Below are 72,089 nucleotides of genomic sequence, written 5' to 3'. Positions count from 1 at the left end.
TTAAATACAGTAATTAAATCTCTTAATAGGTGGGTGTATTATAAAAATAAAATAAGTATAAGAAATATTTGGCTAAAAGAAATTAGTGACTAGATTAAAAAATAAATATATACTGTACCATTCAATCATTTTTAACTTTCTTTTGAATAATGATTTTGTGATCAACTCAATTTTAGTCATCTTTAAATATCATTAAAGTAAAAAAATTTGTCGCCTTCTTCTAGCTGTCTACATATGTAATCCAGTCAGCAACTTTTCATTGTCAGATTGTCTATTATGTTGTCACGTGTCCTCTTCACCCAATCACCCTATATTTAAACCTTAACAATTCATAATTTTTCATCCTAAACATATTTTTCTCTCTTTCTCTATTAGCCGGATCTCCTTTCACCCTCTTATATATTCCGGCTACTCTAGATCTAGATTTGTATTAATCGTTTTCCGGTAAGTTTATATTTTATAATTAACTTACGATTTTTGATATATGTATTTCCGGCAACATTATATTTTCTTCCGGTTATTGTTTCCTCTAATCTGTTTATCTTTATTTTCATTGTTAACTGATTTTAAAATCAGTTTAGGTTGTAAATCAAAAACGGCGATGAAGCTAATATGTTGACGTATTTACGTGTTTCCGTTAAGTTTTTCTGGTTATGTGTTATACCTATAACAATGGTTGTTTTATATTTATTTGAAGGTTTATATTTTTCTTTCCTCTCATATATTCCGGCTAATTTAGATCTAGATTTGTATTAATCGTTTTTCGGTAAGTTTATATTTTATATTAAACTTCCGATTGTTGATATATGTATTTCCGGCAACATTATATTTTCTTCCGGTTATTGTTTCCTCTAAACTTTTTATCTTTATTTTCATTGTTAACTGATTTTATTAAAATCAGTTTAGGTTGTAAATCAAAAACGGCGATGAAGCTAATATGTGAACGTATTTACGTATTTCCGGTAAGTTTTTCTGGTTATTTGTTATACCTACAACAATGGTTGTTTTATATTTATTAGAAGTTTTATATTTTTCTTTCCTGATTTTTTGTTTTACATGTTGTTCTTCTAGATTCTAAATAAAATCACATTCATCCATGGACAATATCATTATTTCGTTTTTCCGGTAAGACACATTTAAATTATCCGATTATAAATTATAATTATAATCTTCTATAATATCAATGTTATAACAAAACTTTGTTATTTCATATTATTTACCCGACTGATTTACGGAATATTTCAGTTTACCTTTTAAATCTAAATCTGAGATACCATGGTTATTATCATTATATTGTTATTTTTCGGTAAGACATTCAATTTTTCGGTCATAAATTAAATATTAAATTTTCCATAATATCAACATTAATATTCTACTTTATAATTTCAGGTTAATGTCTAGACTGATACAAGCTATTTTTCATTGATTGAGCATTATATTGTAAGATGTTTTTTTATATTGATGTATATTTCTTTTTTGAATATTCAATTATATTCATTATTTGTAGATACAATAGTATATTGATGTATATCGGAGATACATTGATGTATATTTTTTTTCCGGTATGCCTTAATATGCATAAATTACACATTTAAGTATCTAATTAATACAATTTATTAAGTTTGACTATCCTTATTTGTTTAAATAACTAATAAGACCAACCGTAGTCGGCACGTTGTTCCGGCGTTTTGAAGTATAACGCCGGGGGCACACCCCCCCCCCCCCCCCCGGGGCATTTTGAGGTTTTTTTTAACACGTTTTGTGTAAAACGCTTGAAAAGACACAAAAATAAAAAAAATTACCGTTGGGGGTTGCCGTTGGTTTTTAAAAAAAATAATTTATTAACTAAATCTATACTATAAAAACAAACCAAACCTCATTTTTTTAACACATTTCTTTCTCCCACCTTTAAACCAAATATATTTTTTACACAAATATTTCTACCAAAATGTTTCCGAATAACAACCAAAATGTTCTCGGTTTCGGTCAATTTGCCCGTCAAGGCAACCAAAATCCACAACCGAACGCATCTACCGCCCCGATGACAACCGTACCCGTCCCGCATCCGTTCGACCCGCAAATGGCCGCGTACATTGCATTTTTACAAAACGCTATGCCAAATGCGGTGCCCGGTTTCCAAAACCCAACCACAAACATTTTTGCCGGTTCGGGTTCCCAACCCGTCCCGACGACGAGTTCGTGCCGGAGACACAACCCGTCCCGGAAACCGTAGGCGGTTCGAGCCAACGCGGACGTCCGAGAAAACACGCAAATAAGCCCGCCGGCGAACCTCGGGTTAAAAAGACGGTGATACCGTGGAGTATCGACGAGTGCGTACTATGTGCTCGTTCTTGGTCGCGATATCGGAAGATGTCAAATGCGGTAGGTTTTTAAAATACATATATATTTTTTTAAATTTCTTAGAACAAACATTGAACTTGTAATGTTTTTATTTTTTTTAGAGAACAATAAAAAAACGGGGGTATTTTGGCACAAAATTAAAGAGTTGTTCAACGACCTTGGCGGGGACTCACGTCGAGAAAAAGATTCGTTACTGCCGAAATGGGGCGACATAAGCACCAAATGCATGGGTTTCCATACGGTTTTCTCTCGGATGAATCGAAATAGGAGTAGCGGTGTCTCGTTTGTGGAAGTCATGGAAAACGCGTCGACAGAGTATCAACATAAGGTCTCGGGGGCCTTCAATTACTTTGGCATTTGGAAAGAGTAGTTGAGGTTTCACCCAAAATGGGGCCTGGTTTTGGATGCCGAAGCCGAAGGTGGTCCGCGTAAAAAAAAGTCTAAAACATCGTCTTTGGTTGATCCAGACACGCCCCGTTCCGACGCTCGAAACTTCAACCTAAGCGATAATTATGCCGTGAATACTACCGAGATGCCTCGACCGGGGGGTAGAAGAAGCAAGGGCAAAGGAAATATGGGAAAGGGGTCGCTTCGTCGTCGGCAACGGGTTTGAATGCCGAAATGGAAAGTCAATTCAAAGAAATGAACTCTCGACTCCAAGATTTACACGAACTTGGAACCCAAGCACTTAAAGTAAATTTGGACGCTGTCGAACTACTTAGAAGAAATGAAATGGACAAAGACATCGAGATTTTATCAAATGAGCTAACCGAAGATGACCCGAGAGTCCGATCTCTAAAAGCCACTCGACAAGCGAAAATTTTAGAAAAATATCACATGTAGTTTTATTAGTATTATTTATGTATTTTTTTAATTTGATGTATTTTTTTATTTTAATTTAGTTTTTATTTGGAAGTTTATTGTATCTTTTAATTTTATGTTTATTTATTTAAATGATTTATTATTTTAAAAAAACAAATAAAATTAATAATGGCTGGGCGCCACGTGGCGCATAACGCCTGGGGTGGAGAGTTACACCCTGTTTTTGTAAAAAACCATGACTATGACTGGGCGCCACGTGGCGCATAATGCCTGGGGGTGGAGGGTTATGACTACTCATGGTCTAAGGATAGTTAAACTCAATAAATTGTATTAATGGTTTTAATACAATTTAATTAACATATTTAAACTCTTTTTAAATTCGGAATTTGACCAATCTTTCAACAAAGTTTTAAAGGTTTTAATACTCTCCATAATTTTAAACTCATTTCAAAATCTTTTCATAGTTTTTTGAAGTTTTCAAATTAACCGATTTGATTTTCATTTTTTGTAATTATTTCTAAATTAATTAGTCATATTAGTAAAATTAGAACATATTTGATTTTCATTTTTGTGATTTGGCGTTAACTAGAATAAGTTATCATTTTAATATTCAAAAAACTGATTGTCAAACTAAAAATAGTTGTCATAATTGTAATGTAATCTTACTTTAATTTACGTGAATATTAATTATTAATTAATACTAAAATAATAACCGCGTTATTTTAGAACACAATATTCAAAGTGACATATTTTCTAATAATCAATACTTAATATATCATAAATTAACTAACAATTTTATCATCATTTATAAATATTATTCGGCACATATGATTTAGTAATATTATTAAACATGACAACTTTTCATAATTTATTAATATTATTATTCTCATGAATCAAAATATTTCAAATTATTTCTATCTTTACATAAAAGACCAAATTTAAACTTAAAACTACAAAATGTAATTAACATATTTAAACTCCTTTTAAATTCAGAAATTTACTAATCTTTCAACAAATTTTAAAAGGTTTTAATACTCTCCATAATTTTAAACTCATTTCAAAACTTTCCATAGTTTTTTGAAGTTTTCAAATTAACCGATCTGATTTTCATTTTTGTAATTATTTTTAAATTAATTAGTCATATTAATAAAATTACGATTTGATCTTAATTTTTGTGATTTGACATTAACTAGAATACGTTATCATTTTAATATTCAAAAAACTGATTGTCAAAATTAAAAATACTTACCATAATTGTAATGTAATCTTACTTTAATTTACGTGAATATTAATTATTAATTAATACTAAAATAATAACCGCGCTATTTTAGAACACAATATTCAAATTGACATAATTTTTAATAATGAATACTTAATATATCATAAATTAAATAACCGTTTTATCATCATTTTTAAATATTATTCAACACATATGATTTAGTGAATATTATTAAACATGACAACTTTTCATAATTTATTAATATCATTATTCCCATGGATCAAGATATTTCAAATTATTTCTATCTTTACATGGAAGGCCAAATTAAACTTAAATTTCGGTCACTTATAAGCTTAGCATTCGATATCGTATTCTTCATTGATATTCTATCATAACTACATCCAAATTTCAATATTTTCGTTACAACCATGTAATTTTTTCAACGAATTATCAATATACATTTCACTTTTTTTTTTTCAAAAATTAAATTAATCACACATTAATTTCTTATTGTTATTATTTATAGTAGATACAATTGTTTATGAGATTCCACACCCGAAACATAATTTTCTTTTTATATTCACCGTTTTAAATTTTGTTATGTATGTTCATTTTTTTTTTGAATTTGTGTTCACAAAATATTAATGTCACTAAATTTCTCAATAATGTATAATAAACACATATTATATTTTTACCCATTTTAACTAATAAGTTTTTTAAACATAATATAAATCTTCTAATTATAACATCCAAACAATTTGATAGTCTAACTCTTCATAATGTTTTCAAAGAATATTATAAATATTTGATAATTTATTTCCTATACGTTTATATTTTGTTTTCATTGATTTTGTATCATATTTTTTCACCTTTAATTATTTTCAAAGTCAACACAAAATTTTTAATCTTTCCAAAGTTATTTGAAAATTCATTTATTATAAAACGTTTTTAAGTTTTCCAAGTTTAACAAAATATTAATGTCAGTGATTTAAAAGTTTGTTGCAAGATTGGTCAAAAATAAAAAAAAATCATAATTTTTTTTAAGTTGACTAGTTTCAAACTTTTTTTTATATATTTTGAAAATATTTTGAAACAGGTTGTTTTAAAAGAGTATAAAATTTGTTAGGTATAAAATGACGGCTAAAACATGTTTTTATTGATATATCTTTTTGGTTTAATGGTTTAAGTTAGAAAGATGTTTCATGTTGTCATTTTACTTTGTTTGTTGTTGGATGTTATTTTGTTTTAATAAAAACAAAAATTTAATAAAAACAACTTTATTAATGTTTCAAATGTTACTCATTATTAAATATGTTATTATGGTATATTTAATTTGGATGCTATTTTTTATTATATTTTTAGGTGATGAAGTAAAATGAGTTTCTTTTGGTAGAATGTTTGAAGAAGTTGATAGTGGTTTAATATGAAAGAACATGTTTATGTCTTTTGTTGATGTTTTTTGGTTGTTCGATGTACATTAACTTATTGTAACTTTTAACTCTTAATATCTAGACAATGTAAATGGTTAACATTTTGATCCGAAAGTTTGAAGAAGTACTATTGTGTTGCTTGAATTTGTTGTCTAAATTTATTATGTTTGTTGACATGTTTTTTCACCCGTGTGTAACACGTGCTATACCCTAGTTAAATAATATAGTAATGATTCAAAGTACTTCCTTGCAAACTGAGTTTATAGCTGTGTTTCATTCATGAATTCAATCTTAATAATATTAAAGAAGAAATTGATAAATTGTCTCATATGTTTCAGTTCGTTTTTAATATCCGTAAATGATTGAATAATGTCACCACCCTGACACCCTTGCATTATCAATTTCAACCTTTTATTTATAAATTATTTTGTTGTATAGTACAACTCAGTCACTCAACCCACCACTACACCCAGTCCACAAGTTTGCAGCGTGCTCGTCATCCCATGATTTTTATAATGACAGTTCCATATAACTTTATGTTACTTTGGTATGTGTTTGTAATTTGTTTTTTCTTTGATGATTCCTTAAAAGATGGTTTAGTACTTGACCTCATTTTTTTATTAGGTGACAACTTTTTCTTCTTTTTGTTAATGTTGATGTTAAATAAATATGCTCTACCATCTCTTCTAAATATTTATATTGTTTTTTTTTTAGATTTCAGTTAAGTTTTCATTATAGTTTATATATCAATATATGTTTTTGGGGTTTCACTGGAACGGTTGGCCGGACCAAAACAAACACCTAACCAGTTTGGTTGTGAGATTTGAACAGGTCGACTTCCCACTAAACCGAATTTTAATTTTCTTTTTCTCTTTCTTTTATTTTTTATTTTTACTTTTAAAGACTCATTTATTGATTCATTTACTACTTTGGACTTATTATTCTTTTGTTTTAATAATATGAATTTTAAAGAAATATAATACGTTTTCATACTTTGTTGTAAGGTAGTTATATATTTATTTTTTAGAAATGTTACAATTGTTTTTTTTAAGGTTTTTTGGTCTTTGAACTTGTTCAATTAGTGTCATCGGTTTAACAATAGGCCTCAACGTGAAAACATGATATTGTTCATAAACCAGGAAACTTAGATCATGGTTTCAAGCCAAGGGATTAGTTAAATTGCCCACTATTAGTGAGAGGGGCTTAGATGGTGGGTGCGTGGGAGAGACAACGGGTGTGGGAGCATTGTGACCGTCAGGTGGTGCGAATAACAAGAAAAAATGAGTTGTTTGGCTCTTTGAAAAAAAAAATGGTTTTATTAAAATCCAATAAATTAACAACACACTTTCATCCAACATCCATCCAATCTTCAATATATTTATACAATTTCTACATTTTTTAAACCCATCATTCTTCTATAAACATGAATTCATTCGGTCTAAACACTCATTCTTCCAAAACAGTCAACTCCACACAAATCAACAAAGTAACCCAAACTTGAGTTATCTCCCTTAAATGGAAACCGGCCAAACGAATCATTCAGCACTTTTGGCAATCAGAATCCACTCCAATTTAACCAAACTCCACTCGCACCAGAATTCATGCTCGAAACACAAACCGAACCTGATACCATATAGTAGTTTTGTAAGAAGACATTACGATTTTGGCATTTATATTTTGAGAAATTTTAGGTTTAAGTATTTTTTGTTTAATAGAAGAAAATGCCCTTATTTTTAAATGGTACTTGATGACCATCACCTCTCATGTACAATGTAGTCACTAGGTATTGACTCACGTCATAGTCACTTTTAAATTTACTCTAGTAACCAAGCGATCTTTTTAATATATACTAGTGGATTCTTCTGTGTTTCGTTGCGGCCATTTGTTTGGTATCAGTTTGCTTCGAAACGTATAAAAGATACGTTACGGGGTATATTAAAAAATCACATAAATTTTACATTGTTGTATAAATCAACACATTGGGAGCCAAACATGAAATTTTATGTAATAATGGGCTAAGTTGGAAAGCATCAAAATATACTATACCAATTAGGGGCCAAACATAAAATTTTTATATAATAATGGGCTAAAAGTTGGAAGCATTAAAATATACTATACAAATTCATTAATGGGTGTTTAAAGAACATGCCTAGCAAAACAAAAGAAATTGTTATGGTACTTTACCAATTGGGTTTGTAATAATTTATACTATATAATAAATAAAGTTTTTTAATGTCATATATTATCACTAAAACGTTTCTTACAAAAAAATTCTCTTCTCTCTCTCATATTAAATACATTTCTCTTTCTTATTAATTGTTTTGTATTTCATTTTTTTTCTTTTTAATCTTTCATTTTCTCTTTTTAATATTTTTTTTCTTAATTTAAAAAATTAAATACCAACATAAAAATGTTAATTTGTTTTATATAAATACATTGTATTGGTTATTAATATTAAGTAATAAATTTTCACGTTGATTTTGAATAATGATCAAAAATTAAGGTTTTAAATCTATTATATATTAGTTAATTAATATTAAGGTTTTTATAAGAAATGATATTATTGGATGAAAAGATAAGATTAACTTAAATTTAAAATTTCAATAAACTTTAACTTATTATATATATGATTGTTAACTAAATTATAAGTTTTTTTTTTCTTTCAAACCCTTAAAAGAAATTTCACTATTGATGTATTCTCAGTGTTTATGTTAATATAAACGAGCTAGTTTTTTAACTAGTTAAAGTATCAAACATGGTTAGGTAAAAACAATTTATGATTAGAATAAGTTTCGGTCACGGGTTGGTTTAAAAATAACCATTTACAACTTCTTTTTTAAATTGATTATTTAATCAACTCATCATTTGTGTAAGTTCATCATCTTAAAAATTAACAAAAATATAAACACCAGTCTACATGTTTTGGTTTCAGGTGGATAAGAAAACTTTTTATCTTTGGAATAAAATGTTAGACATTAGCAAATTGTTAATCAGATGACAAATTAACTTTGTATATCCTTCTACTATTGAATATTTCAAATATATATATATTTTGTGAAGGAATTGCACCAAAAAATGAGGTCGTTCAAGAAATTAGCAAACGTTGTTATCCATGTTTTCGGGAGATGAAAATATTACCTTTTTTCAAATAGTATCTATCAGTCATAAAATGATATGTTACAAGAAAGTATTAGTTTCATGATGTTTTAAATGACCTCAATATATTAAGTTGTCAAGTCATAGGCTAGCCCTAAAAGTCGATGTTATGTTGCTTAAAATATTAACTAGAAAATTGGTCTATGTAATGAAACTAGACTACATATGAAAATACAATATGATAATCGTACTACAGAAGCTGAAATCATATCCAGAAGTAATATTGGAACTCATACTTTTTATTCTTAAAAAAAAATCATACACCTTTAAATAAAATAATTAATTTCAAAGAATGAAATTTTCACTTTATTTTTGTTTGCAATTATGAAGATTAATAAAAGCTAAGGTCAATCATTATAGATAGTTGATGTTTTTTAGACAATTAATATTAGCTTAAAGTCAGTTATATGTTGCATTATTTAGAGTTAAAGCAGAAACAATGTGAAACTACTAAATTTTGATATAGAAAGTAAAGTTACAAATAAAACTACAAATATTGTGTACAAAGAAATATTTTGAAATTTATTATTTTTGTAACAACTTTTTATTTCCAAATTGTGTAATTTATTCTACCATATAATATATCTTTATATTTGTTGAAGATATTTTTTGTATTTTACATTGTGTTATTATTTGAATAAATTTATTTATTTAACCTGTGTGTTACACGGGTAGCTAACTCAGTATATAGTATAACTAGGTTTTGAACCCGTGAATACACAGGATTTGTCAAATGAAAAGGTTTAATATAGTTCATTGTTTCACTGAGTTCATATTTTTATAAAAATGTTGACTTTTTTAATAAAAAGTAATGTATTCATTGAGCATAATTGTATTTTGAGTATTAAATTGTTGTAAATGGTCATTAATATGTGCATAATATCTTGAAATATATTAAAAATGTTGTAAGTCATGGGCCAACCCATTTTTACCCATGACCCATGATAAAACATAGATTAATGAGGAGATATATTAGAAGATTGTGATGGAATTTTATGTTAGGATTGAATGTACCCAAAAGACAACTAAGCATCATTTTTTTTATTTATTTGTATAGTAAGATTTTTATATTAATGTTATTATTTGTTCGTTATAGAGAATAATCAAACAAGCATAATATCTTTTGAAAAGCATTCGTAAAAAAATTTACGATGTAATAGGCCGGGGAGAATACCGTACCCTCGACATGATAGTTTCCAAATGGAGGGGCGTTCGTCTTAAAGTTGGAAATTTTAACATAATATACAAGTACCATAACAACCAGCGAAGTGGTACAAAATAATACGATATTTACCTAGATTCGTGTGAAGAATATAAAACCGAGATGGGTTTGACGTTTAATCTCAATAGAGCTTGGGAGGCTTTAAGAGCTAATACGAAGTGGACGAACATCTTATTGACGAGGCATTCATCAAAACAGAAAATAAAAGCATCGTTCAACGGTTATACTCAGTCCCAAGCTGTTTTAGATATCCATTCTCAAATTAGTTTTAACAACACGGATGATGAGCTTGAAACCCAAGAGGAACCGATTTGCTCACCCATGTTACAAACGGAAATGGACAATATCTTGTGAGTCCAACTACAAACATAGTTTGAATAATATGTCATCGAATAGTCGGATTACCTCGAGTTGAAGAGAGAAGCAAAAGAACTTTGATTTGTAACTGCTTTGTGTTAACATCGATCATTTGACGGGAGTATGGGACCAGATAGTGAATTCACCAAGCAGTAAAAACAAGAGCTTCTTTTGGTGTGTTTTATTATTATATTTTAGTGAAAATAACCTTTTACAAATAAATATAAAATGACTAACTAACAATTAACGACCATGATTAACTAACAATTATATAATGACTCACACTCACATGATCGTAACACATATTAATAAGTGTGAAATGCAGAACCACTCTTTTCTATATAACAGTGGCGTGACTACATGTTTTATTTTCCCCCTTTTACATGACCATAACACAAAGCCGTTTAGTCAAATGTCAAATAGGCCCCATGATGTAGTCTATTATCATCCATCAAAATAAGTGCATTGATTTCTAAAAGACAGTATCAGAACAATGTGAAAAATGCATGCAGTATATAGCTAATAAAGCAAGTTTCTGTGTCAAATCTGACAAAAAAATCTTTAACACATAAAAACCTGTCAGATGAGTCTGTTTCAGAGAATATAGGAAGAATCTTCCACTGCCCACAAACATTTAACTCAAATCACAGTTAAAAAAAAAGAATAACTTAAGCATGACAAACAAAGAAAATGCACCAAAATTGCCTTTTAAAAGGTCATCTTTTATAAAAGGAGTTCATCCAATCTACTGTATAGTTCAACAAAAAAACAAAAAACATCAACCATAAGCTGACACTTCAAGATTCCTAGTATAAAGATGATAATAAATTTTCACAATGTAGATGACAAAAAAACAAATAATGTACGCTCAAGATTCAAGATCCGTGCACTGCAAATTCTGTGAGCATGGTAGTGACAGACCATGAATCTTTTCATACCCAAATCTATCACCAACGGACCCCACCTCCACTTCATCGTTATCACTGTCGATTTCTTTAGGAGTAACACGATTTTGGTAACTTCTTCGCCTGATAACAAACACGTTGAAGTAATAACTCACCACATGCTGCTTTAGCTTATCAGGAATCAAGTACGAAGCTTTTCTCCAAAACTTGTTCATAATTTCAAGCCTACTCTTATTGCTATGCGTCAAGTCATACCGCGCCCTAATCACTAAACTTTTAAATCTTTTTTCCTCTTCTGGTATCCACGAAAGCGAAATTTCCTCCCCCATATTATTAAATTTCCATTTATAGAAAAGCGGGCCGAGCTCGATTTTGATTCTCAACCTGTTTTCGGCTATGTGAAACCGAACACATTCAGCAGAGCCCGGAAACACGCATTCACACGAGCCTTGCCGTCCTAGCCCAATTACCAAATTACCCTCTTCACTTTCTCTATCGGGGTCGTTGGGTGGGGGCCACATTTGAGTACCGAGCCACCTGGATTCACTTTCAGAGACTGCGCCTGTCCAGGGTGGCACTTCGGCTTGGTAATCTGGGCCCAGGTTATACTCTTGGTCGTGTGGTTCGGTAATTTCACGAAATCGGTCCGTTCGGATGTTATTAGATTCGGTTTGTTGGCGTTTCAAGGGGATTCGTACTGCAGCTGTGGCTCTTCTGCTGCACCTTAGTTTAAGTTTATTGTCTTCGTACATTGAAGGATGCATTCTTTGAGTCTTCTTCTACATGTTTGAAAAACTTAAAAAGTTAATTCAACAAGCTATCATTTAAATAGAATAAAAAAACTCTAATCAACTGACTATATGACGCAATTTGGCATAGAAACATAGAACAAAAACATGATGTAAAAGAGTTAGTTAACACCTTAAATTCTAACAGAAAAATAACTCATAATGATATATTGCCATAAAAACATTCAAAGTGAACCCAAAACCCTTATATGACTTCAGGGGCAATTTTGTCATTAAAAAAGTTGACCTCAAGTTTGGCCAAGCGAAGGTGTACTACATTGCATTTACGCCTTTAACATTCCATATTTAGTCATACTTACTATGCCACGAGATCCGAATATCAGATTGTTAATTTCCATTTTAGGGGAATTAAATTGAGACACAAAAGATGAAGACCCGAGAAAACGGAATCAACAAATAGATTGTGCTTATAAGCAAGATTACACATGAAAGATCCTATGTTAATAGTGTTTTAGATCGGTCAGATCAGTGATGTTTCTTAACAGCCTGCATAATCTAATAAAACTATCATGGTGCTATAAAGTTGTTTGATCTTGTAATTTTAAGGTTTAAAAACTACTGCTTTAGGGTTTCATAATCCTCATTACATTTATTGTTGCACAAATACTAATTTTCAAACATTCATGCTTTGTAATAGCCGCACTTACATAATGTAAACCACACGAAAAAATATTATTACGCGTATGCAATCAAAAAATCAGAATAAATTAAACTGTCATTAACTTCATGACCTCATAGCAAGGTTATAACCTAAAAGGAGCACAATGATCGCAAACACATTGCATACACATTTAATAAATAAAGGCAAATGAGTCATACCTGAGAACCGCTTGCTTCATTGCCTAAATCATGATTAAGTTCTGCAAAAAGTGCACGTCTTGCTGACAAAACTTGCTTCCATGAATGATTATTTATAGAACTCTTTCCCTTTTTACTTCTTTGTGAGGTTTCAAACGCGCGATCATGCGGATCCCGCGCAGCATTAGCCAACCAATCTAGCATTTCTGATAACTTTAAAGATTCTTCATCCCTCTTTCGTTTCAGATTGTTTACATTACCAGAAACAAAATTGTCCACATCAACAGTCTTAACAGTTATCATAACATCATCATCATCGTCATCGTCAGAATCCACATCATCAGGGATCACTGAAAGTCTCACTTTCAAGACATCATTCGACACCATCTCGTTTCGTTTGACTTTGACCTCATCGTTAACCATCGAAACTCCCACTTTCTTAACGAATTTGGGCGATAAATCACATCTTTTATGATCCCCAACACTAAATTTTTCATCATCATCATCATCACTATTGACTATACAATCAAGATTCATTCCGTCTTGAACTTGATCAAACCCCGACCCACCCTCGTTTTTCTCCCTACAATCACTAAATCCAATGATCTCAACATCAATCAAAGACCTACCCAATTGTCTCGACAACCGATCTAACTTCTCAACAACACTAATCTCCATACTCTCCATCTTCCCATCTTTAAAACCTCCATTCAACAACCACTGATCAAATTCTTTCAAATACTTGACATATATCAACTTCATCGATGCCACAAGCCCGGTTTCTAACCCGCATTCCCTCACGACAAATTCCCACAAATTATTCTCCGAAACCAACTCATAACTCCCAATTCGCCTAATCGTCAAGAACAATTTGAACAACGCAGCATCTTGACCATCACCAAGCTTAGGTGGAAAAGGCCTAAAAACCTTTTTGTTAACAGACACTTCTTTCAAGAAAAATGATAAAACTTGATCAAACAATGCCCTTAATTCACTAGCATCCTCACACCCATCCATACTCCCATACAATTCATGATTCACAAACAACCCATTATTATTATTATTATTATTCAAATCAGACCATTTTCCCAATTCAGCATCATAAGCCATTTTTTGCATCAAGATTCAATCTTTTTCCTTGTTTGTTACACACAACACACAGAAACAACAAATCAACACAATTTCACACCAAAAAGATGAATTAAACTGTGATCAAAGCTGAATCTTGAACCCTTTAAACCCCTAAAACATGATGATACACTACTACACTCTTATGGGTTCTTGTCACATAAAGATTTTACCTTTGTACAGGTTTTTGAAGAAAGCCCATTTATATTTCCTACAGAGATTGGAAATTGAAGTGAGTAAGACAAAAAGATTAATAAAAATTAAGGGTTTAATTGATGCATTTTGTGTGTGTTTTAGGGTGTTTGAGACCGCAAGAAATAGGGGAAGAATGTTTAAAGACTTGTGTTTCTTTTTGTTTAGAGATAAAAAAATGAAATTAGAAATGAAATCAATGAATTTTGATTTAAAAAATGGGTAAATAAAGTAAGAAATAATATGAATTGTGACATTTACCTTTGTAATTGGGTGGAGGTGAGTCACATAAAGTGAAAAAATGAGTCTGATTTGGGGTCAATCAACTCATTCGAACAAACCCTAATCTTGGACTTTGGGGGTGTAACAATTTGGGTTTTTGTTTGGGTAAGATTTTTGTTTCATGTGTTGTTTGTATCATATAAGCACATCTAACCCCCTTTTATAATACCTAGTGAGGGTATTTTTGTCAAGTTGTTTTATAAAGTTGTATCTCGTTACGTTAATACTGTTTTATAAGTGTAATAATATTAACATGATTTAAAAACTGTATTTCATTACGTTAATACTGTTTTATAAGTATAATGATGTTAAATGAAAACATGAGGTTGACCGATATTAATTTAATCTTAGAAAATTGTTTGATATCGATCCTATCTTTCACACTATTTATTTTTATTGGGCCGTGTTAAAATTTTTTTACCCCGTTAGGTTTTTTCCAAATTTCATGCTGATGTTTTAGAGCTTATGATTGTAAGGACGATACGAGTCGATTGATGTAATACTTATTTTGAAACAATGCTCCAAACGAAGAAACGATGCTTCAGTACGGGTGTTTAATATTCCGATAAACAAACATCAAGTCGTTTGGTGCATCGACATGAGATAAGTTTTACATCAATCTACTTGTATTCTCCTTCCGATCAAAAATACTAAAAGTCATATTGAAATTCGCAAAAAATCTTAATGGAGTTTAGTTATTATTAACCGGGGTATAACGAGAATAAATAGTGTGATAAGTGGGGGCCGGTGACAACACTTTTATGAGATAAGATTATTATGGACCAGTTAATACTATTTTCCTTTTAAGAATGTAGTTCATTAATACTATTTTATAAGTGTATGATATCAGGTGAAAACATGATTTGAATTCCGTTTTTCATTATATTATTACTACTGTTGTATAAGTGTATTGATGTTTAGGGATGAGCATGGTACCAAAAATACCGATCCCGAAAATCACAAATTCTTGGTACCTGTACCGGTATCGAAATATTCGGTTTGGTACCGGTATCTGGACGGTACCGAGATTGTACCGGTACCGTACCGATCCCGAAACTTAAAACTTTTGTATCAATTCGGTAGCGACGGTACCAAATCGGTACCGATTTCGGTAACGGTACCAAATTTGCTCATCCCTAATGATGTTATATGAAAACATAATTTAAAAACTGTATTTCGTTATGTTATTACTCCGTACGCCGCCCCCATTGGCTAAAGGTAGCCCGAGCCGGCCACGAGTCCGGACAGACGAAGCCCCTAGCGGTCCATCTATTAAGGGATTTCCTAAATAAAACCTGGTGAGATCAGAAATCGAAATTTTAAAAAACCCCAACACATTATGTTATATTATGTCATCTTCCCCACATTCTTCTGTTTGCTTTTCTATGCAATGTTGCAACAACAAAAATACATTCTTTTCCTCTTAAGTACTTTCTTTTAATTATTTTTGAAATTATAAAATTTATAAAACTTATATTCAATAAAACTTTTCAAAAGTTATGGCAATCAATATCACAGGGACTTGATTTTTAAATCCCAGTATTTTCATGTTTATAACAAACAAGGTAAACTAATTAATACAACACCAAATGTAGTATACAAAGACATGTTTAATAAATTGTGATTTATTGCAATAACTAGCTCTAGAACCCATGTAATACACGAGATGCTTAAAAGAAATATAATTAAAATATAAATTAAATGATTAAATTTAATAAAAAAAATATATTTTATCAAATTAAATGGTTTTATAAGTTCAAATTATATTTTCTAATAAAGTATTCATATGATTTCGTGGTGTATTTTCACACAATTTTTCTATAATCACGAAAATGATGCACATAGTGATTTTATAAGTTTTAATTATATTATTTTAATCTAATATTAAATTCTAACAAAATATGATAAAATGTTTCATAATGAATGACATTAAGAAAGAACATCATATATAATATTAACATGAATAAAACACGCTTTTGTATTACAATTTCGAAAGAGATGAATGAAAACTCCATGAATTCATAAAGGTTAAATTAATATGTGGGAATAAAATTGTTATTCATTCATAATTTTTTCGTCTTTATCATCTTAGACCTATAAATATCCTTCTATAAATTGATTAAATAAAAAAAGATAGATCTGATTTTACTAAAGATATAAATATTTTGATTGTATTGACATTAATACCGGTATATTTTTAATCCATGTAATTTAGGTAATTATTAATTTGATTAAATGATGTGTTGATATGTTTTGATTACGTTGACATAAATATGTTTCCATTAAAATAGAAAATATTTTGAGCTGAAAATTTATGCTAAGAATGAATCTTCAAGTGGCACGCGTTTAAGTTATTTTTCTTTTATTAAAAGAGGTATATGTTTACTTTTTAATTTTAATAATTGTAATGTAAAATGTACAACTAATTAATAAAATATGAATTTTATTGTTTATTGTATTATATTTATGTTTATCATAGTCCACTAATTTTAGTTGTTTATATTTCATCTTTTTCTAAAAAACATATTGTTTATTTTTTTAACTGTTTTAAACACTACTCCACAATAACTGCCAGTTATTATGTATAATATGTTTACTTTTCATATTAGGATTATCTATTAAATATTTTTTCATTAATTACCTGAGTAATATACATGCCTTAAACTAGTTTTTTTATAATAGAAACTAGCTTTAGAAACCCGCGTATTACACGAGATAAATTAATGTATAATTACAATGAATAATTTAATACAAATAAAAAAAGATAATTAAGTATCTTCATATTATGTAAAAAATGTATTACAGATAGTCGTTTTATATCATCAAATATATTTGAATTTTAAATCGAGAATAGATTGTTCTACCATCGGTATACAATGATGAAACAATGTCACCGGAAGCAACATTTAAAACAATGAGGTCTTTCGATGTGAAAGATGTAGTTAAAGTTTTTCACAAAAATGTTATACATTCCAAGCCTGACCATAAACAAAAAAGACACAAGCTTTTCCTTTTTGAACAATTTTCATGTTATCCTTATAAACACGCTGTTATTCAACTATCACACTAATCTTATAATAAATATAAAAATGAAAAACTTGTCTATGATTTTTAAGATTGAATATTTGTAAAAAAAATAAAAAAAAATATTACAGTTTTCTTCAATATGAAGATGTCTCAAAAAATTGAATGTTAATGTGATCTTTAAACATAAACTCTTATATATATACATATCAATTTTTAAGAAAATATATTTATGACACGTAATTATTATATTAATATTTTTTTATATTAAGTATGTTTAGAAAATATAATTTATGGCATTAATAATTTAATCAATGAAGATTGACCAATTAATATGGTATGTTGAATTTATAATTAATGCGATATTATAACCAAAATATTTTTCTTTTTCATCAAAAGAAGAGAAGTGTTTTGGTGAGAATTTGATAGTGAGAATTAACCTCAGAATTACATGTGTCTAAAATTTTTTTCTTTTATTAGTATAGGTAGATTTAAATACAATTACAATCATAAAAGAAAAAAAAACTCATGATCTAAAGAAAAACAAACACGATTTGTTTTAATTTAGTTCAAACAATAATCATTTCAAATAAAATACGGTTGCATAATAATGTTTGCAGGTCTTTACAATATTTTTACTTTATACATCTTTAAAATAAAAATAAAAATAAAAACATGTAAGAGTATTTACTTCAAAAATCTTAAACAGTAAAATAATGCTCCAAAAAATAAATAATAACATTTAATACCTATTAGTATTAATTACGACGAAAATGATTATATAACAAAGATAAAATTTCAATGAAAATTAAACGTAAAATCTAATTCTTATTAATTTATGTATCTCCCAAATGCTAATCCGTCCACCAACCATGATATTTAGTTGTAAATTTTTGTAATTAGGTTGCAATTAAAATTGTAATTTTGTTATTATTAAAAGAGTCTATATTCTAAAAAGATATAATAACATCATAATGTAGCGTTTGTTATGCAGAAATGACATGGGAAATGGAATAATTAATTATGTGGAAATGAAAAAAGTGGTGTTTGGTTACTTAATTGAATGAAATCATCAATTGCACACGGAATCACTTTCTATCAAAACCATTTCTTCCCACCCTCTTCTTTTTTGAGTTTTTTTTTACCAAAATGGGTTGGATGGAAAAAATATTTAGCATAATGGTTGATTTTAAAACTATTTACTAAAATAGGTTTTTTTTCTCTCTTTTACACACCATCTTAATGGATAAGTACCAAAATGGGTTGGATGGAAAAAATATTTAGCATAATGGTTGATTTTAAAACTATTTACTCAAATAGGTTTTTTTCTCTCTTTTACAAACCATCTTAGTGGATAAGTACAATTACTATTATAATTTTTTGATGTATAATATGATATACAAAATATATATATATTGAAAGTAATAAAAACTCACAATTATGTTTTGCATCTCGTGTTTTCAATACTATTCAAATATTTTTTTAAAAAACTGTTTATTAGATTTTTTATTTATATTTAATTAAAGAAAAGGTTTTATATTAATATATTTTTGTTTTTTTTATCTTTATTAATTTAATTGTGATATGTTAGTTTATAATTTTCTTTAAGCTATTTTGCTATATTAAGGGGGCTAGAAATTTTAATTGGACTTAATACTAATTACGATATCTATTTTATCAAGCCAGATGTTGTTCGCTCGGCATCGATACCGATACGGTATTGCACTCGTAAAACTTGCAATATAAAAAATACTTATTTTGAATACAATTTCGTCGCAACACAATTTATATTGTAATAAAGCAAAAAAAATGCTTGTGAAATCTATAAAAATTAATTTGGTACTGGTTCCACCGATACAAGTATCAATGTTGTTCGGTTTGTGCTCAGTTTGCCATGGTATCGGTACAGTGTCGACACTCATATAGCTCTTGATACCAAAAGTAAACTCAATACTTTTGCTTAAACACGACTTTGTTTCCTACAAAAACTATACTGGAATGTCGAGAAATAAATTAACACAACTTCATATTCAATGTTTTTTTTTTTAAATTAACAAACGCAAGTCATCTTTGCGGTATTAAGATATAAGGATGCAACTAAGATTAAAAAAAACATGGAAATCTTTAAAGATCGTGGTTTTAATTTTTAGTGTTTTTTCTTCATTTCGTTCTTTTAACTTCTTGTGTTTTTTTATAATATCTTCAAATCAAATTTTATTAGTTTAAGGGAAAAAAAATATCATGCCCAATTTCAATATCTTGGGTCAACTTTGTTTTTGGCCCAAAAAGTTTTGACTCAAGTAGCAAAACCGAAAAAACAAATCCGAAACCAAACGATTTTAAAAAATCATAAAACCGAAAGTCTGGTTTTCAGTTCGATTTTAGTCAAAAACCGCACCAGACCGCACCACGCTCACTCCTAACTAAAATCATTAAATCTAGGTACCCGTATCCGTACCAAATTTTATGGTGCGGGTACGGGTGCATGTACTTTCGGGTACGATACTAGCTTTGGCATCACTTTATTTTTTAAAAAAAATCTCCACTAAACTTGGTATCGGTATCGTACAGTTAGACAATAAATTATCTATAATACTACAACCAAAACCATAATAACACAACCAAAACTATAATATCTTCAAATCAAATTTTAAGCATCCCTAGTATATATTTTGAAAAAAAACATGGAGTAAAAAATACAACAGAGACAAATAATAATAATAATAATAATAATAATAATAATAATAATAATAATAAAACCAAAATATGATAATATTAAACTCGTACCTTAACTTTAACACAAAAATGTGAATTTTATTACTTTTCAATATATATATATATATATATATATATATAGATAGATAGATAGATAAAGAATACAATACAAAAATCCTTTATCGTACAATAGGTACGCGAGTGTCTGGAACGTTGATTTATGAAAACACACGGTGGCAAGATTGTAATTTTATTCAAATCCTATTCTGTCCCTAATTAAATCATTCGCTCATCAACCATGATCATACATCGACTCCTAAATTGCAGACCAAGATCAGAAACATAATCAAATTTCATTCACACCCATCGTCTGCTGTTTCACAGGGTTTCACACAGGTCAATTGTCAAATTGAGCAATTGAAATTGAAATTGTTGAACTAATTGATCAATTAAACTTTGAAATTGGTCCAATTAATCATCAATTTGAAGTTTCAATTAATCAATTTTGAGTTTTGCAGAAACCCAGTTGCAGGCGTTCCATATATTGTTCATATAATATAATCAATTATCAAATTAACGGTCGATTGATGATTGTTTGATGATTATGAGATTATATGAAGTGATTTCAGTGTTATTTCATGTTTACAGTTGTTTAATTTTTTTTTGTTTAGTTTTTGAAGTTCTGAACACCCAGAACTTCTTAGAACTTCTAAACTTTATCAGAACTTCTAAACTCTTTTAAACACCCAGAACTTCTAAACTTTATCAGAACTTCTAAAATTTTTTGAACACCCAGAACTTCTTAGAACTTCTAAACTTTATCAGAACTTCTAAACCTTTTTTAAACACCCTGAACTTCTTAGAACGTTTAAAGATGTTCATTTTTTTAAACACCCTGAACTTCTTTGAATGTATTAGAACGTTTAAAGATGTTCTTTTTTGGTCAGAACGTTTATAGGTCTTCAGTTTTGTTTCAGAACGTTTAAACATAATATTTTGAACCCTAATCAGAGCTCGATTGAGTGCGTTATTTTTGCAATTCCATAATCGATTGATGATTCTAAAGCCTCTTACACATCAATTTGATTGATTAAATCATCAATTTTTGATCAATTTGAAGATTTTTTATGTTCATTGACGTTTTATTTCAATTTTGGTTTTTAACTTTTGAGATTTCTTACTGTAAGTTGTGATTAGAGTTTAGAAATTGGATGAGATAGATTAAGGAGTTCTGAATTTGGATCGGAATCGATTTTAAATCGATGAATATGATCGCAAACTATTTTTTGGGTTATTTACCAAACTGCCACCGAGCGGAATTGAAATCGATGATCAGGAGTTTCGCGTACTTAATGTACGATAAGTCATTATTGTACAATAACTCACCCCTATATATATATTTTATATCATACTTAAATCAAAAAATATAATAAGATTATTCTTATCCATTAATATTAGAGGTGAAAAAAGACAATTTTACAAGAAGAAAGAAAAAAAAACTTATTTTTGTAAATAGTTTTAAAATCACCAATTTTGATAAATACCTTTTCCACCCAACCTATTTTAATAAAAAAAAACTCGACTACAAGTGTTAAGATCAACTAACATTAATTATCATGTAATTTTACAATTACTTCCTTTAGACTTAAATTTGAGTTAGCATTAATTTTTAATACCAAGATAAAACATGTTCAATATTCAATACCTAGCAATCTAGAGTTAATTGTTTTTTTTAGCAAAACTTCATTAATAAATTCGAATTATATACTCAAATCATTTTATTTCACATCACTTTTGACTTTTTTTTATATCAAACAACTACATATTGTTTTGGTTTTCTTTTACAGCTACAAGATAATTTTTTAGGAGGCAATTATTATTTTTTTGCTTTTTAGAATGGTGAATTTTTTTATTGTTGGTGTCTCTAATCATATTTGAACCCAAGATTTATCAAATTTGATGTTTTAACGGTTTTATCATTACCAATGCACCACCAATATAATAATATTACTTTATATTGAATAATAAAAATAGCATTCTAACGCAACAATTTGTGATCGAATAACATTTATTAAGTTACTTTAATTTAGTTATTACCAAGAAATCTTAACAAAGTTATTTTCTAAACACAGTATTAACTGAATAGTATTATTAATTTAAAAAATAAAATAAAAAGAAATTGAAATGGTGTTTCTAAACGTACCCTCTTCATCCATACGATTTGAACTTATCAAAAACAAATACTATTTTTCCTTAGACATTATTTACATACATATTAGTCCATCCAACAATTTGTTTCACATAATAGTCTCCACTAAATATATCAAATTAAAAGCTATTTTGTTATCGTTAACTATTTTTTTAATTATCATTGTAAATATTATTAATTTTTTATTTTAATAGTATCAGTATTAGTACCAGTTTCACACACACATATATTTGTATATAATTTATAAATATAATAATGTCTGACAATGATAATAATAAATATTATTATGATCAAGGACAATAAACACAAAACGAGTGTAAGGACCCAGACCTGGGTGCCCTACTTTGGCATTGTATTTACTCATAAACTCAATTTGTTACAGCGGAAGTACATACAATTTGAAGCAGATACTAAAATTTTTTACATTTAACTTTATTCTCTAACTAATCTTCAATTTGGATAGCCTCGTACACACATCAAGCTCGCCATGTATATCTATAATACCTGCATGCATACTAAAAGTCAACTACATGCTGAGTGTGTTCTAGTTTTATTCTTTACACATAACAACTTTTATAATTATCCATAGGAGGAAAACCGTATAATATCTATTAAAAGAATATTTACTATTATCCATATAAGGAACCTAGAACTAGGGAATATTGTATCTTATCCATTAAATGAACTATGTGTATTATCCATAGAAGGAACATCGTGTATTATTCATAGAAAGAACACTATATAGTATCCATAGAAGGAACATTGTGTATTATCCATAGAAGGAACACTAAACATTATTCATAGAAGGAACACTATATATTATCCATAGAAGGAACACTAAATATTATCCATAGAAGGAAAAATGTGTATTATCCATAAAAGAAACACTATATATTATCCATAGATAGAACATGTATTTATTTATAAATTATCCATTTAAGGAACACTAGCTAATATGCATAGAAGGAACCTACACTAACAAGCATGTACTTACTATCATACGTTATACTTACACACTTTCTTTCACGACACGTGTAAAATACGAAGACCGGTCATGTACCAACAAACTCATTCCTTCGTACATTCATATAAATAAATCTAGCATTTACATATCATACAAGTATACGACATACGTCACCAGATTAAGGTGAGACACGTCGACTTTCTTCTTACGAGTATGCATACAACCTCAAAACGTTTAAAAGGAAAAGGGGTCTAGAAACTCACTTGGATCCTTAAGCATTCTAAATTAACTAAAATCCCTTTCTTTAACTAAGCACGGTTAACAGTTTAACCTAAACATGCGTTAATTAATCATATAACTGACTAACAAAACTGAACGAGTTAGTGAACCAAACTAACTTGTTAGTTAAGTCTAACGGATCTAATGTGGTTATTGGTACTAACTTGGTTTATTAGATTTAACAAAGTTTACACAGTTACTTTAACCCACTTAACGGACTTAATTGATCTCTCACTAACTGACCCAGCAGGATCAGTTGGTTTTTTTTCTTATTTGCAAGTTAAGCCCAATTTGCATCTCGTATTCTTATCTTGCATTCTAGATGCAAATGCACGATATATCACTATCTTGCATCTCGCAACTTAGCCCTATCTTGCATCCTGCAACTTAGGTCTATCTTGCAAATGACATCTATCTTTCAAATGACCTTTATCTTGCAAATTCTAGTTGTTTAAACGAAATTGTTTTATTTACCGGATTTAATCCAAATTTTCATAAAGATCGGATTTTATTAAACGTTTCATCACGATCGAAGGTCATACAAAATTTCATGCAAGATTGGCTTTGTTTTTCCTTCTTTTTTACGAACCGAACACTACTCGTTTTACCCGAACCAACTGACTAACCCATTTATTATCAAGTTCGTTACTTTATCATTAACCGTGACCCAATCTATCATCCTACCAATTTTCATGCAAATTTGTACACGAAAAGTAAACCTTTTTAGCTAAAACATACATTTCTAAGGTTGGTTCAAATTTGGTTAGAGGTCGGTTCAGATTTAGATCTTGGCACGCGTTTAATCTTGATCTTTCATATAAATACATGACACATGAACATTTTATGATTCTTGCTCGTTTCTCCTTAGTTCTAGGTCCGACTTAGATGGAGAATGGAGTGTGTGTGTGTTTTGAGTGTGTTTCTTTAGATGGAGGTGGAATGGATGGAATGAGATCTAGGATTATACTGAGGTTTAAGGTTCTTATATATGTCAAGCCCATGTACCATAAGACCATAACCACTCTCAAATCCATGTTTTATTTCTAAGCCCATCACTCAACTTATTATTTAAAATAATAGCACATAATAATAATAATAATATCCTTATATTATTATTTATCTAGGAATACAGATGTTACAAGGAGGGAAACACAAAATAAAACATTATTGAAGTAAAAATAAAAATAGGACTTTTAAAGAGACACCATAAAATTTAAAAAATGTTAGAGGGTAGTAATATGTCAAATGAAATTGTTGAAGGAATTAAAAGTTCAGGGGAGGAATATAAATGTATGATAAGTAAAAGATGTGGTACGTTTAGCTTAACCCAATAAAAATATGTAAAACAAATAGTTTAGGAAATTACATATTCGGTCCTCCCTTTTTGTTCAAGGTCAGAGGAGACTAGAGCATTAAATGGCTTGACTTGACTGTTGTTCTTGATCTAACAGTCTTGGGCATGATTCACTTTCGATTAATTGTAAGAAAAGGAAATTGATTCATGGTAGTTCTCTCTGCGTGGTGGGTTCTATGAAAATTCCAGAACGAAACGGTTTCTCTAGTGAAGATAGAAGAAAACATTTTATTTTTGACTCTCTTTTTATTTTTTTTTTGTTTTAGTGGATAGGTATTAGACATTTTATTTTTTTTTTGTTTTAGTGGATAGGTAATAGTCTAATAGAGGTAGAAAAAGTCTTATTAATTGGCCTGTGTGTAGTGGCCAATCCAGAAATATTTTTTTCAGTGGGCTCACAATTTTCAGATGCTACAATTTAATAGGACCGAACATATAAATTTTTGGATCGGTTTGACAGTTTGAGTTGGGGAAGGGGGAGGCTAAATCATTTAAAGGCCTGAAGCGAACAAAGAGTCAGGGCCTTTTACAAAAATATAATTTTTGTTTACAATTCTAACACGCTCGGCTCCCCGGTTGGAAACTCCCTTCTTGTACTTGACACGATAATCATAACCCAACAACTTTTGTAGTCATCTTGATAAGCCGGTTCTAATAAGTATTTGAGGCTCATGTGATTCATCTGAACCACAAACAGGCACCCCAACATATAATAACGTTATTTTCGAACCGCTTAAAAATTAAAAAAAAAAGATAAAATGTAAAGTCGATACTTTATATATTTAAGTTGTTCTCTATGTTATATTTATAGAAATAGAAAGAAAACCAACATAAAAGAAAAAAAAACATGTAATACATTTGAAAAATGCATAAGGGCTTGCAGCCTACACAAGTTAAGTTCTACTCATTTTTCTTCAATACATCTCATTATAAATCAAAAATGTAATGAAATTCCTTTTCTTCATTCGACTCTTCGGAGAAAAGCGGCCTTATTTTTGAAGTCGAGAGAATAAAGTTAACATGTTGGTTGAATGGTTTCAAGGGCGACAAAGACTAACAAGCATTCACCTCTTCTTCATGATCGAGTGGGAGCTAATAAAACTTTGGTACACCACTATTTTAGGCCCGATCCCCTTTATGACGAACAACACTTTAGGCGTTGGTTTCTAAGGAGTAGACTATTATTCATGCATTTATCAAATTTGTCGGATCAGTATCCTTTTTTTTCAACAAAGAGTATATGCAAGAGGTGGACCCAGTTTCACCACCTTGCAAAAATGTACAACTGCTATTCGTCAGCTAGCGTATGGAATTTCGTCAGACAAAAATGACTAATACATAGAAATGTTAGAAAAAATTTCGCGAGACTCGCTTCATTTTTTCTATCAAGATATACATATATGTTTCGTTTAGTTATATTTATATATTGTTCTAGAGTTTACTTGACAATGTTTATACATAGGGATCATATCGATTTACTCACTAAGATATTTGCACAAACCAACTTCGTATGATATTCAACGCAAATATGAGGTGCACGGTGAAAAACATGGTTTCCCCGGAATGCTCGATAGCATCGATTGTATGCATGTTGGATGGGATATGTGGCATACGTCCTAGCGAGGTCAGTTACACCAGGGTGATCACCATGGCCCCACTATTATGCTTGTCGGGGTGCCTCCCAAGATCTTTGGTTCTGGCATGCGCTTTTTGGTGTTGTCAGGTCAAATAACGACATAAATGTTATCGAATAGTCACCGATAGTCGATGGAATTATTGACGAAGTTAATCCAACTCAATCGTTTTATGCGAACGGGGAACAATTCAAGCATGGCTACTACCTGGTTGATGACATTTGCAACGAATGGTCGACGCTTATTCAAGCTTATGCTTCTCCAATTGAAGACAAAAGTAAGTATTTTAAGAAGAATAAAAAATCGGCATGAAAAGATACTGAAAGGGCGTTTGGAGTTCTAAAAAAATTTCATTTGATTTCAAGGCCACTACAGATGTGGTCAAGGGAAAAAATATGGATGTCATCTACACTTGTATAATTCTTCATAACATGATTTTTGAGGGCCAAGGTATGCCTATTTGTCAAAACTACCAAGGTGACGTCCCACGACCCGAATTGACAATCACTGATGATGAAAAACTCCAAAACGTTATATATCTCAAGAACCGCGAGGTCCACGTAAACCTTCCTCATGAGTTAGTCGAGCATTTGTGGTCTAGATGTCCCGATGATCTTGTACTATACTAGTATTAAATGTTAATATTTTTATTTTAATGTAATATTAGTTATTAGTTTCCAAATTTAGAGGAAAAAGTTAAATAAATAAATCAGATAATTCGTTGAAGCCACCGTTCGCCTGAACCACAACAGGCTTAGGCGGCTTCAACGAGTATCCAGTCAGCACTGCATGACACAATATTATTCGATAAATTCGGAGCACGACTTCAGCGGCAACACATAGCCTTAATGGGTTCACTCCATTTTTTTATATAGCCACTCTAGTAATTTTCTGAAATTCAGTGTGAAACCGGATCTATACATGTTAAGTGGCTTAAGAATCTTCTTTTGTCAGGTAATTAACTTTGATTCTTTTTTCCCCTAGTTTTTGCAAGCTAACTTTGTTATATCATAAGGCGTTAAAAAAATTAGAAATCGAGGGAATTCAGTTTGTTTGTGTTCTCCAAATGGTGTCGCATATTAAGTTGTTCCAAGAAATTGTCGGACTTATACGTACACTACCTAAACACATGTAAATAGTTTAAAAAGTGGCTAACTTAGTTAGAAGATTATAACGTGAGCTACGTATTGAGTGACATAGCTCATAAGTAATGGGAAGAGAACATTTCAACTAACCATATCATGTGGCAAACTATCGAACCTGAGTTCCACCATCAAAATCCTCGATTCTATACTCAACCATCTCTTCCTGATTTATGAGTTTTGATTTGTTTTTGATGCAGGATTATCTCCGATATCTTTTATTTTTATATTTATTTGAATTTCATATTTTATCTTATTTGGTTTCCTAGTTTAACTATGATTCTCACCTATTAGTTGAGATCAAGGGTTTATTGTTTATTTAGTTTTTGATAAAGTTTATACTAAAAGAACATTGTTCTTGAACCTTTGGTTCGATTTATCGTCTTTTGATTAATCATGAGTCTCTCGAGCCATTGATCACTTCCGAAACTGCATCAGTTTTATTTTCTATGTAAATACGAGAGACTTTTTATTTGTGTAATTTACGTAGTTATTTAAGAAGTCAAATTCATAGTTTACAATAATTCCAATTTTCTAAAACTTGGTTTTCGTATTTGTGATTTATCTTATAGCAGAAGGTTTTATGTGGTGTCTGTAAAAATATTCAAATCTGAACTCCGATAAAAATCTCAAAACTTCGAACCCAAATTCTTCCAAAATTTGGACATCCAAAATTTTGATTTCGTATAGATTGTTCGGATACTAGAAAAATCCAAAATGTTAATTAACAAATTATTATGAGTTTATGAAGACACTAATTAGGTTATTTACATACGAAACCAACCCTTCATCATTCTTACCACGAGCTCACACTGTCACTCATCCGGTTTCATCCTTGATTGTCGACTGCTCGTGAACCCTAATTCGATGGAACACTAATCACTTGACAAATTCACAACTGTAATCGCTTCTACGTTGACATTGACATCCACATGTTTGATTCGTAGATTCACGACCCTAATAGGCTAATCGCTCCTACTCATCATATTCACAAACATAATCATATGAAGCTATCTATAGTAGTTTCTAAAGGTTTGATTTTTCATCCTAAGTTTTTTTTTTCTTTATGTAAGGTAAGTCTTTTTTTTAACTTGATAACATAAATAAATTTGTAACCGAAGGAAATTGATAATTATGGTCTTGTAATAAGTTTGTGATAACAAATGACTTCAAAAGGGTCTAGCTGTCGGAAATCAAATTACCAACAAACATAACTAGAAAATATCGATTCAACAACAAATATCTAATTAGCAACGAATCCCATGAAGATAAAACAAACTAAATAGCTTTAGCAATTTGTAACGTGATTATAGGTTCCCGTGTCTTTCTAGTTTCTACTTGTGCTACCTCAACTAAGTTATATATAGTCTTGTGCACGTGTTTATTTTAACTTTGATTTATATTAGAAGAACTATCTATATTTAGAGGGGAATAGGCATTCGTGGGTATTACCTTTGCATCGACCAATTCTACGCTGCCATCTTATTTTTACACCAGATGCTCACAAAACATAAAATCACTGCCAACACCTACCCACAAGTATCATATAACTTTTTGTATTTTATTTATTTAAAATAAACTAAATCATTAAATTTAAATAAACTTAAAATTTCACTAAAATTAAAGTTATTACAGAATTGAAAACTAGAAAAATAAAATATGACAATTCAAAAAAAAAAAATAAAAAATAAAACTCGAGATCATTAGGAATCAGAATCGTTCGGCTGTATGAATATGATGAGATCATCGTTTGAGAAATTAGTCGTTAAGAGTTTGAGTGAATAAAAATGGTGAATGTCTTAAGTGAATTAAAATGGTGGAAAGTTAATTTGTGTGAATAAAAATTATTAAGGCTTGGCAATTTTTATGTGTAATTAGCAAATTATTAATTCCTTTTTATGCTCTAACGGTTAAAATTGAAGCTCTTCTATGTGGTAAAGGTTTGTCTAAACATGTACCCATGCAGCCCACTCACATGTGGGTGACGATGGTGTTACCATATCGTTTAGAAGCCATGTACTTTACCTATGCATGTGCCCCTTTCCCCTCTTATAATAGAGGCTTAGAGCATTCCAGTAGCTTCTCTATATTTATCTATGAAATTACACTAAAACTAACGATCTTTTCTCTCATTTTCAATTAATAAAATTTCTTTATACATTTATCATTACATTTTCTCTTATCTTTACTCACATTCACTTTTAATAAATATTAAAAAATTATAAACAATGAACAATGTTTCTTCAAATTTACTCATGAACAGTAACATTTTCTCTTTCCCCTGCTCATAATCACTTAGAGCATTCTCAGCCCATTCCATATCCAAATCCATATAATTACATTAAAAATCACTAATTTTTTTGTTGTTCAGTTAATAATCTTTTTTTAATCTTTTCCCTCTCATTACTCACAACCATTTTAAGAAGATATTAAAAAAAAAACTATACACCATCTTCTTTCTATCATTTTCAATTAAATAATATTTTTTTATAAATTTATCATTATATTTTCTCTTTTCTCCACTCACATCCACTTTTAACAAATATTAGTGTTAATCTGAATTTACTCATAAACAGTAACACATCCCATACTCTATATAAATTCATATAATTACACTAAAAATCACTAGGTTTTTCTTTGTTGTTCAATTAAATAATGTTTTTTTATACATTTTTCATTATTTTTACTCTCCTCTACTCACAACCATTTTAAAAAAATATTAAAAAACTACACGATGCATACAATGTAACCCCAAATTAACTTTCACGTTTAACATTTTCTCTTTCCACTACTCACAACCACTTATAACCATGCCATGTAATTTAAGGACCTCACTCACATATTTATAAGAAATGAGCTGAGAATGCTTTTACAATCACACTCTAAAAAATAAAGGAAGGACCTCCTCAAATACTTTTGAGAAGATACCGTGAATGCTCTCAAATCCAAGCCTCTTTATTGTGAGTGTGGACGTATGAGGTTTTTTAAAAAGTAAATAAATTTTATAAGATGTTTATTAGTTAACTTATATAGACCGAGATGAAAAGTGAGACATGAATGATCTGATACAATCAAATGGACGTATTTGCTCTCATATCTATATCCAATCATAATAAATAATACTTTATTAATTTCTTTTTGTTGAGATACGAAAAAAATACGGCTATATAAAGTTATCCTTACGTCAAATGGTTGAGGTGAATCACCAAAAGACTTAATTTGAAAGTGGGAGGTCTTGCGTTCAAATCTCACATGCGACAAATAATAAAGGAGTTGTAGGGTTGGATCAGACGGTTTTCTCATCTATAGTGGGTTTCCTCCTAAGGAAGGTCTCCAGATCAGGACTGATTTACGAGCTTCCATTTAGAAACGTGCCAACCTAACACCCCCACAGTTCCATACTCGAGGAATGAAGATGATCGGATGAACGAGTGACCGTTATCGATTCAAATGTTAGAAAAATTATATATATATATATATATTTTTGTTAAAAAGAAAAAAAATTTAATACTCACCGACATAAATAAGTGAATCGCGATTCAAGACTCCAAGTTAGAGGGTCGAATGAAACCCAGTAAAATATCAAAACATTGACTAACCAATAAATCTTAAGAGCCCACCTAGTAATATTGGGCCAGTAGCGAAGATTGAAACTGGGCCATTATTACATGATAGCCCAGAAACAATAAAAGATAGGGATTTTTATTAGCAGCAGAAATAAAGGAAAACAAAGATAGGGCTTAGATGTTGATGAGAATTCTTAATTGAATTAAATAAATACTATGATAATACGTTAGGTCCTTTAAACAAAAGAATGGGATTTTCATCAACCAACTAGCAAGTTTCATCTTTTATGTTCTATTATTATTACGCTAGTTAGTGTACTTTATATATAAGGGTTTATAACACGTTAGGTCCTTTAAACTAACAAATGTTAATTTTTCTATTAAATGACTAATATACATTTATTATATTATATATATTACAATTTCAAATGAACTTATGCAGTTAAAGTTGTACACCATGTTTCATGAGTTGTTTGTGAATTTTGAAAGACTAACAGTTGTACGCTGCTGCGTATCTGATGTGTGTACATTAGTGACATCATCTTTGCTTATCTGGTTACTGCCATGTGTCCCGGGTGTTGGTGGTACGTGTCCATTTTCTGATTTAGGCTATGGCTTATCTGGTTATACCAATCAATTTTTCAAGGAGAAAACCCATGACCACCCCCATGATGTAGCTTTTCCATCGTTTTTGCACAACCCACTGTTGCCGGGTTCGATTCCGGACTATTGGTGGCGGTGGTGGTTGTTTAGGGTGGGGTGGTGATTTATGTGTCCCCTTCTGTCTTACTTGCTCTCTCATCCATCACTTATTTGTGTCTTCATCAACTTAAAAAGTTACAGGTTTGACACCTAAGGATCCTATATCGATCACAGGGGCTTCAAATTGAGAATATTACCAACTACCTTAGAGTAGATGTTCCACCATTTTTTAACTCCCTACATTTGGACTAACTTCACAGTAAGAGAATATATATGTAAAATACCAATAATTCGCTGCTGAGAACAAATCAACAGAACTTTGATACTCCATAATCCATATAACCACCCAACTAGCAGCTACTAAGTTCCAGTCCCCTCCATAGCAACTACTAAACGGGCAGTGAAAACACAAGAGAAATAAAATACATGTTACTAAATGACAATAATGTTTTAAAGAGATTATTAATTACCTTTTCCAGAATTAAGAACTTCATTTATCTTTTAGAATATCAATCTTTAGATCGTAGTTTCCCAAATCCCGTTGCTCTTCTTGAATTCTTCTAGCAGATTCATAAACAGATTGACTACAACACTTGATTTTAATAAGCTCAAGCAATTTCAAGGGGGATCTCTTCCAGATCATGGCAGTAGAAAATTTCTAATTGTTCGGGAAGCTTGTACTATTGGCTTCCCACCATTCGATATTCAAACCGTCAATTCTCAGGAATTTTAGCTGTCGAAACTCCTCATCTGTAATCCAGTAGCTTCCTTCAAAGGCCATGCATTTTAGTTTTAGAACCTGGAGATTAGTTAATGACTGAATTACTGGCATATCACTCCACGGTAAACAACAAAATGCTAGTGTAAGTGTTTTCAGCGTTGCTGGGAGTGTGATGAGATTCTTTGAAATCATTCTTCTTCGCAAGCCACCTCTTAGTTTGAGCTTTTCAAGGTAGGTTAAAGACTTGAAGTCAATTACCTCATCCACATACATACAACATGTAAGTTCCTTAATGTAGGGAAAACACTTCTGAAAATTATCAACCCCGTCTCGCAACTCCACATCTGAAATAGTGTGCAGATTCATTGGTTTTTTAATGGAAGGAAGAGAAAAGGGCTTCTTGAAGCCCCTCAAATGCTTTAGCTTTACCAAATCTGATATGTTACTAGGTAAAACTATACGGTCTATACCATAATGACGTGCAATATAAATGAGGGTTTGAAGGTTCCATAAATTGCATATTGAAGATGGGAAACCTTGTGATTCTGTCCAGATTGCAAGATATCTCAAGTGAACTAGCAATTCCAACCCTGTGGAAAAATCATTCAGTTCACATTTACTTAGGTCCAACACCCTAAGTAGCACAAAGGAATGCAAATACTTTGCAGTGTTGTAACTCAAGAATCTGAAATCAATGAACCACAAAATCGATTGAAGGTTTTGGATGGACAGATGAATTAAGTCTGGATTGCAGGTATTAATGAACATACGGACTGGCTTATAAGGTCGTGTAAAAGCATTACAGGAGAATATTAGCTTTTCTGTTTGAATGATAAAGCGTTCTTCTCTGGCTTTTTTTAGGCATAGCTCCCTCACGAGATCATGCACTTTACAAGCTTTGACACCTCCATTTGACTTAAATTTGTCTACAATTACAAGATTCCGGTCAATTAGATCCATCAGATAAGCCTCTGCAATATCTTCCAAGCTTCTATTTCCATCTTCTTCAATAAACCCCTCAGCCACCCATAACCAAATCAATCTTTTTACTTGAAACCTGTAGTCTTTCGGGAAGCAACCTAGATAAAGAAAGCACTCTCTTGAGTGAAGAGGAAGATGATTGTAACTTAAAGCTAAAGTTTCCAGGCACCCATTTTCCTCACCAAAAATGTACCAGCCCGTCCTTTCAGCAATTTCCACCCACAACTTTTCACTCAATGCTTCTTTTGCTAAAACTCCAGCAATGACAACCACCGCAAGTGGTAATCCTTTACAATTTCTTACTATTTCCTTTCCGGGGTTAATTGACCATTCAGGGCATTCGTTGCCATGGAATACCTTCTGACACAAGAGCTCCCAGCTTCTTTCTTTATTCAAATATCCTAAGCGATGTATGAGTCCATATGAATTTGCATGCTTAGCAACTTTAGTGAGGCGAGTGGTGAGCAGAAAATTCGACTTCCATCGTTGCCATGGGGGAAAAATAGTTTAAGGTTATCCCATGTTTCTGTGTGCCAGATATCATCAATCACAATCAAATAGCTCTGACCCATTAGGTGTTTGTGCACCATTTCACAAAGTTGAGAGACGCTAGCCTTTTCAAGGTCCAGTTGATCACAGTCGGATTCCAGAATTTGCTTGTTTGTCCGGATTTGGATTTTACGGAGAGATGCTAGAGTGATTGATTGCAGAAGTTGAGTCAACACGTCTCGCTTATCATATGTTTGAGAAACAGTGGCCCATACACGTACATGGATATAATGCTTGACGTAACCATCGTTGAATACTTTATTCGCTAGGGTAGTCTTGCCAATTCCGGCCATACCAACAATAGAGACAACGTCTAGCTTCTTTTGATCTTCCACAAGCTTGTCTCTTATCATCTCAGCATCATGATCAAGCCCCACGAAGATTTCACTCAATATTTTCTTCGGTCTTGGTGAATTTGTGGAAATGGAACTTTGAGCAGCAGACTGAGTTAGTGTTCTATGAGATGAATAAATCTCCATGCTATCGATTCTCATACTCATGAATTCCACCTGGATAGACCTGAATGATCCCCTAACACCATCAAGATTTAGGGAGGGACTAAAGTCCTCAGATGTAGGGAGATTTCTATTATTCCTAATATGAGCATGACTTGAGTGTCCATAATTCCTATTGTAAACATAGGATATAAACAGATCAACTACATACTCTGCCTCTTCTGCTGCAGCTATAAACCTTTTCTTCAGATGTATAAGTTTTTCTAGGTGTTTATGTTGGTGGATGAAACTATGGGTTTGAACCATGGAGCCAAGGTCGTCATAGAGAAGCTTGAATTGAGGCCTTGCACATATAATTGTTGGGTTGTTGATGAACGGAATGTCGCTGGAGTTAATTAGCTGGTTCAACTTCTCCATCAACCTCTGCATGCCGGTGTCTGCCATCTTGTCTAGAATACCAAAGATTGGAGAAGAGCAATCAGCAAGACATGTGATAAGGCTATATATTTATGTGGTGGGATGAGACACTCACTGTATCATGACTAAAATCTGAAAAAACCAAATCGAAACCAAAAATTCAAATAAATCGAACTGAAAAAATCAAACTGAATTAGAAACCAACGGTTCCGTTTTGAACTTTAGCAAAATTCAAAGTATTGGTTTTGGTTTGGTTTTGGTTCTTGTTAAGAACCGAAAAAACCAAACCGCACCGAAATAACAAAAAAAATCAAAATAACCATAATATCTTAACCGTAACAAGTTAAAACAAAATATACCGATGACTATTTGTCCATTTTTAACATATGGTTAATAACAAATATATTTGGTTTCTACATATGTTTAATAACTAATAATACTAGTATTTTTAGTTTTGATTTTGAATTTTAATTTTAAATGTATATTTTATTAGCTTTTAATATTTTAAGTCCAAATATTCAATATTCTATTAATTATTAGTTTAAGGAAAAAAATATCATGCCCAATTTCAATATCTTGGGTCAACTTTTTTTTTTGGCCCAAAAAGTTTTGACTCGAGTAGCAAAACCGAAAAAAACGAATCCGAAACCGAACGGTTTTAAAAAATCATAAAACCGAAAGTTTGGTTTTCAGTTCGGTTTTAGTCAAAAACCGCACCGAACCGCACCACGCTCACTCCTAACTAAAATCATTAAATCTGGGTACCCGTATCCGCACCAAATTTTATGGTGCGGGTACGGGTGCATGTACTTTCGGGTACGCTACTAGCTTTGGCATCACTTTATTCTTTAAAAAAAATCTCCACTAAACTTGGTATCTGTATCGTACGGTTCGACAATAAATTATCTATAATAATACAACCAAAACCGTAATAACACAACCAAAACATAATACTAAAACTAAAAATGAAATACATCATAATATAAAAACCATTCATAATCAAGTAATGAATTTCAAAACATACAAAGTCTCCCAAATTTTTTTTATCAAAATGTTTAAAAGAAAATTAACTTATGCAAAGAAAGTTAACATTCGTTTAATCTTCGCTAGTCATCGTTCCATTTTCGCGTTTCATATTTTAGAAAACCAGAAGAAAAAAAACTAATGGGCCACCACCGGTCTAACACTGCATTCTTAAGTTTTTATTTAAGGGTTTAGAAAAGAAAAGATAGGAAATTTTTTCTTTTTTCACTATTGAGTTTTTTTTTAAGAAAAGAAAGAGAATGGAAAGAAAAGTTACGATTTTTTTCCTCAAAAACTTTCAAGCCAAATATGGTTTGATTGTGAAGGAAAACTTTATAGCCAATTACAATATTAATAATTTACCATATCTCAATTCTTTTTTCTAATTTTGCTTTGAGGACATAATTATAAAGTTTCAATATTTTTCCCTATATTTTCCTTCCGATCTAACTCAAAAATGTAATTAACACCTTCTTTTATTTTATTTTATTTTAACTCGAGAATGTCTTTTAAGTATATAATTTCTTTTTCTTAATTCTCCTATCCAATATTATCATTTCTTTTCCTAGCATTTTAAACCCGAGAATGCAGTGTAAGTGTGCAACGGTTACTTGCAAAATGAAACAATCTGAAATACAAGCCCTGGTGGGGGTGGAGCTCAAGTACCCAGCTCGGGTCTCCGATGAATATAGTCGCCACCCCTTAAAACTCATCCGACGGGTGTTGTATAAAAACGGGGGATACATCCCGCAGAAAGTATAGGGAAAGCGTGAGGCGGGCATGGTAGCTTTTTATGAGTACACCGCCACCTGTGGTAGCAAGTTCAACAGGTGGTGGCAGGTTCGGTTGAGTTAGAGACTGCTGACTGGAGGTGGTGGCGGCTGCAACCCGCACCACCCTACAAAGCAAATACCATCATATTAATCCAATTTTGTAAAATCTTACATTTTAAGGTGGTAAGAAATTTATTTACTTTTTTGACTTTTGAGTAAAAAGTCTTCAAATTTTGAAAAGAATGTTAAAATCCTTTAAATTGATGGAACTAAATCAAATCCAAATTTGAATACAATTGACAACCATGCACATTCATTAAGTTCATTAAGAATCGAATAGAAATTCCAAACACATCAAGATTCAAATTCCGATTCCATTGATATTTATGAACCAAACGCACCCTAACTACGTCAAGTAAGCTCATAAAAAGAACTTACACGATATGAAAATTAAATATAAATTTTGATGAATGCCCTTTTGGTCTATTGTCTGACAATGATATATCAAGAAATTACAAAAGTGGAGATAATGAGTGATAATTTAAAGTTTTGTAAGATCTCCGTAATAAGAAATTTAAGGACAAAGCATGTTGAAATATATGCAACTTCTTTTGTTGAAACAAACATTTAATGTAAAAATAAAATGATAAAAAAAAGACATGACTTTGCAAAAACCAAATCCTGCACATAATCAAACTTCTTTTTCTACAAACAAGTATAAGAAAGCAACATGAAATGAAGACTCCTGTACAAAATAATTCAATTCATCTGCTAACACTTTTTTTGTTGATTGGATCAACTTTCCCAAATGCTCAAAACAATCTCCAATTAGAGGGCAGGTAATGACGAAACTGCCCCTTCCTTTTCGAGAAGTAACTTGAGTTACATAGTTTTATCAATCTTCATACCATCATTGTTGTTCTTCATATTTAATTTTATTTGTTTTTTTTTCAATACGCAAAGACGACATGACATGAAGCCAGAAAACATAAAAAGAAAAAGGAATAAAGAAAACCAAAAGTGTGATCACCCGACAAGTAAATCAAACACGCAAATGCATTCGTTACCTTCATCTCATGGTTTCATAGAGCTATTCATTGATGGGGAAATCAATTATTATTTCCTGCACCACGATACGGCTGGAAGTTAGCATGATATTATTCATTTTTATCATGGGTTACTCTTTTTGTTTCAATTATATTCAAGATTGTTAATTGTAAATAGACCAACCTGATCACACACAGGACAGGTATCACTTCTTTCCATCCATTCAAGAATGCATGCCAAGTGAAAATGATGCTCGCATTTAGTGATTAATTTTGGGTTGTCTTCATCGTATTCTGCAAAAAGTGAAAAAAAAAATATTTTATTTGATTATATAACTTCAAAGTTTCAAACATGCAGTCAAAGGCGTTTCCCTAAGTGCAGGCATGCCGCCTTGTGTTAGAGATGTAAATGAGCCCAAGCTCGTTTAAGCATGAGCTTGGGGCCATGAGATCAAGCTCTATTTCTGAAGCTTGTGCCCGACTTATTTAACATCTTTTTAATTAATTTTTATACATATATTTCAATTAAAATTTAATATATAACATAATACATATTATTTAGTTATTCTTTGTCATAATTTAACTAAGATAATAATTATTAAAGTATGTATATATTTAATACATAAAATAAAAACTATACCAGTAAAAGGCGCGCTCACTAAAGAATAAGTGGCAATTTCGACCCATTTAGTTATATATGGGCTGACTTGTGTAGTGTTTTATCTCATAAAGTCCAAATAAAAAAACTTAAGGGAAACTCATCAAAAAGCCAAATTATTTTAATTATTATTATTTATTATTATTATAATTACAAAAATGGGAGAATGTAAGTAGGCCACCCAAGTATTCAACTTTTTATTAAGGCCACCCAAGCATATATATCTGGTTTCATTCATCTGAAAACATGCCTAATATTTCATTTAGGAGCAATCTTTTCATCCAACTAAAAATATCAAGAAATATCATAAGAGAAGAAAGAAACTTCACCGAAAGGGCAGGTAACAAAAACGCCTTTGATATTCAGGCCTTTATTTACCCACATTCTGTTTGTGAGTACAGGTGTAACGCGAGATTGACTTCATAGAAACTCGAATTAAGCCGAGCTTAAATGAGCTCGAGCCTATAAATAAGCTTGTTTAAGAAACAAGCCCAAGTGTCACTTAGCAGGCTAGAGCTAGCTTGCGAGCCTAAACAGCCCATTATTTATGAAAATTTATTTAATGTATTAAATATAAATATATGTATTAATTATTGTTGCATGTAAAACTATAATAAAAATAAGTAAATTATACACATACACACACATATTATATATACATATATTATTGTATATTTTATAATTTAAAGTTAGAATTAATAAAAAACAAAAGAAAACAAAATGTTAGCAGCTCAGCCCGTCTGTCTTTATCAATACTTAAAAAATAAAAAACGAACAAGTTACTTGACTGGCCTGCCCATATTACCACAGTAAAATAAAACTAAATTCAATGATATTAATATCACATTATTACCTTCAAGACACTCTTCAGGGGGTAAAATAGGTCCACTAGGCTTCTTAAGTTCACCCGACTTCTCAAGCTCATCATCCGTTTCTTTTGTCGCAACAAGTGGTAACTTCTTTGCAATCGGATCCTTTAGCGACAGTTTCGTCATTGTTACCGATAGTTATTTCCCCAACAGACTCGCACAGGTGGATCTTGCTTAACACCAGAAGCTTCTCGATTGCTGTTGAGTGGACTTCGAGGCGGGCCCACACTGACATCATATGGTATAGGTGCAGGTGGCGGGTATTGATGTCTCCAGATTTGTATCAACTAAAAGCCCGGTTGAAGCTGCACCATTGCTTGATGATAACGGTTGGCGTTCCTCTGATGCTATTGGATACTGCAAATTGAATTATTATGTTATACATAAAGATACTATTATGTTATGTAACCGACATGATAGAAGCGAGTTGAGTTCCACGCCTTTAGAAGAAAAGCAACAGCAGCAGCCTCCCATTTTTGTTTCTGATATTAATTTTATCCAACTGACATTGTTTAGCAAAAGAGAACACGCCTCTCACCTGAAAGTCAAACTTGTTAGTATGCCTCAACAAGAAAGTCAAAGGTGTTAACTGTGTAAAGTTAAGCAAGATGATTAAATAACAAATTGACAAGCAACGGTAAATATTAGTCAATCAAAGTTAGAAAAAAAGAAATACACATATACGTATGTATGCACAGATCTTAGCTTACAGTCTATAAAACAAATTATGTATTTTAACTACTAATGTCACGCATTTCATACTTGTTAGAAAAAAAAGAAATACACATAACGAATCAATGAATTTCTTAAAAGAGTCACAATAGAAGAAGACTAGTGTTTGCACAGCTTGAATCAGGTGTACCAAGTTGAGAACTTGAGATTTCTTGGCGAAGGCCTGCTGAAAACAAGAATCTTCAACAGCTTTCAAAAGTTTAGCGTCTGTATCAGTTCCAAGACCAAGATGCGCAATATAGGAATCCAAGGTTGCATTGATGCGCATGAAGACATAACCATCTGTCAGTCCTTGACCACTTATATACCTCTGCTGAATTCAATGACGAAGGAGGTATGTTTTAACAGATATGCACCAACCATCCACCTGTTTTAAAGACGACTGCCATATGATGTTTCCAAGTTCTCATCATCGAATTACTTACTGGTTACTACTGTAAATCGAAGAAGAAATGAACAGAACTAGAGTAGTCAGTCAGTCAGTAATTACTTACTACTCTAAATCAAAGGAAATGCATTTTGCAGTAACCGGAATCCGATACCGCAAACAATTTGATTATCATAAAACACACTAAAGTAATTAAAGGAGCAACACAACACAACACAACACAATCAGATTAATAGTAATAACTCATGTACCTGAACTAATAATCGATGCAAGTGGAGCGGTGTATGTATGTACTTGGAAGAAAGAAGAATGGAGGAGGAGTTGAGCAAAGCAAAGCTAGAGAGAGAGAGAGAGAAACTTACAAAATATGGTGAAATAGTTGAATGGAATTTAATATGTATAAAAACCTTATAGTTGATGATAGTCTCATAATTCGTGTTCTAATAATTAAAGATTTTAATTTTCTCCTTAATCTTGAGCCTTGATTATTATGTCTTATAAGGATTTTTGTTTTCTCTAATTTTCATGATTTGATATTAATGTAACATGATGTGTCATGTGCCGGTTTTAAATTTTCAAGATTTTAACGCCACTTGCTAAATTTAGCTTCGCTTTACAAAAAAGGGTATGATGTTAATGTGTATTCATTATAAAATAATATTATTTTCGTCTCTCATTCAGTGTATTTCAATTGTCAACTATGCTTCTATTATGTATCATTTGATTTTAGAGATTGCTATAGCAAATGTTGAATTAATGTTCAACATTGTCGCCCTAGTGATGCCAAAACATGAGGTTGACATGTAATGGATGATCTAACTTTTAGGTTTGACAATAGTACTGTAACACTCGAAGAAATATGTGTTTGCGATTACAAGTGATAGAATGGACAAGAAAATTATGAGGGTGGTAATAACAATTGTTAGAGTGAGAAACCGATACCTAATCTTTTTGGTGATGGTTTATTACCTCACATAATAAACTAATAATCAATCTTCCCATTATGAAAGATGAATGGAAGACACATAGGCATGCATGCTGTTTACTTTCATATTTGGTTTCACTATTTTTTATTCTTTTCCATAAACAATTAGTTTTTTATTAATATTATTGATGTTTACACCAGGACGATTACAGACTAACGGCAGATAGACGGGCAACAAGCTGCGCCGCTACCCCCTTCTGAATAGCAAACCCTACCATACTAAACACAACGTTCCCTTTAGCATGGGCGGAGTTACTGCTGACCACCTGCTGAACCCGCTTAAGGAACTGAACCGCGTCAGGGCCGAGAGCGCCAAAGGTGTCAAAAGCAAACGGTATGAACACGTGCTGATTCTCAAGGCAACTATCAACTGCTGAACTGTTTCCAGCCTTTTAATAAAGTTGATGCCACAAAAGCTCTAAGTTGGGGACTAACCTCTTGATCGAATATGTTGAAGGCGACGCATAATAAACCACCCGCTTGAAAGAGTGTTTTTATCTGAAGCTCAAAGATTGATACGACATAAATCGGTTTATGGTTGATTGGAATGCATGAATAACTAGTGCAGGGAGAATTCTTCACACCATTAGTCTCATTGTATGCAAACTCAACAACCATAACCTTTCCAAACACCGGCAGTTAAAACGCATAAAAACAACAAACGATACAACCTTTTCATCATCAATCTTAGTTGGCACGACCTATAAATAACCTATACATACGCTGACAAATAGACAGCAAAGTTGAAAAAACACAAGAGGTAAAATATAAACTAGCTTGTGAGGATTGTTTCGAGTGCTTCGAAGAATAATGGGACCATTTCCGGGTTTGGAGTTTTAACCGCACATTTAAGCCCGGGAGCAACGACAATCGTCGTAAGTTCAATCAAGAAAGGGATATCGCGAGGAATTTTGGCCGATAAATACAAGACATCCTGGTTACCGTTCTTACGTTTGGCAATAAAAAACATGTTTGAAGAAGATAACCGCTCTATGGTTGCATCAATATTGTTTATCACAATGGATGGAATGTCTTTCGAAACCTCGTTGGAATCAGGCAATGACTTCCATGTCTACAATCGCCATTACAAAAATAAAATAAATATAAAAAAATAAATCAGATATTAAATTGCTAAAATAAATCAAACAAAACAAATTACCTCAAGAAAGGCGCTACGTTCCATTCTTCCATCCTCGGTAAACAACACGAGCAGTGAGATTCGATCACTAAAGTACCACACGGGCTGTTGGTTATTCTTCACAGCAACTTGCAGAACTGAGTTTGGGGGACCCGGTGCTATATTCTGAAACAAAACCATAGGAAGAAGTGTCCTTTCCGATGTTCCCGGTTGCAATTGTGGGACCTGTTTAACAAAAGTTAAAATCAATATAACATCAAGAATAAATGATATTTTGTCCAACAATACGTACCTGGAGGGGTCCACCAGCAGCAAGACCAAACGTGTTCTTATTAAACTGAATCATGAACCCGTCTAATGGAACTTGCGTGTTGCTCTCAAACATTATGCTGTAAAATATTTGACCGTCTCTCCGTACCAGTTGACCACTGACTTCCAAACCTTGACCGCTTGCAGCTGGTAATAAAACAGGCAATGGAGGCCTACAACACAAGTATATATTTGAACTCAATAAGCAAATCATATTATCTGTATCTGAGTGTGATAAGATCCTAGATCTTGGTCAAAGATGCTATTGAAAAGGGGGAAAGTGAATAAATGAGATGCTGAAGATTAGAGCCGGTTATTATTCTATTAGCTTAATTTTAGGGCCAGTTATTATTTTATTGATGCTTATTTATATCTTTTGTTCTAGGTTTAGGGGGAGTCAATGTTTATGTTTATGAATTTACTTGGTTAAAGAGGGGAGGGGAAGGAAATGAGAAGAAAATGGGAATGAATCATGTTCCAGAGATTTTTTAAGAAGGGGGGGAGGGGAGGGGAGAGAAAAGGTTAAAAAACTTAAGTCCATACCCATCCTTCCAAATTGGAGAGATTAGGAGAGAAAATGTGTGTGTATAACATTAACTACCTATTAACTCCTACATTTTCTTTCCTTTTCTTTCATTTTTCATTAAACTCGGGAACATGAAATGAAGTGACACATTTTCCTCCCTCTCTCTTTGTTTTCTCTTTCAATTCTCCTCCCTTTCTTTTCTCTCCTTAAATCAAACTCGGGAACACAGTGCTAATCCTTCTCGAATAGGATTAATTGGAGAATAGCCCATCTCGAATTGGGCCAACTATCCTTTAATTTCTTGTTTAAGTTTTGGGTTTCTATCAGAGTATCTACCGTACTTACCCCTGTAGTGTGGGTCGGCTGATCAACCGGCACAATAGCATTATCTCCACCAGCGTCACCATCAAGACCAATAAGATCAAGCAAATCCGGCACAGCAGCAGGTGGAGGAGGTGGCGGTTTTGCTGTATCATATGGCGGTGATGCACCATTATCAGTAATATGTGCAGATGATGTTTCTTCACTTCCTTCAGAGAACTCTTCTTCTTCTGTTTTCTGAAGGGTCCGCACGCGTGTCACAAATGTTTCACGTGGCTTGTGATAAACAGAGGATAAAGTTGCAATGTTGGCTAACAGCTCATCAAGAAGAGACGAATCAAACTGGTTTGAGTCATCACTTATCACCGGTTTTTCAGCCAAAACCACATCTTTTGCAGCCTAATGCAAGTCATGATGATGTCAGCAATCATGTGTGTATGGGTTTGATGATGTCGGCAAATGTGAAAACAAACAAACCTCGGGATCAGTTGAAAGAAGACGACAGTATATGTAAGGCTGAGGGGTGTGGAGCGCTAGAAAGGGCGCAAGAGGCCAGCCGGTCGCGCCCCGGGGCGCGAGGACCACACCACCGAGGCGCGAGAGGGGCGCGAGAGGGGCGCGAGCGCGGAAAAAGAGGCAGGCGCAAGGGGTCTCGCGGGAGCTGTTGGGCGTAAAGGGACTTGGGGAATTATGAAAGAGACGTTGGGGTCTTAAAAATGAGCCGTTGGCTCTTTAGTTAATAAAAAAAAAAATTTTTTTTTCTCTATATATATCTATATCAAATACAAACCAACAACAATATAAAACATACAATTTTCTCTCTATTAAACCTATATTAAACCCAAACCAACACCAATTCCTTACAAGAGACTTCAGTAACCTAAATCCGGTCGACCAAATGCTGATGGAAAAACAAAAGGAACGTATCCGGAAGAGGTTGATCGAAGAAGACCAAGCCGAAGAATAAGAATAATGTTTTTTTTTAGTACTTTAATTTTTTTTTTAGATATTAATGTGTTTTTTTAATTAATGTGTGTTTTTTTAAATAATTTATGAGTTTTTTTAATAATACGTTTTTTTAATACATTTATAAAAAAATAAAAAAAAAACCGCTCGCGCCCCCTCTCGCGCCCCTCCACACCATGCCCCGAGGCGCGAGCACCACTACCAACACCCATCTTATCAAGTTTCTCTCTCTGCCACACGTCACAATATTATTGGCTGGCGCCCCCACTCGCGCCCCCTCTCGCGCCCCCCACACCCCTCAGCCTAAGCACGGTCTCGCAGATCTGGATTGTCGGTCTCCACAGTGGCATTATTCAAAACCACCTAAAAAGACGAGTATACCCCTATAAACTTGGGAAAATACCATATATACCCATGCAAAACTAAAAATATCATATATGCCCTTATAAAGTAGTTAAAATGTTGTATATGTTCATTTAAAAAATGCATAAAATGACCATTTTACCCTTATTTTTCTTAAACTTTAAACTTTAATATATGGGCATCTTTAACTTCAAATAAAGCATTTACCTATTTTTAGCTTAAAATTTTCTTTTTTCCATTTTTTTCTAAAAGTTCAAGATTTCATAAATGCCCATCTTGCTTATCGTCAATGTTGATAAAAAATCAAATAAAAATAGGGTTTATACAAATATAATAGAAAGGGGTAAAATAGTCATTAAAAAAATTCATTAAAGTTGGGTATATATTAAATTAATCCTAAAAAAAATTTAAACATGTTTGCAATACATAAATGCAAAGATACAACAGAAAACAATACCTGAATCATCTGTTGGGGTCCTTCAGTTGGCTTCTTGAGGAAAAGTTTGACTGTTGCGGTCAACAATTGCAACTGGACTTGTGCGGGTTCTTCGGGGAAACTCTCCAAAAAGCTTTCTAGAAGTTCATCAGCATTATCAATTCTTTCTGCATATTCACCAATGATCCAAATCATCGACGCCTGTAAAATAAACGAAAAACAGGTAAACACGGGGTAAAAAGTCTAAAGCTTGTTTATATTTATAATACCTTAGCTTCTGGTTCATCTAATGTATCCAAACTCTCACAAAGTGTCGCAATGATAGATTCGTAGCTGAAAAGAGAAATACAATTATTATCATTATTACTATTATTATAATTACCGAATATAGTGGTTTTCAGAAGCTTACGTGTTGGGATATCTTCTGAAAATATCTTTGATCACTATAATAGCTTCTTGAACAACATGATTTACTTTTTTAATTTTAATAAGTTCTAGAAGAACACTAATGCAACGTTCGGCTGCTCTTTCTAATTTAATAGCACAACGCCCAATAGCACGAACAGCTTTTCTGACAAAATCTACATCAACTTCCGTCGCGTATTCTTTAAACTCCAACAAAACTTGATCTATGTTTCTATCTGAAGCGAGTTTTATCATAATTTCTAACTTTTCCATCTTCACATAGATTGGATCGTTGTATTTGCAAAAGAACACCTGGAAAATAGGTGAAAAACACCGTTTAAATTAAGGTCAAATGGGTCTTGGTTCAATCGGGTTGACCCGTCATTTCTTTTGTATTTCGTAACTACATATATTAAATGCAATGTTGATATTATTTTTATGAAAGGAAATTAGGCATTTTTGGAATGAAATGAAATGAACCTGATTGACATACCTACATGGGTTTTTTTAATTCCCTCGCTTGGACCCGTTCTATGTAAGCAATTGAACCAAACTTTTAGTGAAAAGTTCGTTAATTTAATAAAAGAACGAACATGAACAAAACTTTTTGTTCATTTAGTTAAACAAACAATCATGAACGCATGCATTGTTTGTACACGCAGGGAAAGCCTCCCAATGGTGAAGTACCCCGCCTGTTCCCGCAGTTGCGGATACAAGCCATCAGGGAAGGCTACCCGCAGACAGCAGGGCTACACGCACAAGACAATAGATACTTCAGTAGTCACATGAAGGAATGAGCAAGGCAGGAACAATCCCGCCTAAATGAGCCAGTCTGATTCTGAAAGATCTTTTGTACTATACCTACCAAGGTATGGATAGGACAGACGATCTGACCAGAACAACCCATGAGCCAATCACAGGGTCACAGCTCACCGACAACAGTGCGAGGAGGAGCACCCTCTAGTACTGTTTGTCACTATTAGCCGCTGCCTACTCACCAACCCTTACTGTGGGACATGCGCAGCCTACAGTTGGTGGAATAGTGTTACTATTGGCCGTAACCTTTTCACCAACCAGCATGGCCTGCGTACAATCCACAGTAGGTGGGACGTGCATAATCTACAGTTGGTGGAATAGTGCAGCCGACTTTGTCACTGTTGGCCGTAACCTACCCACCAACCAGTATGGCCTGTGCATAGTCCACTGTTGGTAGAACAGGAATACTATTCAGCCGGCTGTACCTGCTTGGAAACCTACCTTCGGCTATAAATACTCCAACATCTTGGAATGGTAAGATCATCTGCGACCCAGTTATCTAGCAATCTCTTAATATACACTTATATTCAGAGCAATCTAGTCTGATTCTCACGCCGGATGGTGGTCACAAGGAGGAACCCCCCCTTCTCAGTGACGAGCTTACGGTGTTTGTTTTGCAGGTCTCCTGAAGAACAGCCTTCTCAGTTAGACCTCATCCGTGGGAAACATTACTTAACCCCCAGATTATCTATAATCTGTCCAGATTATCTATAATCTGTCCAGGGTTCACTTAGTGTTTCTTCATTGGCGCCATCCGTGCATAAAAGCTAGAACTATTTTAGTTTTTTCACAATTTCTGAAGAAATGGTTAACGTTACTCCGGTTCAAAGGCCAGTAACCGACCAAGAAACCCCGGGTAACAACCCCAGCAACTGGGGGGAACACCGGCGGTTATACAATCCTTACGAACACTACCCCGACTACCCAAGCCGGGGCAAGTGGAGTAAATATTCCATTGGGGTTCTCCGATACCCAACTGGAAAAACGAACGAAGGTTCCTCGCCAAACACTAGATCAAGTGAAGGCGTGGGCCGAAGCACGGCAAAGAGAATTCCAAGCCGAATTGGATGAACGCTTGCGTTCAGTTCAACAGGCTGACGAATTCGCCAGTACTCGCCAACACCTCAATATGAGCAGTGACTGCGAGTACTCAGACGACGAGTTGGAGTCCGACACCGACGCGAACCCTCGCCATAAGGCGAAAGGGAAGCGTAAGGAAACGGACGTCCAACCAAAAAGGAATTTTGGGGAAGCCTTTAAACCAATCGTGGAGAGAAACCCGCGTGACTTTTCCAAAACCTTTAGACCAACTGCTACAAATGCAGGGAAGTCAAAGTTCGCAAGGGACATTGCGGAAGCAATCGCCCCGAGAAGTGCCAAACAAATGTCCAACATTGGCACTTATGATGGTCTATCTGACCCAGACGACCATTTGAACAGGTTCATTGCGGGGGCTACCGTCAGCAACTGGACGGAACCCACGTGGTGCTACATGTTCCAGATGACTCTGGTCGGAGCGGCCAGGGCATGGTTCGATCGTTTACCGATCCACCACATATATGACTGGGCGGACTTTCAGAACAAGTTCAGCCAGCATTTCAGCCAACAGAGGAAGTACACTGAAGAGCAGTGGACGATCCTTAACTGCGTGAGAGAGGAGGATGAATCTCTACTAGACTTCATCACTCGCTTCAACTCCAAAAAGCTTAGTCTCGGCAACATAAGTGAAGATCTGGTTCGCGCCGCCTTCATCCAAGGCGCCGAATACCCAGAACTTATCCGCACATTGACGGGTAAGGATGGCATGCCATCAACTTGGGATGCCATCATGACGGCGGCAAAGCGCTTTGCCGAGACGGAAAAGCAACTGGGAAGGGATCTTCCCCAGAGTACACACCTCTACACGCAGAGGACCAGAGAGAACAATGTCCGGATCGCCCGGCAGAACAAAAAGAGGAGGCTAGGTATTTGGCAGTCAAGGGTAAACTTTGACACCTCATCCAGCTCTCGCCCTCTTGTTGGCGGAAGGGACAACACACACCCTTCAAACCGAAAACACCGGTGGACGCCACTCACGAAGAGCGTCACGGAGATATTTGCCACGGAAAAATTGCCATGGCCTAAAGCCCCATTGATCCGGCAGAAACCTAATGCGGATCAAAGCAAATCCTGTGATTTCCACAGGACAAAGGGTCATGGTACTGAAGAGTGCACATCCTTGAAGGATATTATTGAGACATTTGTCAAGGATGGAAGGCTTGCACATCTTGTGGCATCGATCAGGAAGGGAGGAAGGAATGACAACCGGTACAGAGGTAACGGACGAAAGCCCGTCGATATCAGCATCAACATGGTTCATGGCAAGGTCAGAGGAAGAAAAAGACGGGTGGCAGAACCATGCGCGTGGAAGGAAGCTGAGGTGCGCTTCCCGCGAGTGCCAGGAGGCCCCAGCAAAGAAGGCCCCATCGTCATCAGAAGCCAGCTGGGACACTACATCACCTCACGCACTCTTGCTGACAACGGCGCTTCGTCGACAGTGATGTACAGACAGTTCTTTGATAAGCTGGATGATGAAGACAAAGAACGCTTGGAAACGGTCTACGCTTCAATGGAAGGGTTTGACGGAAGTACAGAAACACCCCTGGGTATCCTATCTTTCCCCGTTACTCTTACTGATGGGAATCATTCACGCACAGAAGACGTGGATTTTGTCGTGATGAAAAAGCCACATCATACGTACGACATCCTATTCGGAAGAGACGGGATGGCAAGATTCAACGCCGTGGTATCTTCAGTCCATGGCATGATGGGATGGCCAACAGCTGAGGGTGTAGCAATGATCTCTGGCATTCCCCAGGTATGCATTGCATCTGTTTCATCTAAACCCAAACCGAAAAAGGCTAAACCAACCATCACTGAACCAGAAAAATGGGCCTTCAATGGCAAATACCCCGACCAGGCCGTTACCATTGGACCAACAATCGTTGATCCCACCCGCACCTTACTCAAACGCTTACTGCAGAAAAACGCTGACATCTTTGCGTGGGCACCAGCTGACATGACTGGTGTACCCCGAGGTAAGGCGGAGCATAAGCTCAAGTGCGATCCAGCTGTTACGCCAGTCGTACAAAAGCGCAGAGTAATGGGGCCTGAACAAACTAACGCGTGTAGAACCCAAGTCAAGGAACTCCTTGACGTAGGCATCGTACGCGTTAGTAGATATCAAACATGGGTTGCAAATCCCGTAATGGTACCGAAGAATGACAAACAATGGCGCATGTGCATAGATTTCAAAGATTTGAACAAAGCATGCCCCAAAGATTGTTATCCGTTACCAGAAATTGATCTCAAAGTGGATTCGTTGGCACCATTTCGCCTTAAATGCTTCTTGGATGCGTATAAGGGGTACCACCAAATCCACATGGCCATTGATGACCAGGACAAAACCGCATTTCGGACGCCCGATGGTACATTTTGTTATAAAATGATGCCATTCGGACTTAAGAATGCAGGGTCCACGTACCAACGACTAATGGACAAAGAGTTTCATGCCCAAATCGGGAGAAACTTGGAGGTCTATATGGATGATTTGGTCATCAAAAGCCTCGAGCCAGAGGTGATGTTGAAAGACATTGAAGAAACTTTCAACACGCTCCGAAAGATAAACATGAAGCTCAACCCGAGCAAGTGTTCATTTGGGATGGAAGAAGGGAAGTTCTTGGGAGTCATTGTTACTAAAGATGGCTTTAGAGCGAACCCTGAAAAGGTCGAAGCCATTGTTAAAATGGAATCACCTACCACCATCAAACAGGCTCAGACACTGAATGGACGACTAGTCGCACTTAATCGCTTCTTGGCAAACCATGCAGATAAGTCGTTTCCTTTCGTGTCAACATTGAGAAACTGCTTGAAGAAAACGCACTTCCGCTGGACACCAGAAGCGGAAGCAGCTTTTCAGGAGATTCGGTCACGCCTGATCGAACTCCCAACACTTACAGCACCACAAGCAGGAGAGGAGTTAATCCTATACCTTTCCGCAACAGATAGAGCAACCGGGGCAGTCCTGCTAGTAGAACGAAAGGGCATCCAGATGCCAATCTATTATGTTAGCCGTGTACTAACAGACGTAGAAACCCGGTACTCTACCCTCGAAAAATTAGTCTTAGCACTTATACATGCTTCACGCAGGTTAAGACGATATTTCCAGGGCCACCCAATCACCATTCTCACCAACTTCAAACTCTCAAACGTTCTAGGCAAACCCGAATTATCGGGACGTCTAGCCAAATGGGCAATTGAATTGGGAGAATATGCAATTAAGTACAAGCCAAGACCAGCCATAAAAGGCCAGGTCCTGGCCGATTTTATTGCAGAAGTCCCCGCTTCGCGGGAGAAAGAGTGCCAGGAGGAGGCTCAACCCTCCCCAGCACAGGACGTCAATGATGTCTGGCGACTCTACACTGATGGAGCAGCCAGTAACGAGGGTTCAGGCGCAGGGTTAAAATTAACCAACCCAGCAGGCCAAGAATATACTTACGCTATTCGGTTGGATTTTCCAAGTACGAATAATGAAGCCGAATATGAAGCATTCTTGGCCGGTTTGAGAATTGCGCGTAGGATGGGAGTGAAAAACTTGGAAGCCCACGTGGATTCCATGCTGGTGGCCAACCAAATAAATGGGACGTACACGGCTGTGAACGACACCATGGCCCTGTACCTCGCCCAGGCAAAAACCCTTATGCGTGATTTTAGTGATTGTAAAGTCATACACGTCAAGCGCAGCGAAAACAAATCTGCGGATGCGTTAAGCAAGCTTGCATCACTAGCCTTCACCCACTTGGGAAAGGACATCCGCATTGAACTCCTCGAAGCACCATCAGTCCCGCACAAGGAAATTTGTGTCGTCCAAACCAGTACAGAAACGTGGATGACACCAATAATAAATTACCTTGCAGCAGGAATACTACCAGAGTCAAAAACACAGGCAAGAAAACTACGCTGTAAAGCACTGAATTATCAACTCGTCAATGACGTCCTTTACAGACGTAACTTTCTTGGCCCACTCTTGAGATGCGTGGACAACCAAGATGCCGACTACCTCTTAAGGGAAGTACACGAAGGCATCTGTGGGGTACACGCAGGTCCCCGCGCTGTTGTATCCAAGTTAAACAACGCGGGATACTTTTGGCCGGGGATGCATACGGATGCACTGGAATACATCAGAAAATGCAGGTCTTGCCAGCTTTACGCACCTAACACGCATCGCCCAAAAAACGAACTGGTTCCAGTCACTTCTTCGTGGCCATTTCAGAAGTGGGCCATCGATGTGACAGGCCCATTTCCTATAGCAGCAGGAAATGTTCAGTTCCTAGTGGTAGCCATCGACTACTTCACCAAGTGGATAGAAGCAAAACCTTTAGCCCAAACAACCGCAAAGCATATCAAAAAATTTATTTGGGAATTTATAATTTGTCGTTTTGGACTTCCACAGAATTTGGTGAGCGATAACGGCACCAACTTTGCTGACAAGAAGCTACAACAGTGGCTAAAAGAACTTCAAATCACCCACACCTTTACCTCAGTGGCACACCCGCAAGGTAATGGTGAGGTGGAAAGAGCAAACAAAAGCATCGTTGATGGCATAAAGAAAAGACTCTCGGAGCACAGATCCAGCTGGGTGGACGAGCTTCCGCACGTCCTTTGGGCAAACAGAACGCTGAAGAAGGCCAGTACGGGAGAAACCCCGTTCAGCCTCACTTATGGCACTGAAGCCATGGTCCCGGTCGAAATTGGTCTACCCTCACCAAGGGTCTTGAGTCAGCCAGAAGACAATGATGCGGAAAGACGGTTGGATCTTATGCTAACCGAGGAACGCAGAGACTTAGCCGCAGTGCGTGAAGAGAACTACAAACGACAAATGCAAAAGTACTACAACACGCGGGTAAAACTCTGCAACTTCAAGGAAGGAGACTACATACTGCGTAACAACGAGGCTTCAAACCAAGAGCGCTCAGGAAAGCTGGCCCCGATCTGGGAAGGGCCATACATTATCAAAGAAGTCCTGGGAAAAGGCGCATACCGGCTTGAAAGGCTCGATGGCACTCCTATCCCAAGAACATGGAATGGAGCTCAATTACGCAGATGTTATATGTAGATCAATTCCAAACTTGTAAAGAAAAGGCTTAGAGCCACTTCTAATGGAAATGATTCTCCTTACACAATGTGTTGATAGCCTTGCCTTTAACTTATGAACTTCCCATGTGCCGGTATTCACCGCACCAATGCGTGAAGAAGTAAGTAGTTGCGTGTGGAAGGCGGCAAAACCCGCATAAACAACGCTAAAAATGTTAAAAAGTTCTAAGGAAAACCTACACGCAGGTCAGATGTAAGTTAAGTTTAGCCATCCTTGTAAGTGCAAGTGACGGTCTTACCCGCACAATCACGAACAAGGAAGCAAAACTTCAACCTATCATCTACCACGTTCAAAGGTTAACTTATACTAAAAAATAATAAGGAAAACCTACACGCAGGTCAGATGTAAGTTAAGTTTAGCCATCCTTGTAAGTGCAAGTGACGGTCTTACCCGCACAATCACAAACAAGGAAGCAAAACTTCAACCTATCATCTACCACGTTCAAGGGTTAACTTATTCTGAACACTTAGAAAATTTCAAGGAAAAGATAAGGAAAACTTCCGCGCAGGATAAATGTAAGTTTAGCCATCCTACTAAGTGCAAGTGACGGTCTTACCCGCACAATCATGAAAGAGGAAGAAAAAATAAACTTATAATTTACCATGTCAAAAAAGTTAACTTATCTAAGTACTAAAGAAATTGCCAAGTGTAAACATGCGTTAAATAAAGAAAAGGACAAACACATTCTTTATTTCAACTTGAATATTACAAACATTGCTGGGTATATACCCGCATACAAAAGAAGTAAGAGCAAATATCTACTCTAGTGGTGGAAAGGGATCTTTTGGATCATGCTTCAGGACCACTTCCACTTGGACCCGCACCATCAGCAGAGCAGGACGGTTCAAGGAAAGCTCTAAGGACAGCAAGCCCATCATCAGCAGCAGCAATTTCATTTACCTTCTCCACCACCGGATGCGGGAAGGCAGCATAATGGTTCACTGCTTGGTCATAAATAGTTTCGGTATCCGCATTATACAGAGGGAAGTTGGAAGGCGGAACGCCTTTCTCAGCAAACCCTAGACCAAGCAGGAAGCCGGTCCGTTCCCCATCCTCATGAGAAGCGTCGAGGGCTGCGGTCATAGCATCATCGTAAGAGGTCTCTGAAAAGACCCGACGCACAACCTACAAAGAAAACACAAGTATTAGAACCTTTTCTTACAAAAGAAAAGCGTGAAGATAAAACTAAACATACCTGAGGCAACGCTTCTCGAAGAAGCCATTGGAGGGCATCTTGAGCTTCGTTATGGGCGCGTTCGGCTTCGCTCTTGTTAAGGTTGGCAAGTAAAACTTCCTTTGCGGCAGCCTCTTCGACGCCCTTAAGCTTCCGCTCGGTGTGGTCAAGCACCCCCCTCTGGTCCAGGATTTCCTGGAGTTTCTTGGCATCTTCCATTGCCAAGGCATCATGAGCGCGTTGGAGAGCCTCTAATTTGGCCTTGAGCTCCTCATTCTCCACACGCAAAGGCTCAGCAACGGCTTCAGCCTTGGCAGCCCTCTCGGTCGCGTTTCGCGCAGTCTCCCTGGCCAGCCGAAGCTGTTCATTCACAGCTTGGGCAGCCTTGGAGCGGGCCTCGAGTCGCGCCTGAACTTCAACCTCGAGGGCCTTGAAGGCCTTCTCCTTGTCGGCGGCAGCTGCCGCCAGCTGTTGGTTCTCCTCCCGAAGAGCACGCGCCTCAGATACGTCCTTGGCGCGAGCTTGCTTTCAACTTGTCGTTTTCACGACAAAGCAGCTCGACGCGCGGCTGCATCCGGGCTTGGAGAACCCGAAGCTCATTGGTTAGCCTACCCTCCTGGTAGCTAGCCATGGCCTCCCCCAACGCACCATGAGGAGCAGCGTGGCGAGCCCAGTCCACGCACTCCACAGGGGTACGAAGGGTTGTTCCTCGGCGTATGTTCCATCGCGGAACATACACTTCATTGGAATCCGACACTGCAAAAGAAACAAAGGCAGTAAGGAAAAGATGATAAAAAACAAGGGAAAAAGAAAGGAACCCCACGCACCTGTAGGGTCAATGACAGGCCGATAGCCGCCAAACCCATCACCTGAACCTAAAGGAAATCCATCCAACAGGTCAGGCAGACGGGAAGGTGGCAAAGATCGGCGGGAAGCCCTGCGCGTACCTGATGGTCCGGCCATCGGTGCCGGTGGCGGCGGGCATGGTGGCAGCCGCCGTGGTCGCCGTTGTGGTCGCCGCCGTGGTCGCCGCCTCGTAGTCAGCAGCAGCAGTAACCGCCGGCTCTGTGAAGGATGCTGTAAAAATCGCACTCACGGCCGGCGGTGACGTCATCTCAGCTGGAACAGTCTGCTCAGGAGCAACTGAACCAGCGGAAGCAGGCGCGGTCACCTGGGTCGACGCCTCAGGTAGGCTGACCAAGCCTACCGTCATTGGCGGAAGGGTACTCCTCTGCGCTTCACCCCGGAATGCGTCAACATCCACGCCTACACAAAGAAGAAAGTGTTAGATAAATTTATAGTGATAAATCTACAAAGAAACTATGATTGTACTTACGGGTTTTCTTGACCCTGAACGTACGGACGGGCGGGGAGGAACCCGATGGAGCCGGCCTCTTGGTACCAATCACCGTCGTCGTCACTGGATCTCCGGAGGTAACAGTCGTAGCCTCCGGAGCAGTGGTCTCCTCACCACCGGGGTTCCCCGCCACCTCTTCATTATCTGACTCGGAGTCAGATAAAATCACCGGATCAGCTGTGGAGGCCTTCTCCTTCCCTTTCCCGCCGGCAACCCTCTTCTTCCGCACCAACGGAGGAGCATCTGAGGATTCCTCAGAAGACAGGTCGTTAATTCCAGCAGCGGGTACAGCATTGAGGGATTGAGGAAAGAATATCGCCTTACCTGGCCGCCGGTGGCTCAGGATCTCGTGGCCCAGCGGATAGACCTCCACAAACCGATCCGCCGTTTGCTCCAGGATGGGCAACTCGCCCTCGTCCAGAGCACGAGTACCCATCCGCGCGGGACCGTCGGTTTCCCGCGGGTACAGAAGCGACTCCAAATCATTTCCCTCTGAAAGAAAAGAAACAGTTAGAAGACAACCTCGTATCAAAAAGAAAGACAAGACATACCATAGGGAATAGAGTTCAAACCATATTCCAGAAGGATGGGAACCTGAGACGCATTCTTCCACACCCGGCTCATCCCTAACATGACCATCCCGGACTCCGCAAACCGGTAAACCGGAGATTGGACCCGGGATATCTTCGAAAACCATTCCGCCTCCTGGTAATTGGGGGCGTAAAGGCTCGGTATCGCTTGGCCATTTTTAAACTTCATGGCAAGAAGGACGGCGCGGGCAGAAATGTAGAAGAATTCCTGCTTCCACGCGCGAAGACTGCGCTCGGTGTCGCAAATCTTCAGACCCTTAATACGGGTCGTCAGGGTGTACCACCCCTGGATGCACCTCCAGGTATAGAAGGTCATCAGGCGGTCCACATGGGGCTCGATGCCCAAAATCCGGCACACCCACTCAAAATGGCGAATCTTGGCGATCGCCATGGGGTGCAGCTCGGTCAAATGAACACCGTGCCTCTCAAGGACACGGTAAACAAATTTTGTCAATGGGAATCTAAGATTCCCATAGACAAAAAATGCAGCATAAGCCCCGATCTTGCCTCTGGGGGCATCGTACACGGTCTGGTGGGATTCAGGAAACTCAGGCTCGAGGGGATCGAGCATGAACTTCCTGACAACATACCGGTACTGATCGCCGGGCAGAGCACACTGGCACTCGCCAGCAGTACTCCTGTCGTCGGCCACAGCTTCAGCATCACGTGAAGACATCTTGCAGAGGAAGAAGAAAACGATTTCGAGAGAATGCTCGATTAAATAAAGGAGTATTCGCCGGAAATCGCCTTAAAGATAAAGAGAAGAGTGAAAAGTGTGAATTGCAAATAACCCTCTCCCCCTTTATATAGTAATCGCAATTAATGCGGTGAATTTAATGCGGATGAGAGAGAAATCGAAGGTGCAATGAAACTATGACACGTGGCAAAAAGCAAGCTGGAAACAGCTGTTGACAGGACGCGTGCCAGTAATTTCGCGGCCACGCGCCCGAAAAATCGTGCCCACGCGCCTGAAAAAGCGACTGGAATGACCATGTTCTGTCACGTCACCATAACTTCCTGCACGTTCTGACACAGTCAGAAGAAACCGTCGCACGACGTTTCAGATGTCTGGACTGTTCTTATCCTTACCAACCTTTCGAATTTCAAAATTCAAAATTCAAAAAGATTCAAAAGTAAGCGGGAAAATACCCCTTACCTTGGCAACCAAGTAACCATAAGACGGATGCGGGTACAGTGTTCAGGCAAAACCCTTCACATACCTAGCACCCGCAGGGAATTGAAGCCAAGAAAACCCCGGCAACAAAGTAACTATAAGGCGGGTGCGGGTACAGTGTTAGGGCAAAACCCTTCACATACCTAGCACCCGCAGGGAATTGACGCCAGGGGTACCTTGAAAGTAAAGTAACTGTAAGACGAGCGCGGGTACAGTGTTAAGGCAAAACCCTTCACATACCTAGCGCTCCGCAGGGAATTGAAACCAAGAAGGATCTTTTGGGCAATGCTTGTGGAAACGGAAATAACATCCCCGCATAGCGGGAACGTCGAGAAATACATTGTTTTGAGGCTCCAGGATGGAATTGGTGGTTTAAACATAATTGATCACTATGTTCAAAACCACTAAAACCTCAAGGAGAATCCACACAAGTGAGACTCAACGCTCCTGACTTGCGAGAAGGTTACATACCTACCCGCATCATACCCAAAGATCAAGCAAAAAAAAAAAAAAATCGGGAATTTTTGCAAGTGACATTAGGAAATCCGCGGGAAGAATCCCCACGGAGAACCTTAAAACTAAAAACCTTTTCAAAACCCCTTGCTTAAAGTCCAAAAGTTCACCTCACTTTATTGAACATTCGTGAGAAGAACATTGGACTGGGGGGACTTGAAGAGGTAGGTCCCAGCAGAGCCCAGTTGGTCCCGCAAGACTCACCTTGAACAGGGACGTCGGCGCAAAGACCATCTGCTCCCGCAGGACCCACCATGCTCATAGAACCTTACGCGCAGTACGCAAGCTATACACGCAGGGAAAGCCTCCCAATGGTGAAGTACCCCGCCTGTTCCCGCAGTTGCGGATACAAGCCATCAGGGAAGGCTACCCGCAGACAGCAGGGCTACACGCACAAGACAATAGATACTTCAGTAGTCACATGAAGGAATGAGCAAGGCAGGAACAATCCCGCCTAAATGAGCCAGTCTGATTCTGAAAGATCTTTTGTACTATACCTACCAAGGTATGGATAGGACAGACGATCTGACCAGAACAACCCATGAGCCAATCACAGGGTCACAGCTCACCGACAACAGTGCGAGGAGGAGCACCCTCTAGTACTGTTTGTCACTATTAGCCGCTGCCTACTCACCAACCCTTACTGTGGGACATGCGCAGCCTACAGTTGGTGGAATAGTGTTACTATTGGCCGTAACCTTTTCACCAACCAGCATGGCCTGCGTACAATCCACAGTAGGTGGGACGTGCATAATCTACAGTTGGTGGAATAGTGCAGCCGACTTTGTCACTGTTGGCCGTAACCTACCCACCAACCAGTATGGCCTGTGCATAGTCCACTGTTGGTAGAACAGGAATACTATTCAGCCGGCTGTACCTGCTTGGAAACCTACCTTCGGCTATAAATACTCCAACATCTTGGAATGGTAAGATCATCTGCGACCCAGTTATCTAGCAATCTCTTAATATACACTTATATTCAGAGCAATCTAGTCTGATTCTCACGCCGGAGGGTGGTCACAAGGAGGAACCCCCCCTTCTCAGTGACGAGCTTACGGTGTTTGTTTTGCAGGTCTCCTGAAGAACAGCCTTCTCAGTTAGACCTCATCCGTGGGAAACATTACTTAACCCCCAGATTATCTATAATCTGTCCAGATTATCTATAATCTGTCCAGGGTTCACTTAGTGTTTCTTCACTATTGATGAACAAATATAAACGAAACAAAAACAACTCTGCTCATTAAATTATTCAATACCGATTGTTTGTTTAGTTAAAGTTAAATGAATGAACACGAACATAACATGCAATGTTCATGTTCATTCGGTTAGTATACAAGCCTACATTTAGATGAATGATGCAACTTAAACAAACCCGATGTTTTTATGTGAGCTAAAAGTGCCACTAGCAACTAACTGGTTATACCTTAATTTCATGAGCAAGGATTGTGGGTCGCCTTTGTACAATAAGATTGATATTCCTTAATGCAACATATTGGATCTCGGGTTCTGCAGAAAGTAATGTTACAAGAGGAGGAGCCATTTTCTTGCACAGGTTCCGGACCACATCGGGACTCGTTATGAGTTCCATTTGTTGAAGAATCATCTACAAAGAAAAATAAATATAATATTTAAGATTATGAGAAAACAAAAATCAAATATAAGAAACGAACATAAAGCAAAATCACCTTAACAGCTGAGAGAACTACAGCACAATTTGCATGTTGCAGTCTTGGAGTAACTCGTTCTACAATATTTTCAGCTTCACGTGCATCAGCTGCTTTGTACTTAGAAAGCGCGTCTAATATGAAAACTTGACCCCACCTGAATAATGTTAAAACATGAACGGGTCATAACGGGTTAGATTAAAATGCGTTTTTTAGTATTAGATCAAAAGGGCTGAACCATAACACTAGGTGCTAGAAATGACTAAACAAACAATATCGTTACAATATTAATCTAAATCTTAGCTTAACAACCATTAAGAGGTTATATGCATTAAGAATAGATTTTGTGTAGGCTTGTAAACGAACATGTTCGTGTTCATTCATTAAGAAAATGAGCATGTTCGTGTTCGTTTATGTTCGCTAGTTAACGGTATAAACGAACGGTTCACGAATGTAAACGAACGAACATAAATAAGCTAAATCTAGTTAAAAGTAATGAGAAGAACAAGGTGTTGGGTCTGAAAAGTTACTAAAAGTAGACTAAGTTGTAATGGGTCTAACAAATTTAAATGAATATATTAATGAAATTAAACGGACGAAATTAAACAAACTTAAACTAACGAACATAAATGAACGTAAACGATACTAAATGAAGGAACATCCACGAACATAAATGAATGGACAACACATGTGTTCATGTTCGTTCGTTTAACGAAATGAACAAAATTTTTTGTTCATGTTCTTTAGTTTATTAAATAAACAAACATAATTGAGAATCGAACTCACTCGGTGCACTCATTTAGGGCTGTAAGCAGCTTTGACAAAGTATGACTAGTGATCTCAAATATGGAAGTAGTGCTATTATCTTGAATCTCAGCAAGAGCTGCAACAGCATTTGCAACTACCATAGGATTATTATCCGATATCAGATCCTTAAGAGCATCAAGAAAGCCTCTATCTTCAACTAACTCAGCATTAATGTCATATAGTTTAGCAACACATATAGCTGCTGTTTTCCTAACATAAGGATCGTCATCCTGGTGATTAAATAACATACAAATGAGATTATAAATCTTATTATTAAAGGTTCTACAAAAGAAAATGAAGTTAATATTAACCTTGAGACACCTCTGGAGGGGATCACAAAGATATTCGGTAATTTTATCAACTCGACTGCATCCCATTGTGCGAACAGCTAAAGCTCGGATTAAAGGATTCGGGTCTTGTGTATCCTGTAACACTCGTTTCAGAAAGTTGATATTTTGAACACTAATCCATGGCGTATTAAACATATACAAGAAGCCATTATTTGAATATTAAAAACTAAAGTTACCTTAACAAAGGTATTAACTGCAAGTATCGCAAGATCGGGCTGACTTTTAGCATAATTAATGAGATACAAGTAAACAAGCTTCTTGAGTTCCAAATTCTCGGTTTGCATACAGTTCAAGACATCCGTAAAAAGTGAGGAAACATCCTTCCCAACTGTCATAGCTGCAATCACCTTTTTAACGGCATCTTTTCTCTTATCCTGAATTGCACACAAACCATATTAATAAAGTCAATGAACTGTACGCAAACAAGCCATTGAATAAATCAATAAGTATCACCAAATAACTGTAAAGCTCAATTATGAGGTTTCGAAGCTGAATTATGCCGGTTCCAAGCTCGGTTATAGACAGTTGCAACATGAATTTAAATACCTAGTGTTGCAGAACTCCCTAGTCGGGCGGTGGGGTAGGGAGTCGTGATTAATCGGATTGGAATTTTTATATGTAATTTCAGTTTTATACACACACACACACACTCTTTTATGCATATATATGGAATCTCCAGAAACTGGCCGGAATTTGGGCAAAATTAAGGCAGATTAGAGCCAGTATGTTGGGTTGGGTTGGGTTTTAGTTAAAGTCGGTTAATAAAGAGACGTTAAGCGTAACTATAACCGAATGGTTGATTAATGCTGTTTAATATTGGTAATTTGTGTTGGTTCAGTGGTCAGTTTTGGATTACAATTAGTAAATTATGTGATACAGAATGTTATTTTTTTTAGAATAGATCTGGCAGTAGTAATAAGAGGCAGGATGAAATTATACTGAGAATTGAGCTCTTCCTTGAGTTCAGGGATTTCTCCTTTCTTAGTTGTCGAAAAGTGTCCGCTCATGTCTCTCACTCTCTGATCACTGCCGGTGGAACAGGTTTTGGTTTAAATTAATATATATGTATATGTATATGTATATGTATATGTATATGTATATGTATATGTATATGTATATGTATACTACTTCCTGTCTTTGTTTTTCTTTTTCATGTTTTGGGTTTTGGTATTTTCAATTCTACCATTTCTAACCGGTACTGTACTACTAAACAAATAACTTTACCATCCTCACACTGCTACATAGCACCAGCCGCAAGGCCCTGCATAAGGACACTTGTATTAAATGCAAGTGCCTATAATATAAAATTGTTTAAGTAGCTTAGATTGTTTGCGGCTTTGTTTCTGTCTTGTTAGACTCGTCGATGCAGGTTCGAATACTTGCGTCTATTGCTTCTTTGGAAAGTTTTTTTCTTATTTATTTGTTGGACCATATTACTTTACATAGTTGAATTCTTGCTTTATATTAAGATTTTATTATGTATTTATACAATGACGAAGCTTGGACGAAAATGTCGAGGGGGCCGGACGACAATACACATTAAATAAAGCCGTAAACGGAGGGGGGCGGGATCAAATATTCGGTTCAAAACGGGCAAATTTACACTAGATATAAAAAATGCCGGACGAAAACGGGTAAATTTACACAACCGCGCAAAAAAACAACCATCCTTCGCCAATGTATTTATATATTATTTTTGTAAATAGAACCCTATAATTAAACTTGACATCCAAATAAAAACTAGTAAAATAAAATCCTATTTAGTTTTCAACTGATTTAAAGAATAAAGCATACTTGTCTTAACCCAAATAGACTAATTAAGGGTCATTTTCTTGTTCTTATTTAAAAAAAAAATATATTTAGGGCCTAATTTTTATCCTCGCACAAGGTCCGAGAGAGCCTTTGTATTCTCAGAGACGGCCCTGATCGTGTACTCAAGCATGTTAACAAGTCGTTCTAGGTGAATTTCAAGTTCCCATGCCAGTGCAAGGGAAGTCCACCCAAGTCACGCCACTCGCGACATGTCACTCAGCTTAGTGATGTGGCTACGCCTTAGCATTAAGTAGCGCGCTATCGATGTACACACCTCGTTCCACCTTTTCTAGTTGTGCCCAGACACCCGGACCCATCGTGTCATCGAGCTTCTAGGTCTGGGCACCTAGATTAGACTTGTTGTGATTGCACGTCTGGTATGTTAAAGTTGTTAGACTTTAAATAATTAATTTATAGGATTGTTAAAAATGTAGAATTGTAGGTGGATATTTTATATACCATGTTGTTTTTGTAAGGTGAGTTTAAGACCGGGTTTTGAGGCATCAAACCGAACAAATTTAAACCATATAATACCATAAAACATATATATGAAACCACACATAGTACATTGTTTTGTAGTCAGATATGAGATTAAAAGTACTATAAAAAACCCGATTAATTGTCATCTTTATTTGAAGTTCAAACTTTGACTCGTTCAACTCATTCAAAACTTGCTTGGTTGAACCATGTATCAAACTATCAATTTGTATTCTTGTTGAGCTCCATATCTTTGTTATTTTGTGATGTTTTAGCAACAACATGGGTTATACACACACCATGTAGGTTATTCAAACACCAGGAGAGCCCATACGACTCGTATAGCGGTTATACGTAATAGACTTATATTTACAATAGATATCGTAGACTTATATTTACAATAGATATCTTACCTTGCATTTAGAATATATTGTTGAGATATGTATTTTGGAAAAGAAGTTTGTATATTATTTATATATGAATTGTAAATAAGAAACAGAGGCAAGGAAAACCAATTGCCGAAAGTCTTTCATTCTAACATGGTATCATACCATCTCTAAAAAACCCCTAGCCATCCACCAATACCATCGACTGTTTTGTTTCTTCTTCGATCCTTAGCACCTTCCGCTATTCCCACCTCTTCTACTACATTCTTTCACCAAAACTGAACAAGCTCTATACACGATGTCACTCAACCCATCGGAACAATGGATGACGGATACCGGTGCTACATCTCACATAACAAACAACCCGGGTAACTTCCAATCTCTTTTTAATTCGGGCATTTTACATAATATTATTGTCGGTAATGGCTCAACCATCCTGGTTTCTAGACAAGGCAACCAAACCCTATCGCTCCCCTACCCACCCCTTAAGTTAAATAATGTTCTATTCGCCCCTAAACTAATTACAAATCTTCTTTCTGTTTCGTCGTTTAACCATTGATAATTGGGCTAGAATTTGATCCATTTGGTTTTCTTGTGAAGGATTTCAAGACCCGGATTCTTATTCTTCAATGCAACAGTGCGACACTCGCCAATTTTAGGTTAACTCCGTTAATCCAAACTCCGTTAATTCAAACTCAAGATCACACGAACTGTAACGCATATCTCATTACATTTAAATTAGGGTTTAAATGACACATGACAATCATTACACAAGTAGTCTTTCGGAGTTTCACCGAAACACACACGAGTCGACTCAAACCGTTGGTGAACAAACAATAAATATTATAAACAAATATTTGGTATAATACATATTATGTTGCGATAATATATGTTATGTGACTACGTGCTTTCATGTGTACCACTATATTGTGGATGAAAAAGTCTGTTTTGTGCTAGAATTAAACTAAATGAAAGTTGAGGGGGCAAGTTGTAACATGTAGATTAATTAACTAATATATAAACAAGTTATTATCATAAAACCCTAACTTCCTCCATCCCTCCCTCTCTTGGTCGACGGCAGCCCCCCCTCCTTGATCGATCAATAACCCACCACACACACATACATACAATCCATCTTGCAAGCTTGTTGAAGGTTTAAGGTGCTAACTAGGTAAACCAAACGCTATGTCTAATCTATTCTATGAATGTTTGCATCATTAAACATATTAATCATAAACCCTACAATGCTAAATATATTTATAATTGATTGAGTTAGGGTTGTATGCATGATTAATAGTTCATAAATTAATAGTTTGTTGAGTTTTTGATGAAAACTGATGCTGGACAGATTCATAATCGCATGTTAAAACGACTGTAACTTGATGTTAATGATGTGTTTGTAAGTGATTATTGATTCTATGATGTAGTAGGTCGAGCCTAGTTTCTAAAGAGTTCAAGTTTGTAATTTTTGGACGTGTGGAAGTTAGTTTTTATTAATTTACAAATCTGTTGTGCGAGTCTGTTTCGGGAGGCCTGCTGGTAGGCTGTTTTGCGATTAGTGTATCTCACAAACGACAAGACCAATTGAGTTGATTCAACTTCTGGAAGTTAATATTTTGAGTTAGGAATCTAATCCAATTGACCTTGCATTAATTGGATTATCCATGCAACAGGAATAGCATAAAAATTCTGTTGCGCATGATAATGACTGCTGTGTGCTTACTGTGTTGTTTTGATCATTGTGAGAAAACCGTATGTAGTAAAAATATAATAAAAATATTTTAGAAACCTAACTCACGTGTGCTTCTGTGATGATTTTTGGTGATTTTATTTACATGTTATGATTTATGAAATAGAGGAATCTTGACGTGTTAAAATCTGTCTCGGTAACCTAGCTGCTGTATTCCTTAAGTTAACATGAAAAGTGATTAATTGATCGATGTTTGCTATGTGTTTGACATATTTGACCTTGTGGGAGATAATTTATTGATAATGTACTATGGTAACACTTAACACTATACTTGTTCACACATGTAACTTATCACCAACGTGTTTGTCGAGTCGCACTTATTTCACAAACGAAACACGAACGCATCTCATGCATAATTTTTATGTGTCGAGTCTAGAGACTCACTCGTAGTTCAAACACTTAGAAATATCATTCTTGTTTTTAGAGCACTAGTGAGGATTTCTGTGACACACGCTTTTCTCGGATATTTTTGTTAACTTCGCAAACAGTGAGCCTCACGGCCCCTTTTACTCTTTTAACGCTTTTATTAGGGGGAGATAACATACTCCAACGATTTAGATTTTGTTATTCATTGTATATCACTTGTAAGGCTAAGTGGCAAACAAACCAACTAAGTCTTTCTGAACATCAAACCGGTTAATATTTGGATAATAGCGAGTCACCTTTGAGTAGTACTACTGGGTTTGACAAACCCCACCCAACTCTAAACTCAACTGTAGGTCGAGTGGGTGTAATTTTGGCTTACACATTACCATGGTTGTGGTTGACATGGTGGCAAGGCAATCGTATAAACAGTCAGCTTCGGTGTCGAACACTTAGTAATACATGCTTGATAGGTTAGCTACCTATTGATGTATAATTGACTTTAACACTATCTGGTAACGCTAAAACGCAATGCTTAAATTTACTTACACTTGTGAACTCACCAACCCTGTGTTGACACTTTTAGTATGTTTATCTTAAGTAGCTGAGGACATGCATTCACTGAACTCTTATGTTTTTTTAAACCTCTTTTAAACTTTATCATGATAACTGTTGCTTTAAGTCGTTCTGTGTGGTGCAACTATTTGCTTTATAATTTACGCTTCCGCACTTTTACTTAAGACTTGTTTGTCTTGGTTGTTTTTAAAAACTTTAATTATGGTGTATGAATAACTAATGATTCCGATCCTGTAAGTTCACACCCTCTGACGGTAAAACTCCGTTAGTGGATTTTGAGGGTGTGGCATATTGGTATCAGATCCATTGGTTATAGCGAACTAGAATTGCATTCATGCTAGACTATAACCGCAACGACCCATTAGTTATGATCTTACGCACTGCATATATCAATATATATTATATGTTTAGTTATTCATTTTCTTTATCTCTTTACCTCATTCACTCATACGCGTGTAAACCATACACGACTTATCCTGTAGGGATGTCAACGCCATCATCATCATCCGACCCGATATCCCACGCCCCAGGAAAGGAACCGTAGCTTCCCAACCCATCACCACCTCGAGTAGTCCCGACACTAGAAGCCCCCGCACCGAAGAGGCACCGCCCATCTGGAGACGTGTACGAGGAAAACGTAACTGGAGTTGGTACCCAAGTTTGATCGAGCGATTGGTTTACCGTGAGCAAGTTCCACCACTACCTCTCACGGGCTGTCCTATGTCCTTCAACACACTACCACCCCTAACCCAACCAATGGAGCGTGTTTTCGCAGCTTTCGCCTCCTGCTTGGATCTTGAAGTTGACATCATGCACTCAGCGAGAGCGAAGGTTACCGGGTTGCTAGGGGATGGAACGGAAGCAATGGAGAGACTTTCCTACCTGACTGACGCAATGAAGGAAACTCAAGATGCCCATGTCCATCTAATGAGGCTAGTACTCAAGATGCAATCGGAAATCTTGGACTTGAAGGAAGAGATTAATGATGCAAGAGGCAATGCAGCGGTAACTCTCGCTCGATGCGCCACTCTAGAGGCACATGTAGCTCCGAACGCAGCAGAACCGGAGGCCAAGCCGGAGTCTGTACCTTCAAGAATTACCTGGACTGTAACCCAATTCGTTTAAGGGCACTGATGTATATAAAAATATACCTCTTTTTAGCATCAAGTTATCTCGAAAAACTGCAACTTCTATTGTATAATATAGTTAAAATAACTACTTATCATGTTAAAATGTATTTTCAGGTGAATCCAAGCTTCAAATGAAGAAATGAATAAAAAACCCAAGAAAACAACAAAACATGGGGTTGTGCTTTAGAAAGCATGGGGCTATGCTTCTGAAAGCATGGGGCTGTGCTTCTAAAAGCATGGGGCTGTGCTTTTGAAATATGGGGTTGTGCTTCTGAAAGCACGGGGCCGTGCTTTTAGAAACACGGGGCCGTGCTCACCTTTCAGAAACGACAAAAGAATTAGCATATATCATTAAAAAGCACTGGGCCGTGCCTCAGGAAACACGGGGCCGTGCTTACCTTTCAGAAACGACAAAAAAGAATTAGCACATGTCACTAAAAAGCACGGGGGCGTGCCTACGTAAGCATGGGACCGTGCTTCTCACTCCAGATTGCCTATTAATAGTGGCTCATGTTGCACTCATTTGGTGTGCCTTGAAAAGAATTCTATCTGGTTTTATCTTATAAAAACACACACTAATACTCACAAAGAAGATTTAGTGAAGAGTTTGAAGGCTTGGAGGTCATCATCATCAACCATCATCATCATCATTAAGGAGGAAGATTCATCTACATTTGGTTAGATTGTTCTAGTTTGATCATGTGTTTGTTATCATCATCCATCCTAATGTTAATCACCGTGCTCATTATGAGCTAAACTCCATTTACCATCTAAAATCTATGAAGAAGCTTTGTTTTACTTGATGATTATTTAAAACATGTGGTGTAGTCTAGTAAAGTACATGGTTATCCTACAATTATCTTTTGATGAGAAATGTTTCACCATCTTAAAACACTAATTCAAAGTTGGTGATTGTCAATTATATTGGCAATCGTTCATGATCGATTCATGTTCTTGAAAGATAAAAATACTTTGATAAATTATCAAAACATGGATCCTTATATTGTACTTAGAAATGATGAGATATAAGTTATGATGTATTTTTCTAAGTCTTGGTAATCCGAAAATGGCTTTGCTAGGATATCATGCCAGTCAACGAAATCATATGTTAACGGAATGTGTAATTATAACCTACATAAATCAACCAAGGGGAGGTTGTGTGAGTTAACTACAACCACCCGAAGTTGTTAGAGTTGGTATTTGAGAAATCGAAGTCAATCCTAATCTTTCTACTTTACGAAACTAGTTGCCAACTTAAATTGACATCATTGAGGTGGCATGACATTAGGAAAGGGTGGACTTTAAAATGCGCAAATTACCTCCTTAGTGCCAAAGATGCTCACTTAAGGCTTAAGGAGCTATCTATCATATATTGCTACGACAAGTTTACCACATGTTTGAATATTAATTATCAATGCTAAAATGGAGTGGATTCTTGATCTTAGATGGTAACCTTCACGTAATTGAACTACTCGTTTAGAATCTCTCGTCTTGGTCACCTATATATTATATATAAGTATATATATTTTATAAAAAGTTCAAAATTTAACCCCAAAACGATTAAAACCTCCGATTAAAGTAAAACGATGATTTATCATTAGAAACATTTGTGTCCACGGATCGATACTTGGTTCTTACCAATACTATTCTACATATACGATAGGTACACTTGCATATTTTGTGTGTGTTTAGTCTTTGTAGAAATCACTTTTATAAATTTAAAACACGATCTTGTGCAAAAGCAAAATATCCAATCCATTACATTTTACAGGCCACTCGCACACCGCATCAAGTTTTTGGCGCTGTTGCTGGGGACAAGGTACGTTTCTAAGAACGATACAAGTTTTAATTTAATCATTGTCTATAATTGTACAAATTTTTAATTGCTATTTTATTTTATCTTTGTTTTTTTACTAAATACAAAAATATATAATTTTACGGCCAGCCTACTTTTTACCTTTATTTATCTTACTTTACTCTAGCTTAATTAATTTAGACCTTAATTTAGTTTTAAAATTGTAAGGCCCCGTTACCGGTAGCCCTACTTTAACGTTGGATTTACTCATAAACGCAGTTCTAAATATCAGAGTTAACAAAAACTTTCGCGGAATAATAAAACTTCAACCATAACATTTTACATAACCATCAAATCATGTCTTATAAAACATTCGTAGTCAATTAAAACAAAACATAGTCTTTAAAACATCACAACATTTCTTCGAGATGCCAGTATCTTCGATTTCCATGCCATGTGTCTTCAGTCACGCGAGCTGCCTCAACCTATTTGCCTGCGTGCATACTAAAAGTCAGCTATGCTGAGTGAGTTCTAGTTAATCACATAACTTACTTTTCATACATATATACGTGCCCGAAGGTACGCATTACAGCATATCAAGATTTGCATTCGTCCATACACATTCATATCTAACCATACATTATAAAGGGCGTTTCACCCTACATACCTCGGATATTTTTAGGGTCCAGTACCCTCCATCCTCGGATATTATTAGGGTCCGGTCACCCTTCATCCTCGGATATTGTTAGGGTCCGGTCACCCTTCATCCTCGGATATTATTAGGGTCTGGTACCCTTCATCCTCGGATATTATTAGGGTCCGGTACCCTTTCTTCCATAGCTTCACACTATACATGTCCTTAAATATTTTTCCTGATAATATGTGCAATCTCCGAAGAGCGTTCACGTACCATTAACTTATCATACGTACATTATGCATACATCATAAATATTCAAACATGCATCTTATCTTACATCATACATAGCAATCACGTCTTTAGTTACCACCTGACGGTACATGCAATATCCGAAGATCGTTCACGCACCGTCAAGCAATCATCATACATACATCATACAAGGCATACACTTACCACTTAAGGTAAGTGTATTAACTATCACATCGAGTATGCACACAGCCCCGAAAACATAACAAGGAAGTGGGGCTAGAAACTCACCTAAATGCGGTTGCGTTCACCGTTTACGGTTATTCCATTCTTGAGCTGTGCACGACTAACTGTATAATAATTATACATTTTAGTAAACTATCACTACACATATCGCCTTTCTAGTTTAATTATTACCCTCAACGAACGGGGGTCCGGGGGCAGCGCCCCTGGCAGCGGGGTTCTAGGGGTGGCAGCCCCTAGCGGGGTCCAAGGGGCATAGCCCCTGGCTGGGGTTAAGCTGCCAGGTCACCTTGGAAAAATTTTATTTTCATTAACTATCTTAACACATTTTCCATTAGCATTTTGAATCATTGAATAATATGCTACTTAAAAGTTCAAGGGCTTATTTGTAATTAAATCATTCTTTTCTAAGTCCAGGGACCATTCTGTCATTCTGTTAAACTTCTAATTCGTTACTTATCCTTAACGAACTGACTTGCCATGACGAACTGGTTCTTGTAACGAATTGGAACCTTTAACGAACTGGTTACTTACATGAATTGGACTTTTAACGAACTGGACTCTTAACGAATCAGTCCATGTAGCGAACCAGTCCAAGTAGCGAATTGGACCTTCTAATTCGTTATCTCCTTTAACGAACTGGTCATAACGAATCAAGGGTAATTCGTTAACCTTTTCCCTTAACGAATTGGATACGAACTACAGCTAGTTCGTTAATCTTTCCTTAGCGAATCAGCTGGCGAATTACCTATAATTCGCTTGTTATTCCTTAGGGGTTAGATTAGATTTGTCAGAACATTCCCTGACAACCTCGTACACGTTTTTCCGGCGCCGCCATTGCCGGAAAACTCACAGGAAAAACATATCTTCCCCGTTTTACACCGTTTGTCATCGTTTTTCGTCCCGTTCGATCCAGATCTGAGCTAGGGTGACCCCTAAGCTCATATTAAGTTCGGTTTATACTCGATTCCACCCGGATCTCATGACTTAAACGTTTTAACGGTGTCGGCTCGTCGTTTCATGATTATATCTAACGGATTTAAGCTCAAACAATAAAATACTATCATTACCTCGGGTCGGTTCTCGGTTTCCTTCTTGATATCGGTTTAGAGAGAGAGAGAACTAGAGAGGGAATCTTAAGTGTGTGTTTTGGATGGTGTAAGGGATATGTGTAAATGAATTACATGGAGGATTAAGGGTATATATATTTTTGATCATGGGCTTAAGCCCATGGTCTTTCCTTCATTCCTCCATAACCCAAGTCCATAACCCATATCCATTTACCCAACACAAGTCCATCTCGTATTCTATTCAACTAAACCGATAACGACCCGCTATAAAATAAACGAACTTTATTTTATTAATATAACCGAAAGTAGGATGTTACAAAAATAGCTTAGCCTAACCCAAAGTTTAATTTATACTAACTCTAGCTAACTTTTACTTTAGTTTTCATTTTGATTTAGTCCCATGTATGTCCTCTACTTTTGAACCTGAGCTTGTTTCTCCAATTTCTGAACCGGAACGACTCTTTCGTCGACGAGCACGTAAACGGACTACAGAAACCGCCGAAGCAATCAAAGACGAATCAGTAGACGCCACCACATCAGGAGAAAATCAAACCGAAGAAATGATGGCTACCCAGAACAATGAGCCGAACATGAGCCAGTATGCCAAGCCAACTCTCGAAGGCTACGGCAATGGA

The 72,089-nt window shown here is 35.6% G+C and overlaps 2 protein-coding genes and 2 pseudogenes across 3 annotated transcripts; all 4 read right to left on the bottom strand.

Annotated features, from left to right (window-relative positions):
* Positions 1 to 11,172: 11,172 nt before the first annotated feature.
* On the bottom strand, positions 11,173 to 14,572 carry LOC143564178 (AT-rich interactive domain-containing protein 2-like). The gene is made up of 2 exons (XM_077051536.1): positions 13,101 to 14,572; positions 11,173 to 12,251 (listed from the first exon to the last, which is right to left on the bottom strand). The coding sequence occupies exons 1-2, from the start codon at positions 14,196 to 14,198 to the stop codon at positions 11,436 to 11,438; spliced, it is 1,914 nt and encodes a 637-aa protein (XP_076907651.1). The 5' UTR covers positions 14,199 to 14,572; the 3' UTR covers positions 11,173 to 11,435.
* An 18,188-nt stretch (positions 14,573 to 32,760) lies between these two features.
* On the bottom strand, positions 32,761 to 35,420 carry LOC143564182 (putative late blight resistance protein homolog R1A-3; annotated as a pseudogene).
* A 2,612-nt stretch (positions 35,421 to 38,032) lies between these two features.
* Positions 38,033 to 40,236, bottom strand: LOC143564173 (putative E3 ubiquitin-protein ligase RHB1A; annotated as a pseudogene). The gene is made up of 4 exons (XR_013140803.1): positions 40,176 to 40,236; positions 39,747 to 40,119; positions 38,420 to 38,529; positions 38,033 to 38,312 (listed from the first exon to the last, which is right to left on the bottom strand). The product of XR_013140803.1 is annotated as a putative E3 ubiquitin-protein ligase RHB1A (transcript).
* A 2,203-nt stretch (positions 40,237 to 42,439) lies between these two features.
* On the bottom strand, positions 42,440 to 61,364 carry LOC143564180 (beta-adaptin-like protein B; the record flags this gene model as incomplete). Its single annotated transcript, XM_077051539.1, has 14 exons — positions 42,440 to 42,939; positions 43,027 to 43,230; positions 43,298 to 43,488; positions 44,188 to 44,560; positions 44,639 to 44,677; positions 45,437 to 45,490; positions 45,948 to 46,127; positions 46,196 to 46,259; positions 46,336 to 46,643; positions 59,572 to 59,751; positions 59,834 to 59,969; positions 60,599 to 60,849; positions 60,931 to 61,044; positions 61,146 to 61,364. Coding segments are annotated over 14 exons (2,613 nt in total), but the record flags the coding sequence as incomplete, so codon positions are not given.
* Between the last annotated feature and the right edge of the window lie 10,725 nt (positions 61,365 to 72,089).

This window comes from Bidens hawaiensis, unplaced genomic scaffold (assembly GCF_021521415.1).
Source record: "Bidens hawaiensis isolate Kalapana, Puna unplaced genomic scaffold, B.hawaiensis_p1.1 tig00021831_1, whole genome shotgun sequence".
NCBI classification, from domain to species: Eukaryota; Viridiplantae; Streptophyta; class Magnoliopsida; order Asterales; family Asteraceae; genus Bidens; species Bidens hawaiensis.
Note: the sequence above shows the minus strand (reverse complement) of the source record. Positions and strands in the feature narration are given on the sequence as shown.

Excerpts from the sequence above, each read along its gene's own strand:
- LOC143564178 (XM_077051536.1), bottom strand. The coding sequence starts at position 14,198 with ATGCAAAAAATGGCTTATGATGCTGAATTGGGAAAATGGTCTGATTTG. Across the intron at positions 12,252-13,100 it reads ATGAAGCAAGCGGTTCTCAG|AAGAAGACTCAAAGAATGCA; the intron begins GTATGACTCATT and ends TCAAACATGTAG.